Source organism: Oncorhynchus tshawytscha, linkage group LG16 (genome assembly GCF_018296145.1).
Source record: "Oncorhynchus tshawytscha isolate Ot180627B linkage group LG16, Otsh_v2.0, whole genome shotgun sequence".
Lineage (NCBI taxonomy): Eukaryota > Metazoa > Chordata > Actinopteri > Salmoniformes > Salmonidae > Oncorhynchus > Oncorhynchus tshawytscha.
The window spans coordinates 83,135,711-83,207,799 of record NC_056444.1 but is presented as its reverse complement, the minus strand read 5'-3'; the positions used below and the strand labels follow the sequence as shown (position 1 = coordinate 83,207,799).

Sequence of the window (72,089 nt, the reverse complement as noted above, 5' to 3'; positions counted from 1 at the left end):
TCTCTCAGCTCCTTCAGTAACCCATATATCTCTCTAGCTTCTCTCAGCTTCATAAGTAACCCATATATCTCTCTAGCTTCTCTCCGCTCCTTCAGTAACCCATATATCTCTCTAGCTTCTCTCAGCTCCTTCAGTAACCCATATATCTCTCTAGCTTCTCTCCGCTCCTTCAGTAACCCATATCTCTCTAGCTTCTCTCAGCTCCTTTAGTAACCCATATATCTCTCTAGCTTCTCTCAGCTCCTTCAGAAACCCATATCTCTCTAGCTTCTCTCAGCTCATTAGTAACATCTCTTCCTCTCTGTTCTTCTCTCAGCCCCCTCTCCAGCTCCAGTTGCCCAACTTCAAGGGCTGTATTGAGCTGGAGACCCTGAATGAGGAGGTGCTCAGTCTCTATAACTTTGAGAACATCTTCCAACTCAACACCACCGAGGAGAAACCATGTGGAAGGTGGGACCATTAGCAGACCGCTACGTCTTATCTCAGCACTGAATACTAACAAGAGCCACAAACCGCAGTGTGTGGACTTCTGTATCTGGGAGCTATAATTTATATCACCTATAAAAAAAGATCAACATTTGTAGAAGTATTATGACCTTATCATTTGCTGTCTATGGCCTAGTTCACGGTCAGCTAGCGAAACCCATGTACAAAGCATTTGACGCAAAAATGTGTATGAATTGTCTGTGAATATTATGATATTGTTTTGACGTGTGTTGTCCTCTGTCCGTCAGAACGAAGCCGGTGTTGACCCAGCAGTGGGTGAACGACGCGGCCTACTTTGACGGGACGGGCTACGCCGAGGTCACCTTGAAGGAGGATACGGGGAAGATGCAGCGCTTTGAACAGGAAGTTAAACTGATGAGTCACAACGGCATCTTGCTCATGCTCCTCAGCCAGGTCAGAGGTCACGCTACTGCTGCTGGGGTTTTGAGTCTCGAGTTCACTATAAGGGGATGAAAATATATTTTCTCAGTGTTTAGCACTGGATAGGATAGGATTAACAGGGGCAGCAGGTAGCCTAGTGGTTAGAGTGTAGAGGCGGCTGGCTAACCTAGTGGTTAGAGTGTAGGGGCGGCTGGTAACCTAGTGGTTAGAGTGTAGAGGAGGCAGGTAGCCTAGTGTTTAGAGTGTAGGGGCGGCAGGTAACCTAGTGTTTAGAGTGTAGGGGCGGCAGGTAACCTAGTGTTTAGAGTGTAGGGGCGGCAGGTAACCTAGTGTTTAGAGTGTAGGGGCGGCAGGTAACCTAGTGGTTAGAGTGTTTAGAGTGTAGGGGCGGCAGGTAACCTAGTGTTTAGAGTGTAGGGGCGGCAGGTAACCTAGTGTTTAGAGTGTAGGGGCGGCAGGTAACCTAGTGGTTAGAGTGTAGGGGCGGCAGGTAACCTAGTGTTTAGAGTGTAGGGGCGGCAGGTAACCTAGTGTTTAGAGTGTAGGGGCGGCAGGTAACCTAGTGTTTAGAGTGTAGGGGCGGCAGGTAACCTAGTGGTTAGAGTGTAGGGGCGGCAGGTAACCTAGTGTTTAGAGTGTAGGGGCGGCAGGTAACCTAGTGGTTAGAGGCAGGTAGCCTAGTGGTTAGAGTGTAGGGGCGGCAGGTAACCTAGTGCTTAGAGTGTAGGGGCGGCAGGTAACCTAGTGGTTAGAGGCTGGTAACCTAGTGGTTAGAGTGTAGGGGCGGCAGGTAGCCTAGTGGTTAGAGTGTAGAGGTGGCAGGTAGCCTAGTGGTTAGAGTGTAGAGGAGGTAGGTAACCTAGTGGTTAGAGTGTAGGGGCGGCAGGTAGCCTAGTGGTTAGAGTGTAGAGGAGGCAGGTAGTCTAGTGGTTAGAGTGTAGAGGAGGCAGGTAGTCTAGTGGTTAGAGTGTAGAGGAGGCAGGTAGTCTAGTGGTTAGAGTGTAGAGGGAGGCAGGTAGTCTAGTGGTTAGAGTGTAGGGGCGGCAGGTAGCCTAGTGGTTAGAGTGTAGGGGCGGCAGGTAGCCTAGTGGTTAGAGTGTAGGGGCGGCAGGTAGCCTAGTGGTTAGAGTGTAGGGGCGGCAGGTAGCCTAGTGGTTAGAGTGTAGAGGTGGCAGGTAGCCTAGTGGTTAGAGGCAGGTAGCCTGGTGGTTAGAGTGTAGGGGGCAGGTAGCCTAGTGGTTAGAGTGTAGAGGCGGCAGGTAGCCTAGTGGTTAGAGTGTAGGGGCGGCAGGTAGCCTAGTAGTTTGAGTGTAGGGGTGGCAGGTAGCCTAGTGGTTAGAGTGTAGGGGCGGCAGGTAGCCTAGTGGTTAGAGGCAGGTACTCTAGTGGTTAGATGCAGGTAGCCTAGTGGTTAGAGGCAGGTAGCCTAGTGGTTAGAGTGTAGGGGCGGCAGGTAGCCTAGTGGTTAGAGTGTAGGGGCGGCAGGTAGTCTGGTGGTTAGAGGCAGGTAGCCTAGTGGTTAGAGGCAGGTAACCTAGTGGTTAGAGGCAGGTAGCCTAGTGGTTAGAGGCAGGTAGCCTAGTGGTTAGAGGCAGGTAGCCTAGTGGTTATACCCTGTAGCTTCCTGTTTTAACCTGTCTGTGTATTTGACCCCATCAGGAGAAGTTCCTGAGCTTGGCGGTGCGTCAGGGACGTCTCAGGGTCTTCTATGACGTCACTGGTTCTCTACAGGAGCTGGAGCCTAAAGATCCAGACTCCCTTACCTCAAGATCAACGACGCTGAACCCAAATCTGTAAGAAACATTGTACTGTTTATACTGTAGCCAGTGTTAAAGCTGCAATATGTCACTTTTTTGGGGGGGCAACATGACTAAAACTCACATAGAAATGCGAGTTATAGATCTGTTATTCTCATTGAAGGCAAGTCTAAGAAGCGGTAGATGTGTTCTATGTGCGTTATTTCTAAGCTTCCCGTTCTTAAGTTTAGTTTACTTTAAGTAATAAAGTTATAAAGTTTGGTGTTTGTGTTGTAAGTTACAGTGACTGTTACTGTTTGTGTTCCTGTGTGACTGTTACCAGGTGTTTGTGTTCCTGTGTGACTGTTATGTCCAGGTGTTTGTGTTCCTGTGTGACTGTTATGTCCAGGTGTTTGTGTTCCTGTGTGAGGTGTTTGTGTTCCTGTGTGACTGTTATGGTGTTTGTGTTCCAGGTGTTTGTGTTCCTGTGTGACTGTTATGTCCAGGTGTTTGTGTTCAGGTGTTTTGTGTTCCTGTGTGACTGTTATGTCCAGGTGTTTGTGTTCCTGTGTGACTGGTGGTTTTGTGTTCCTGTGTGACTGTTATGTCCAGGTGTTTGTGTTCCTGTGTGACTGTTACGTCCAGGTGTTTGTGTTCCTGTGTGACTGTTATGTCCAGGTGTTTGTGTTCCTGTGTGACTGTTATGTTCAGGTGTTTGTGTTCCTGTGTGAGGTGTTTTGTGTTCCTGTGTGGTGTTTGTGTTCCTGTGTGACTGTTATGTCCAGGTGTTTGTGTTCCAGGTGTTTTGTGTTCCTGTGTGACTGTTACGTCCAGGTGTTTGTGTTCCTGTGTGACTGTTACCTGTCTGTTACGTCAGGTGTTTGTGTTCCTGTGTGACTGTTACGTCCAGGTGTTTGTGTTCCTGTGTGACTGTTACGTCCAGGTGTTTGTGTTCCTGTGTGACTGTTACGTGTGACTGTTGACTGTTACCAGGTGTTTGTGTTCCTGTGTGACTGTTATGTCCAGGTGTTTGTGTTCCTGTGTGACTGTTACGTCCAGGTGTTTGTGTTCCTGTGTGACTGTTACTGTTACCTGTGTGACTGTTACAGGTGTTTGTGTGACTGTTACTGTCCAGGTGTTTGTGTTCCTGTGTGACTGTTACTGTTACGGTCAGGTGTTTGTGTTCCTGTGTGACTGTTACGTTCAGGTGTTTGTGTTCCTGTGTGACTGTTACGTCCAGGTGTTTGTGTTCCTGTGTGACTGTTCCAGGTGTTTGTGTTCCTGTGGTGTTACAGGGTGTGTTTGTGTGACTGTGTGACTGTTACGGTCAGGTGTTTGTGGTGACTGTGTGACTGTCCGGGTGTTTGTGTTCCTGTGTAGTTGGAGATCATCCTCCTCTGACTGATACGACCACGCGTGTTGTGGTGAGGAACAACCGCCAAACCCTGCTCAACTACGTCTTCACTACGCCTGTGCCGCTGTGTGACTGTTACGCCAGCTACTACCTGGCTGGTGTTCCTGTGTAGGACAAGATGCCTCAAGGTTAGACACATGCACACATACAGTACCAGTCTAAAGTTTGGACACACCTACTCATTCCAGGGTTTTTCTTTATTTTGACTATTTTCAATAATAGTGAAGACATCAAAACTATGAAGTAACACATATGGAAATATGTAGTTACAAAAAAAAGTGTTAAACAAATCAAAGTATATTTTATATTTGAGATTATTCAAAGTAGCCACCCTTTGCCTTGATGACAGCTTTGCACACTCTTGGCATTCTCTCAACCAGCTTCACCTGGAATGCTTTTCCAACAGTCTTGAAGGAGTTCCCACATATGCTGAGCACTTGTTGCCTGTTTTTCCTTCTACACTTTTCCTTTGAGTCATTGTCCTGTTGAAAAACAAATGATAGTCCCATTAAGCGCAAACCTACAATGTAGAAAATTAGCAGGTGTGTCCAAACTTTTGACTGGTACTGTACATGCATACACACACACACACACACACACACAGGAACGCAAACACACACACACACACAGGAACGCAAACACACACACACACACACAGGAACGCAAACACACACACACACACACACACACACAGGAACGCAACCACACACACACACACACACACACACAGGAACGCAAACACACACACACAGGATTGCAAACACACACACACACACACACACACTATCCGTTTCTTAATATTCTCTCTAAGAATGGCATATACATCATAATATTGTATTTTTTTCCCTCCACCCAGCCTGAAGGCCCTTTTCCCTCGCCAGGGCTCTCTGAAGGGCTGTTTTAGGAACATCAAGGCCATGAATTCACACATCGACCTGAAGAGGATGCCCAGCTCTGGGGTCAGCTACGGCTGTGCCAATGACCTACTGGTTAGTGTATATATATACACTACCGTTCAAAAGTTTGGGGTCGCTTAGAAATGTCCTTGTTTTTTAAAGAAAAGCACATTCTTTTGTCCATTTAAAATAACAGGAAATTGATCAGAAATACAGTGTAGACATTGTTAATGTTGTAAATGACTATTGTAGCTGGAAACGGCTGATTTTTAATGGAATATCTACATAGATGTACAGAGGTCCATTATCAGCAACCATCACTCCTGTGTTCCAATGGCACGTTGTGTTAGCTAATCCAAGTTTATAATTTTAAAAGGCTAATTGATCACCAGGAAGCGCTTTTGCAATTATGTTAGCACAGCTGAAAACTGTTATTCTGATTAAAGAAGCAATAAAACTGGCCTTCTTTGGACTAGTTGAGTATCTGGAGCATCAGCATTTGTGGGTTCGATTACAGGGTCAAAATGGTCAGAAACAAAGACCTTTCTTCTGAAACTCGTCAGTCTATTCTTGTTCTGAGACATGAAGGATATTGCATGCTAGAAATTGACGAGAAACTGAATATCTCGTACAACGCTGTGTACTACTCCCTTCACAAAACAGCGCAAACTGTCTCTAACCAGAAGAGAAAGAGGAGTGGGAGGCCCCGGTGCACAACTGAGCAAGAGGACAAGTACATTAGAGTGTCTAGTTTGAGAAACAGTCGCCTCACAAGTCCTCAACTGGCAGCTTCATTAAATAGTACCCGCAAAATGCCAGTCTCAACGTCAACAGTGAAGAGGCGACTCCGGGACGCTGGCCTTCTAGGCAGAGTTGCAAAGAAAAAGCCATATCTCAGACTCATAACTCACACTCAGCCAATAAAAATAAAAGATTAAGATGGGTAAAAGAACACAGACACTGGACAGATGAACTCTGCCTAGAAGGCCAACATGTTTTGCGTTTTACTATTTAATGAAGCTGCCAGTTGATAACTGTATAACACATCTCTCTCTCGCCTGCTCCCTTTCTCCCTTTCTATCTTTCTCTATCTCTCTTTGTGTCAGGTGGCCCGTGAGGCCCACTTCTCAGGCCAGAGTTACCTGGACTTGTCTCCAGACAGCATCCCTGGTCTCAGGAACAACTTCTACGCCGGGTTTGGCTTCCGCTCTGACCAGAAGAACGGACTCATGTTCTACCACCAAGCTCAGGTACTATACTCTCCCTTCCTCTCTCTCGCTCTCGCTCTCTCTCTCTCTCTCTTGCCCTCTCTCTCTCCCACCATCTCTTGCCCTCTCTCCCTCTCGCTCTCCCTCTCTCGCTCTCCGTCTCGCTCTCCCTCTCTCTTGCCCTCTCTCTGTCTCTTGCCCTCTCTCACTCTCCCTCTCTCTTGCCCTCTCTCTCTCTCCCTCTCGCTCTCCCTCTCTCTTGCCCTCTCTCTCTCTCCCTCCCACTATCTCTTGCCCTCTCTCGCTCTCTCCCTCTCGCTCTCCCTCTCTCTTTCCCTATCGCTCTCTCTCTCTCTCCCCACCATCTCTTGCCCTCTCTCTCTCCCTCTCTCTTGCCCTCTCTCTGTCTCTTGCCCTCTCTCCCTCTCCCTCTCTCTTGCCCTCTCTCCCTCTCGCTCTCCCTCTCTCTTGCCCTCTCTCTCTCTCCCTCCCACTATCCCTTGCCCTCTCTCGCTGTCTCCCTCTCGCTCTCCCTCTCTCTTGCCCTCTCTCTCTCTCCCTCCCACTATCTCTTGCCCTCTCTCGCTCTCTCCCTCTCGCTCTCCCTCTCTCTTTCCCTATCGCTCTCTCTCTCTCTCCCACCATCTCTTGCCCTCTCTCTCTCCCTCTCTTTCCATCTCTTGCCCTCTCTCTCTCCCTCTCTCTCTCTCTTTGCCCTCTCTCTCTCTCTCTCTCTCCCACTATCTCTTGCCCTCTCTCTCTCCCCTCTCGCTCTCTCCCTCTCGCTCTCCCTCTCTCTCCCTCTCTCTCTCTCTTGCCCTCTCTCTCCCTCTCTCTCTCTCTCTCTCTCTCTTGCCCTCTCTCTCTCTCTCTCCCACTATCTCTTTCTCTCCTTCTCTTAGAGATGGATGGATATGCTAACCGTACCTTCACTGTGGTTACAGGATTGTGATTGATTGTTATATGTGGTTATAATGTGTGTGTGTTCTCTGGTCAGGACAGAGTGTGATGTAATGTGTGATGTAATGTGTGATGTAATGTGTGATGTATGTGTGATGTAATGTGTTCTCTCGTCAGGACAGAGTGTGATGTAATGTGTGATGTAATGTGTGATGTAATGTGTGATGTAATGTGTTCTCTCTCGTCAGGACAGAGTGTGATGTAATGTGTGATGTAATGTGTGATGTAATGTGTGATGTAATGTGTTCTCTCTCGTCAGGACAGAGTGTGATGTAATGTGTGATGTAATGTGTGATGTAATGTGTGATGTAATGTGTTCTCTCTCGTCAGGACAGAGTGTGATGTAATGTGTGATGTAATGTGTGATGTAATGTGTTCTCTCTCAGGACAGAGATGTGTGATGTAATGTGTGATGTAATGTGATGATGTATGTATGTGTTCTCTCTCGTCAGGACAGAGTGTGATGTAATGTGTGATGTAATGTGTGATGTAATGTGTGATGTAATGTGTTCTCTCTCGTCAGGACAGAGTGTGATGTAATGTGTGATGTAATGTGTGATGTAATGTGTGATGTAATGTGTGTAATGTGTGATGTAATGTGTCTCTCTCATCAGGACAGAGTGTGATGTAATGTGTGATATATATATATTATGTGTTCTCTCTCGTCAGGACGGAGTGTGATGTAATGTGTGATGTAATGTGTGATGTAATGTGTGATGTAATGTGTGATGTAATGTGTTCTCTCTCATCAGGACAGAGTGTGATGTAATGTGTGATATATATATATATTATGTGTTCTCTCTCATCAGGACGGAGTGTGTCAGGTGTTCCTAGATAAGGGCCATGTGGTAGTGAGGGCGGGCAACAGCGAGGTGAAGACTCAAAAGACCTACAACGATGACAACGATCATTACGTAACTCTGTACAGCAACAACAACAGGTAGGATTTACCATCCACCAACTAAATGATCATTATGTAACTCTGTACAGCAACAACAACAGGTAGGATTTAGTAACTCTGTACAGCAACAACAACAGGTAGGATTTACCATCCACCAACTAAATGATCATTATGTAACTCTGTACAGCAACAACAACAGGTAGGATTTAGTAACTCTGTACAGCAACAACAACAGGTAGGATTTACCATCCACCAACTAAATGATCATTATGTAACTCTGTACAGCAACAACAACAGGTAGGATTTAGTAACTCTGTACAGCAACAACAACAGGTAGGATTTACCATCCACCAACTAAATGATCATTATGTAACTCTGTACAGCAACAACAACAGGTAGGATTTAGTAACTCTGTACAGCAACAACAACAGGTAGGATTTACCATCCACCAACTAAATGATCATTATGTAACTCTGTACAGCAACAACAACAGGTAGGATTTAGATAACTCTGTACAGCAACAACAACAGGTAGGATTTACCATCCACCAACTAAATGATCATTATGTAACTCTGTACAGCAACAACAACAGGTAGGATTTACCATTCACCAACTAAATGATCATTATGTAACTCTGTACAGCAACAACAACAGGTAGGATTTACCATCCACCAACTAAATGATCATTATGTAACTCTGTACAGCAACAACAACAGGTAGGATTTAGTAACTCTGTACAGCAACAACAATAGGTGTACAGCAACAACAACAGGTAGGATTTACCATCCACCAACTAAATGATCATTATGTAACTCTGTACAGCAACAACAATTTAGGTAGGATTTACCATCCACCAACTAAATGATCATTATGTAACTCTGTACAGCAACAACAACAGGTAGGATTTACCATCCACCAACTAAATGATCATTATGTAACTCTGTACAGCAACAACAACAGGTAGGATTTACCATCCACCAACTAAATGATCATTATGTAACTCTGTACAGCAACAACAACAGGTAGGATTTAGTAACTCTGTACAGCAACAACAACAGGTAGGATTTACCATCCACCAACTAAATGATCATTATGTAACTCTGTACAGGTAGGATTTAGTAACAACAACAACAACAGGTAGGATTTACCATCCACCAACTAAATGATCATTATGTAACTCTGTACAGCAACAACAACAGGTAGGATTTAGTAACTCTGTACAGCAACAACAATAGGTAGGACTTAGTAACTCTGTACAGCAACAACAACAGGTAGGAGTTAGTAACTCTGTACAGCAACAACAACAGGTAGGAGTTAGTAACTCTGTACAGCAACAACAATAGGTAGGATGACTGGCAAATTCTGTTCAACATGCAGTCATGTTCTCTCCTTTCAATGGAAGAGCTGTGAAACATGAAACCCATCTGTGTGTGTGTGTGTGTGTGTGTGTGTGTGTGTGTGTGTGTCTCTGTAGGTTGCGTGTCTATGTGGATGACGTCCTGGAGAAAATGGGGATACGGGTCGTGGAGGGGCAGCAGCGAGGCAGCACTGTCAGCTGGCGGTGTCTACCTGGGAGGGACACCTGACAACAGCCTCAACAACCTCACCGGCTGTCTTAGCAACCTGTTCATCAAGAGGTAAGAAGGGGTTAGGGACACCGGGACAAACCGAGCAGAGAAAATAGGGATCTGTGGAGGATTGCATTTATTTCAGTTTGAATGTTGCTGCTCCTACTGCTAGATTACAATGTTGTTGCTCCTTCTACTGCTAGATTACAATGTTGTTGCTTCTCCTACTACTAGATTACAATGTTGTTGCTCCTACTACTGCTAGATTACAATGTTGTTGCTCCTACTACTGCTAGATTACAATGTTGTTGCTCCTACTACTGCTAGATTACAATGTTGCTGCTCCTACTGCTAAATGACAATGTTGCTGCTCCTACTACTGCTAGATTACAATGTTGCTGCTCCTACTACTGCTAGATTACAATGTTGCTGCTCCTACTACTACTAGATTACAATGTTGCTGCTCCTACTACTGCTAGATTACAATGTTGCTGCTCCTACTACTGCTAGATTACAATGTTGTTGCTCCTACTGCTAGATTACAATGTTGCTGCTCCTACTACTGCTAGATTACAATGTTGCTGCTCCTACTACTGCTAGATTACAATGTTGCTGCTCCTACTACTGCTAGATTACAATGTTGCTGCTCCTACTACTAGATTACAATGCTGCTGCTCCTACTACTGCTAGATTACAATGCTGCTGCTCCTACTACTGCTAGATTACAATGTTGTTGCTCCTACTACTGCTAGATTACAATGTTGCTGCTCCTTCTACTGCTAGATTACAATGTTGCTGCTCCTACTACTGCTAGATTACAATGTTGCTGCTCCTTCTACTGCTAGATTAGAAGTTAGTTTGTTTTCTAAGAGTAGATGTGATTATACCACTGTGTGTAGGACTTGGGCTATAACTGTTACTGTAGCCATGACAATGGAGTAACAGCCCTATAACGACTGTACTCTACAGAGACAAGCCTTCTCAGATGGTGATGAATCTGATGAATGCTAAGGAGAACGTCGACGCTCCTCTAGACTGTCCTGCTGCCAATAAACCACAACAGATCCTGGCCACACCACCACGACAAAAGCATGTTAAGGTACCTGACGCTATAGATACACAATATACAATGTATTATAATGATACTTCTATAGCTGACACCATAGGTACACAATATATAATGTATTCTAATACCTCTTCTATATATGACACCATTAAGATAGTATTAGAAAACATTATACAGAATCTTAATGGTGTCAGATATCGAAATAGTGTTAGTGTATACAATGTATTCTATCTCGATATCTGACACCATTAAGATAGTGTATTATAATACTTCAGCCTGACACCCTCTGTGTGTGTGAGAGAGATCGAGTGTGAGAGAGTGTGTGAGAGAGTGTGTGAGAGATCGTGTGAGAGAGATCGAGTGAGAGAGATCGAGTGAGAGAGATCGAGTGAGAGAGATCGAGTGAGAGAGATCGAGTGAGAGAGATCGAGTGAGAGAGATCGAGCGTGAGAGAGATCGAGTGAGAGAGATCGAGTGAGAGTGATCGAGTGAGAGAGAGATCGAGTGAGAGAGATCGAGTGAGAGAGATCGAGTGTGTGTGTGATCGAGTGTCTCCAAACCCCTGCGTTCATCACACATTTCATAGTCTGCATAGTGTCGGCACTCAGAACCCGAATCGGCTACTCGATGTTAAGTCTGTGACGAGAGATTATAGACAGACAAGAAAATGACCATCATGGATCTTCAATCAGAATGAACTCCTATACAACAGAAGGAAAGACAAAACATGCTGTCATTATAAAGTGATTATTAACTATAATAAAGATATATATGAAAACAGTACAAACTATAATGAAAAGCAGCAGTGGAAACGCGTTCTCTGTATTGATGAATCCTGCTTCACCATCTAGCAGTCCGACAGACGAATCTGGGGATGGCGGATGCCAGGAGAACGCTACCTGCCCCAACGTATAGTGCCAACTGTAAAGTTTGGTGGATGAGGAATAATGGTCTGGAGCTGTTTTTCATGGTTCAGGCCCCTTAGTTCCAGTGAAGGGAAATATTTACGCTACAGCATACAATTCTGTGCTTCCAACTTTGTGGCAACAGTTTGGGGAAGGCCCTTTCCTGTTTCAGCATGACAATGCCCCCGTGCACAGAGCGAGGTCCATACAGAAATTATTTGTTGAGATCGTTGTGGAAGAATTTGACTGGCCTACACAGAACCCTGACCTCAACCTCATCGAACACCTTTGGGATGAATTGGAACGCCGACTGTGAGCCAGGCCTAATCGCCCAACATCAGTGCCCCAACCTCACTAATGCTCTTGTGGCTGAATGAAAGCCAATTCCCCACAGCAATATTCCAACATCTAATGGAAAGCCTTCCCAGAAAAGTGGAGGCTGTTATAGCAGCACATGGGGGGACCAACTTCATATTAATGCCCATAATTTTGGACTGAGACGTTGGACGAGTGTCCCCATGCTTTCGTTGTGTAGTTAGTTCACAGTTAGAGTTTATTAGACTGCTTCACTCAACTGGGCCTGATGAACAGAGTACAAACTCTACAAAGCCCTGGTCTCTTTTAAAGAAGTCTGATACATCTTTCAATTAGGCCACAAATAGAAACAAAACCAGCTAAAACCTTTCGCGGGATATTCAGCGTGACTCCACAAGATAGAGACTGTTATACATACAGTAGCTAGTATAATTGCTGTGCTTTACTCACACAACCAGATTACATTCATTCCACATGACACACTATTCACACTCTCCAATGCCAATAGGATGGTCCCAGCCAATAGGATTGGTACCAGCCAGTAGGATTTGTCCCAGCCAGAAGGATTGGTCCCAGCCAGTAGGATGTTCCCAGCCAGTAGGATTGGTCCCAGCCAGTAGGATTGGTCCCAGCCAGTAGGATGGTCCCAGCCAGTAGGATGGTCCCAGCCAGTAGGATTAGTCCCAGCCAGTAGGATTAGTCCCAGCCAGTAGGATTGGTCCCAGCCAGTAGGATTTGTCCCAGCCAGAAGGATTGGTCCCAGCCAGTAGGATGTTCCCAGCCAGTAGGATTGGTCCCAGCCAGTAGGATTGGTGCCAGCCAGTAGGATTGTTCCCAGCCAGTAGGATTTGTCCCAGCCAGAGGATTGGTCCCAGCCAGTAGGATGGTCCCAGCCAGTAGGATGGTCCCAGCCAGTAGGATTAGTCCCAGCCAGTAGGATTAGTCCCAGCCAGTAGGATTGGTCCCAGCCAGTAGGATTAGTCCCAGCCAGTAGGATTAGTCACAGCCAGTAGGATTAGTCCCAGCCAGTAGGATTGGTCCCAGCCAGTAGGATTGGTCCCAGCCAGTAGGATTGGTCCCAGCCAATAGGAATGGTCCCAGCCAGTAGGATTGATCCCAGCCAGTAGGATTGGTCCCAGCCAGTAGGATTGGTCCCAGCCAGTAGGATGGTCCCAGCCAGTAGGATGGTCCCAGCCAGTAGGATTAGTCCCAGCCAGTAGGATTAGTCCCAGCCAGTAGGATTAGTCCCAGCCAGTAGGATTAGTCCCAGCCAGTAGGATTAGTCCCAGCCAGTAGGATTAGTCCCAGCCAGTAGGATTGGTCCCAGCCAATAGGAATGGTCCCAGCCAGTAGGAATGGTCCCAGCCAGTAGGATTGATCCCAGCCAGCAGGATTGGTCCCAGCCAGTAGGATTGGTCCCAGCCAGTAGGATGGTCCCAGCCAGTAGGATGGTCCCAGCCAGTAGGATTAGTCCCAGCCAGTAGGATTAGTCCCAGCCAGTAGGCTGGTCCCAGCCAGTAGGATTGGTCCCAGCCAGTAGGATTAGTCCCAGCCAATAGGATGGTCCCAGCCAGTAGGATTGGTCCCAGCCAGTAGGAGGATTGGTCCCAGCCAATAGGATGGTCCCAGCCATTAGTCCCAGCCATTGGTCCCAGCCAGTAGGATTGGTCCCAGCCAGTAGGATGTGCCCAGCCAGTAGGATTGGTCCCAGCCAGTAGGATTGGTCCCAGCCAATAGGATGGTCCCAGCCATTAGGATTGGTCCCAGCCAGTAGGATTGGTCCCAGCCAGTAGGATTGGTCCCAGCCAGTAGGATTGGTCCCAGCCAGTAGGATTAGTCCCAGCCAGTAGGATTAGTCCCAGCCAGTAGGATTAGTCCCAGCCAGTAGGATTAGTCCCAGCCAGTAGGATGGTCCCAGCCAGTAGGATGGTCCCAGCCAGTAGGATTGGTCCCAGCCAGTAGTATTGGTCCCAGCCAGTAGGATTGGTCCCAGCCAGTAGGATTGGTCCCAGCCAGTAGGATTAGTCCCAGCCAGTAGGATTAGTCCCAGCCAGTAGGATGGTCCCAGCCAGTAGGATTGGTCCCAGCCAATAGGATGGCCCCAGCCAATAGGATGGTCCCAGCCAGTAAGATTGGTCCCAGCCAGTAGGATTGGTCCCAGCCAGTAGGATTGGTCCCAGCCAATAGGAATGGTCCCAGACAGTAGGATTGATCCCAGCCAGTAGGATTGGTCCCAGCCAGTAGGATTAGTCCCAGCCAGTAGGATTAGTCCCAGCCAGTAGGATTGGTCCCAGCCAGTAGGATTGGTCCCAGCCAGTAGAACAACACACTGCAGCATTTCCGTAGGGTCTCTTTCCACCACTGAAAATGTACTGAATCAGAAGTTGTTTGAGTCAGATTGGGTCATGTGTCGTACCATCAATTGTGAAAAGGAACCATAAAGAAATGTTCCCTAAATGTTGCTCAACAATCTCTTAGGCAGGGCTTGAAGGCTCTTACATGGCCATGTAATTAGCCTTCTGTTTTTTTTTATTTAACCTGACAAGTCAAACAAATTCTTATTTACAATGACGGCCTACCGTGGAACAGTGGCCTTATTCAAGGGCAGAACGACAGGTTTTTACCTTGTCAGTTCAGAGATTTTATCCAGCAACCTTTCGGTTACTGGCCCAACGCTCTAACCACTAGAATACCTGCCGCCCCCTATCTCTGGTTTCATCTTTAAATCCCATCTGTGTTTTCATAGATTCCCTCTGACATCTTGATACACTTGTACTCAAATAGAATCCCTTCTAGTGTTACTTCAGCTCCAAGTCTATACCTGGTGTCTTCTCCCTGCACTGCCCTGAATATGTGGGGCTTACCGTCTGACACACTGTTGTAACTGTCGAGAAACTGTAGAACCGGGACGCTGGACACCACGTCACTTCCACCGACCTGAAGCTTCTAACCGAAAAACGTGTTGCGCATCGAATCAAATCAACAACAACAAAAATATTCCAACGAATGCATTTCAAGGTACGTAGTTGTCTGTGTGTGTCGTCAAAGTCAGTTATTCAGAGGTGTCTTCATCTTTCTTAGAGGTTTTATTTTTTTATTTTCACTTTAAATTAAAATTACTTGTCGAACACCAGATTAAAAATGCCGATTTGAATCCAAGTGAACAAGCAGTCTTGTGTGGAACATCTACGGTGTAATGGGTATCACATGACTAATTATATACCTGAGAGACTGTGGGATGTTCTGTGGGAGGTTCTGTGTCGTGTTCTGTGGGAGGTTTTGTGTCGTGTTCTGAGGGATGTTTTGTGTCGTGTTCTGTGGGATGTTCTGTGTCGTGTTCTGTGGGATGTTTTGTGTCGTGTTCTGTGGGATGTTTTGTGTCGTGTTCTGTGGGATGTTCTGTGTCGTGTTCTGTGGGATGTTCTGTGTCGTGTTCTGAGGGAGGTTTTGTGTTGTGTTCTGAGGGAGGTTTTGTGTCGTGTTCTGAGGGAGGTTTTGTGTCGTGTTCTGAGGGATATTCTGTGTCGTGTTCTGAGGGAGGTTTTGTGTCGTGTTCTGAGGGAGGTTTTGTGTCGTGTTCTGAGGGAGGTTTTGTGTCGTGTTCTGAGGGAGGTTTTGTGTCGTGTTCTGAGGGAGGTTTTGTGTCGTGTTCTGAGGGATATTCTGTGTCGTGTTCTGAGGGATGTTTTGTGAGGTGTTCTGTGTATGGAAAAATCGCGTTCATTCATTCTGTCATCGTAATTCTCGACATACAAAACTCTCCCTCAGCCAGGCCTTGAGAGCAGAAGACGTATCCACAGGGTGCTCACAGAACATTAATAACCGTGTCCCTAAATAGCTCCTTAAATGCCTTGTTCGTCCCACATTTCTGCATTACATTTTCCTTGCTGTATGAACCACTCTACCCTCCATGATGAAGTTATCATATCCCCTCCCTCCCTCCCTCCCTCCCTCCCTCCCTCACTCCTCCCTTCCCCCTCCCCTCACCCCCTACCCTACCCCCCCACCCCCCAACCCCTCTACAGGATAAACACAGGAAGCCGGCGGGTGGCGGGGGGTCAGTGGGGCGGAGTCGCAATGGCAGGGGGTCCTGCCAGGGGGACCTAGCCAATCAGGAGGAGGTTGGAGCTCTGCACTTCAGTGGCTCCTCCCATAGCCACCAGCGCTACGACAGGCTACCAGAGGTCTTCAGCAGGACGTCAGTAACCCCATAACTAGTAGTAGTACTGGCTAAACACCCTCCACGGGGCTCTGTTTCAATAAAGATGTTTTTTTCATTGTCGATTTCAGATCTTCCTTTGAAAAATATATATATTTGTTTTCCACCCGTTGTTCCATGTCCTGTATATGAATGTAACCTATATGGCTATAACGCATGTCCCCTTCTCTCTAAACCCCAGGCCTCACATCTCCATGGGTCTACGTGTGAACTCTTCAGAAGGCCTGGTGTTCTGTGTGTCTGGATCAGGAGAACGACGTAGCAGATCTGTGATGACCCTGTCGGTCTCCGACGGACACCTGCTGCTCCTCATCAACGGAGGGAAGAGGAAGACTAGCATCCGCTCGCGCAGGAAGTACAACGATGGACAGTGGCACACGGTGTGTGTGTGTGTGTGTGTGTGTGTGTGTGTGGTATAACCAATAACATGCTATCTTACCACCATCCTCAGTAACACGCCAAGAACACTGTAATGATGTTTATTTATATTGAAATCGTTTGTCTTTTTGTCTGCAGTCAGTAAATATCACTGAAGGCACGGGAATCTGGGTCTCACGTTGCGGCTGTAGTCGCATTGTCTTCCGTCCTGATTGAGATTTAGATCAGGATTGTGGTTCGTGTGTGTGTATCTGTGTGTGTCTGTGTGTGTCTGTGTGTGTATCTGTGTGTGTCTGTGTATCTGTGTGTATCTGTGTGTGTATCTGTGTGTCTGTGTGTATCTGTGTGTATCTGTGTGTATCTGTGTGTGTCTGTGTGTATCTGTGTGTATCTGTGTGTATCTGTGTGTATCTGTGTGTGTCTGTGTGTATCTGTGTGTATCTGTGTGTATCTGTGTGTATCTGTGTGTCTGTGTATCTGTGTGTGTGTATCTGTGTGTCTGTGTATCTGTGTGTGTGTATCTGTGTGTCTGTGTGTCTGTGTGTGTATCTGTGTGTATCTGTGTGTATCTGTGTGTGTATCTGTGTGTGTCTGTGTGTGTCTGTGTGTATCTGTGTGTATCTGTGTGTCTGTGTATCTGTGTGTATCTGTGTGTATCTGTGTGTATCTGTGTGTCTGTGTATCTGTGTGTATCTGTGTGTATCTGTGTGTATCTGTGTGTGTATCTGTGTGTATCTGTGTGTGTGTATCTGTGTGGGTATCTGTGTGTGTATCTGTGTGTGTATCTGTGTGTGTATCTGTGTGTGTATCTGTGTGTGTATCTGTGTGTGTATCTGTGTGTGTATCTGTGTGTGTATCTGTGTGTGTATCTGTGTGTGTATCTGTGTGTATATCTGTGTGTGTTCTAAGTCCTGGCACCGTCAGTAACAGACCAGCGTAATAGCAACATGTATTTTGTCTGCTTGTTTATTTTCCCCCACCAGGTGTTTGTGAAGAGGGAGGGAGAGAAGGCCAGTTTGATTGTTGATGGGATCAATACCCAGTCTAAGAGGGTCTCGGGAGGGGAGAAAACACCCTTCAGTTCCCCTCTCTACATCGGAGGAGTTCCCTCAGCAGTCGCCAGCTCACTTCTCACGGTACTACAGCCGTCACATTCACAGTGGAGACACGAGGAATTCGACTTAAACTCTATCTCAGTACATTTTTCGGCAAATTCCATTGTTTTCATCCTATCCCCTCTCCTCCTTCCCTATTGGAGGAGAAAGTCTGTTACATTGTGAGGAGGAGAAAGAATTTGGGAAAGATTCATTTTAAAATAGCTACTATGTCAACATTGTGCCTCCTCCAGTCAGTGGTAAAGTACCGGTACCCCTGTATATAGCCTCCACATTGACTCTGTACCGTAACACCCTGTATATAGCCTCCACATTGACTCTGTACCAGTACCCCTGTATATAGCCTCCACATTAACTCTGTACCGTAACACCCTGTATATAGCCTCCACATTGACTCTGTACCAGTACCCCTGTATATAGCCTCCACATTGACTCTGTACCGGTACCCCTGTATATAGCCTCCACATTGACTGTGTACCGTAATACCCTGTATATAGCCTCCACATTGACTCTGTACCGGTACCCCTGTATATAGCCTCCACATTGACTCTGTACCGGTACCTCCTGTATATAGCCTCCACATTGACTCTGTACCGGTACCCCTGTATATAGCCTCCACATTGACTCTGTACCGGTACCTCCTGTATATAGCCTCCACATTGACTCTGTACTGTAACACCCTGTATATAGCCTCCACATTGACTCTGTACCAGTACCCCTGTATATAGCCTCCACATTGACTCTGTACCGGTACCTCCTGTATATAGCCTCCACATTGACTCTGTACCGGTACCCCTGTATATAGCCTCCACATTGACTCTGTACCGTAACACCCTGTATATAGCCTCCACATTGACTCTGTACCGGTACCCCCTGTATATAACCTCCACATTGACACTGTACCGGTACCCCTGTATATAACCTCCACATTGACACTGTACCGGTACCCCCTGTATATAGCCTCCACATTGACTCTGCACTGGTACCCCTGTATATAGCCTCCACATTGACACTGTACTGTTACCCTGTATATAGCCTCCACATTGACTCTGCACCGGTACCCCTGTATATAGCCTCCACATTGACTCTGTACTGGTACCCCCTGTATATAGCCTCCACATTGACAATGTACCGGTACCCCCTGTATATAGCCTCCACATATACTCTGCACCGGTACCCCCTGTATATAGCCTCCACATTGACTCTGTACTGGTACCCCTGTATATAGCCTCCACATTGACACTGTACCGGTACCCCTGTATATAGCCTCCACATTGAATCTGCACCGGTACCCCTGTATATAGCCTCCACATTGACTCTGCACCGGTACCCCCTGTATATAGCCTCCACATTGTCTCTGTACCAGTACCCCTGTATTTAGCCTCCACATTGACTCTGTACCGGTACCCCCTGTATATAGCCTCCACATTGACTCTGTACCGGTACCTCCTGTATATAGTCTCCACATTGACTCTGTACCGTAATACCCTGTATATAGCCTCCACATTGACTCTGTACCAGTACCTCCTGTATATAGCCTCCACATTGACTCTGTACCGTAATACCCTATATATAGCCTCCACATTGACTCTGTACCGTAATACCCTGTATATAGCCTCCACACTGACTCTGTACCAGTACCTCCTTTATATAGCCTCCACATTGACTCTGTACCGGTACCCCTATATATAGCCTCCACATTGACTCTGTACCGGTACCCCTGTATATAGTCTCCACATTGACTCTGTACCGTAATACCCTGTATATAGCCTCCACATTGACTCTGTACCGGTACCCCCTGTATATAGCCTCCACATTGACTCTGTACCGGTACCCCTGTATATAGCCTCCACATTGTAATACCCTGTATATAGCCTCCACATTGACTCTGTACCGGTATCCCCTGTATATAGCCTCCACAATGACTCTGTACCGTAACACCCTGTATATAGCCTCCACATTGACTTTGTACCGGTACCCCCTGTATATAGCCTCCACATTGACTTTGTACCGGTACCCCTGTATATAGCCTCCACATTGACTTTGTACCGTACCCCTGTATATAGCCTCCACATTGACTCTGTACCGGTACCCCTGTATATAGCCTCCACATTGACTCTGTACCAGTACCTCCTGTATATAGCCTCCACATTGACTCTGTACCGTAATACCCTATATATAGCCTCCACATTGACTCTGTACCGTAATACCCTATATATAGCCTCCACATTGACTCTGTACCGTAATACCCTGTATATAGCCTCCACACTGACTCTGTACCAGTACCTCCTTTATATAGCCTCCACATTGACTCTGTACCGGTACCCCCTATATATAGCCTCCACATTGATTCTGTACCGGTACCCCCTGTATATAGTCTCCACATTGACTCTGTACCGGTACCCCTGTATATAGCCTCCACATTGACTCTGTACCGGTACCCCTGTATATAGCCTCCACATTGACTCTGTACCAGTACCCCTGTATATAGCCTCCACACTGACTCTGTACCAGTACCTCCTGTATATAGCCTCCACATTGACTCTGTACCGGTACCCCTGTATATAGCCTCCACAATGACTCTGTACCGTAACACCCTGTATATAGCCTCCACATTGACTTTGTACCGGTACCCCCTGTATATAGCCTCCACATTGACTTTGTACCGGTACCCCTGTATATAGCCTCCACATTGACTTTGTACCGGTACCCCTGTATATAGCCTCCACATTGACTCTGTACCGGTACCCTTGTATATAGCCTCCACATTGTAATACCCTGTATATAGCCTCCACATTGACTCTGTACCGGTACCCCCTGTATATAGCCTCCACATTGACTCTGTACCGGTACCCCTGTATATAGCCTCCACATTGACTCTGTACCGGTACCCCTGTATATAGCCTCCACATTGACTCTGTACCGGTACCCCCTGTATATAGCCTCCACATTGACTCTGTACCAGTACCCCTGTATATAGCCTCCACATTGACTCTGTACCGGTACCCCTGTATATAGCCTCCACATTGACTCTGTACCGGTACCCCTGTATATAGCCTCCACACTGACTCTGTACCAGTACCTCCTGTATATAGCCTCCACATTGACTCTGTACCGGTACCCCTGTATATAGCCTCCACAATGACTCTGTACCGTAACACCCTGTATATAGCCTCCACATTGACTTTGTACCGGTACCCCCTGTATATAGCCTCCACAATGACTCTGTACCGTAACACCCTGTATATAGCCTCCACATTGACTCTGTACCGGTACCCCCTGTATATAGCCTCCACATTGTAATACCCTGTATATAGCCTCCACATTGTAATACCCTGTATATAGCCTCCACATTGACTCTGTACCGGTACCCCTGTATATAGCCTCCACATTGACTCTGTACCGTAACACCCTGTATATAGCCTCCACATTGACTCTGTACCAGTACCCCTGTATATAGCCTCCACACTGACTCTGTACCAGTACCTCCTGTATATAGCCTCCACATTGACTCTGTACCGGTACCCCTGTATATAGCCTCCACAATGACTCTGTACCGTAACACCCTGTATATAGCCTCCACATTGACTTTGTACCGGTACCCCCTGTATATAACCTCCACATTGACTTTGTACCGGTATCCCCTGTATATAGCCTCCACATTGACTCTGTACCGGTACCCCTGTATATAGCCTCCACATTGTAATACCCTGTATATAGCCTCCACATTGACTTTGTACCGGTACCCCTGTATATAGCCTCCACATTGACTTTGTACCGGTACCCCTGTATATAGCCTCCACATTGACTTTGTATCGGTACCTCCTGTATATAGCCTCCACATTGTAATACCCTGTATATAGCCTCCACGTTGACTTTGTACCGGTACCCCCTGTATATAGCCTCCACATTGACTCTGTACCGGTACCCCTATATATAGCCTCCACATTGACTCTGTACCGGTACCCCCTGTATATAGTCTCCACATTGACTCTGTACCGTAATACCCTGTATATAGCCTCCACATTGACTCTGTACCAGTACCCCTGTATATAGCCTCCACACTGACTCTGTACCAGTACCACCTGTATATAGCCTCCACATTGACTCTGTAACAGTACCCCTGTATATAGCCTCCACATTGACTCTGTACCAGTACCCCCTGTATATAGCCTCCACACTGACTCTGTACCAGTACCACCTGTATATAGCCTCCACATTGACTTTGTACCGGTACCCCCTGTATATAGCCTCCACATTGACTTTGTACCGGTACCCCTGTATATAGCCTCCACATTGACTTTGTACCGGTACCCCTGTATATAGCCTCCACATTGACTCTGTACCGGTACCCCTGTATATAGCCTCCACATTGTAATACCCTGTATATAGCCTCCACATTGACTCTGTACCGGTACCCCCTGTATATAGCCTCCACATTGACTCTGTACCGGTACCCCTGTATATAGCCTCCACATTGACTCTGTACCGGTACCCCTGTATATAGCCTCCACATTGACTCTGTACCGGTACCCCTGTATATAGCCTCCACATTGACTCTGTACCGGTACCCCCTGTATATAGCCTCCACATTGACTCTGTACCGGTACCCCCTGTATATAGCCTCCACATTGACTCTGTACCGGTACCCCTGTATATAGCCTCCACACTGACTCTGTACCAGTACCTCCTGTATATAGCCTCCACATTGACTTTGTACCGGTACCCCCTGTATATAGCCTCCACAAAGACTCTGTACCGTAACACCCTGTATATAGCCTCCACATTGACTTTGTACCGGTACCCCTGTATATAGCCTCCACATTGACTCTGTACCGGTACCCCTGTATATAGCCTCCACATTGTAATACCCTGTATATAGCCTCCACATTGACTCTGTACCGGTATCCCCTGTATATAGCCTCCACAATGACTCTGTACCGTAACACCCTGTATATAGCCTCCACATTGACTTTGTACCGGTACCTCCTGTATATAGCCTCCACATTGTAATACCCTGTATATAGCCTCCACATTGTAATACCCTGTATATAGCCTCCACATTGTAATACCCTGTATATAGCCTCCACATTGACTTTGTACCGGTACCCCCTGTATATAGCCTCCACATTGACTCTGTACCGGTACCCCCTGTATATAGCCTCCACATTGACTCTGTACCGGTACCCCCTGTATATAGCCTCCACATTGACTCTGTACCGGTACCCCTGTATATAGCCTCCACATTGACTCTGTACCGGTACCCCCTGTATATAGCCTCCACATTGACTCTGTACCGGTACACCCCTGTATATAGCCTCCACATTGACTTTGTACCGGTACCCCTGTATATAGCCTCCACATTGACTCTGTACCGGTACCCCTGTATATAGCCTCCACATTGACTCTGTACCGGTACCCCTGTATATAGCCTCCACATTGACTCTGTACCGGTACCCCTGTATATAGCCTCCACATTGACTCTGTAGCCTCGTTATTGTTATTCTTATTGTGTTACTTTTTATTTTAATCTATTTGGTGAATATTTTCTTCTTCTTGAACTGCGCTGTTGGTTAAGGGCTTGTCAGTAAAGCATTTCATGGTAAGGTCTACACTTGTTGTATTCGGAGCATGTGACAAATAAAAATAGATGTGTCTCAATGCTTCTTCCAGTCAGTTGTAAAGTCATAATGCTCTTGGCTTTAACAGTGCTCGGTGTGTGTGTGTGTGTGTGTGTGTGTGTGTGTGTGTGTGTGTGTGTGTACAGTACAGTGAAATATATTCCTTATTGAAACTGTTCTACGGTGTACTGCCCATCTCTTTCACTACATAGGTGCCAGGTCCTGGAGGGTTTGTGGGCTGTGTGAGGGACCTGGAGCTGAATGAGGAGAGCATAGACAATCCCTCCACAAGCCTGGGGGTTGTTCCTTGCTTCCAGACCACTCTGCAGCCTGGGGCATACTTCTCCTCCCATGGAGGACACATGGCTATAGGTACAGTATACCTCCTCTCCTCCCAGGGAGGACACATGGCTATAGGTACAGTATACCTCCTCTCCTCCCAGGGAGGACACATGGCTATAGGTACAGTATGCCTCCTCTCCTCCCAGGGAGGACACATGGCTTTAAGTACAGTATACCTCCTCTCCTCCCAGGGAGGACACATGGCTATAGGTACAGTATACCTCCTCTCCTCCCAGGGAGGACACATGGCTATAGGTACAGTATACCTCCTCTCCTCCCAGGGAGGACACATGGCTATAGGTACAGTATACCTCCTCTCCTCCCAGGGAGGACACATGGCTTTAAGTACAGTATACCTCCTCTCCTCCCAGGGAGGACACATGGCTATAGGTACAGTATACCTCCTCTCCTCCCAGGGAGGACACATGGCTATAGGTACAGTATACCTCCTCTCCTCCCAGGGAGGACACATGGCTATAGGTACAGTATACCTCCTCTCCTCCCAGGGAGGACACATGGCTATAGGTACAGTATACCTCCTCTCCTCCCAGGGAGGACACATGGCTATAGGTACAGTATACCTCCTCTCCTCCCAGGGAGGACACATGGCTATAGGTACAGTATACCTCCTCTCCTCCCAGGGAGGACACATGGCTATAGGTACAGTATACCTCCTCTCCTCCCAGGGAGGACACATGGCTATAGGTACAGTATACCTCCTCTCCTCCCAGGGAGGACATGGCTTTAAGTACAGTATACCTCCTCTCCTCCCAGGGAGGACACATGGCTATAGGTACAGTATACCTCCTCTCCTCCCAGGGAGGACACATGGCTATAGGTACAGTATACCTCCTCTCCTCCCAGGGAGGACACATGGCTATAGGTACAGTATACCTCCTCTCCTCCCAGGGAGGACACATGGCTATAGGTACAGTATACCTCCTCTCCTCCCAGGGAGGACACATGGCTATAGGTACAGTATACCTCCTCTCCTCCCAGGGAGGACACATGGCTATAAGTACAGAATACCTCCTCTCCTCCCAGGGAGGACACATGGCAATAGGTACAGTATACCTCCTCTCCTCTATGAGACAAGGCAGAGCACAACAAAGGGAATATGACCCATAAAATCTGAAAAACACTGACTAATCTCTCCATGTCTCTGTGTCTAGATGAAGGCCTGGTGTTAGGGCGGGACCTAGAGGTCCAGCTGGAGGTACGGCTGGTGTCTGACTCTGGTCTCCTGCTGCATGCTGGGTCTGGACAACAGCTCAGTCTCTACCTCAACCAGGGAGAGGTACGATTAACTAAGTGTTCTGTTGTTTTAGGGCTACCTAGACAGTTTTCTTCTGTTTCAAACAGAGTCAAATGTACAATGAAAGAGTGTGTATAATGACTGTATAATGTGGTGTCCTCTACAGGTGACAGTCACAGTGAACAGTGGTCGCGGAAACGTCTTCTCCACCTCTTTCACACCAGAGGAATCCCTGTGTGACGGACGCTGGCACAGTATCACAGGTGAGTTCTAGCTTACAGTTACAGATACAGGTGAATTCTAGCTTACAGTTACCGATACAGGTGAGTTCTAGCTGAGTTACAGATACAGGTGAGTTCTAGCTTACAGTTACAGATACAGGTGAGTTCTAGCTGAGTTACAGATACAAGTGAGTTCTAGCTTACAGTTACAGATACAGGTGAGTTCTAGCTGAGTTACAGATACAGGTGAGTTCTAGCTTACAGTTACAGATACAGGTGAGTTCTAGCTTACAGTTACAGATACAGGTGAGTTCTAGCTGAGTTACAGATACAGGTGAGTTCTAGCTGAGTTACAGATACAGGTGAGTTCTAGCTGAGTTACAGATACAGGTGAGTTCTAGCTGAGTTACAGATACAGGTGAGTTCTAGCTTACAGTTACAGATACAGGTGAATTCTAGCTTACAGTTACAGATACAGGTGAGTTCTAGCTTACAGTTACAGATACAGGTGAATTCTAGCTGAGTTACAGATACATGTGAGTTCTAGCTTACAGTTACAGATACATGTGAGTTCTAGCTTACAGTTACAGATACAGGTGAGTTCTAGCTGAGTTACAGATACATGTGAGTTCTAGCTGAGTTACAGATACAAGTGAGTTCTAGCTTACAGTTACAGATACAGGTGAGTTCTAGCTGAGTTACAGATACAGGTGAGTTCTAGCTTACAGTTACAGATACAGGTGAGTTCTAGCTGAGTTACAGATACAGGTGAGTTCTAGCTTACAGTTACAGATACAGGTGGGTTCTAGCTGAGTTACAGATACAGGTGAGTTCTAGCTTAAAGTTACAGATACAGGTGAGTTCTAGCTGAGTTACAGATACTGGTGAGTTCTAGCTCACAGTTACAGATACAGGTGAGTTCTAGCTGAGTTACAGATACAGGTGAGTTCTAGCTTACAGTTACAGATACAGGTGTGTCCTAGCTGAGTTACAGATACAGGTGAGTTCTAGCTTACAGTTACAGATACAGGTGAATTCTAGCTGAGTTACAGATACAGGTGAGTTCTAGCTGAGTTACAGATACAGGTGAATTCTAGCTTACAGTTACAGATACAGGTGAGTTCTAGCTGAGTTACAGATACAGGTGAGTTCTAGCTTACAGTTACAGATACAGGTGAGTTCTAGCTTACAGTTACAGATACAGGTGAGTTCTAGCTGAGTGACAGATACAGGTGAATTCTAGCTTACAGTTACAGATACAGGTGAGTTCTAGCTGAGTTACAGATACAGGTGAATTCTAGCTGAGTTACCGATACAGGTGAATTCTAGCTGAGTTACAGATACAGGTGAATTCTAGCTGAGTTACCGATACAGGTGAGTTCTAGCTTACAGTTAGAGATACAGGTGAGTTCTAGCTTACAGTTACAGATACAGGTGAGTTCTAGCTTACAGTTACAGATACAGGTGAGTTCTAGCTTACAGTTACAGATACAGGTGAGTTCTAGCTTACAGTTACAGATACAGGTGAGTTCTAGCTGAGTTACAGATACATGTGAGTTCTAGCTGAGTTACAGATACAAGTGAGTTCTAGCTTACAGTTACAGATACAGGTGAGTTCTAGCTGAGTTACAGATACAGGTGAATTCTAGCTGAGTTACAGATACAGGTGAATTCTAGCTGAGTTACAGATACAGGTGAATTCTAGCTTAGTTACAGATACAGGTGAATTCTAGCTTAGTTACAGATACAGGTGTATTCTAGCTGAGTTACAGATACAGGTGAATTCTAGCTTAGTTACAGATACAGGTGAATTCTAGCTGAGTTACAGATACAGGTGAGTTGTAGCTTAGTTACAGATACAGGTGAGTTGTGGCTTAGTTACAGATACAGGTGAGTTGTAACTTACAGATACAGGTGAGTTGTAGCTTAGTTACAGATACAGGTGAGTTCTAGCTTAGTTACAGATACAGGTGAGTTGTGGCTTAGTTACAGATACAGGTGAGTTGTAGCTTAGTTACAGATACAGGTGAGTTCTAGCTTAGTTACAGATACAGGTGAATTCTAGCTGAGTTACCGATACAGGTGAATACTAGCTGAGTTACAGATACAGGTGAATTCTAGCTTACAGTTACAGATACAGGTGAGTTCTAGCTTACAGTTACTGATACAGGTGAGTTCTAGCTGAGTTACAGATACAGGTGAGTTCTAGCTTACAGTTACAGATACAGGTGAGTTCTAGCTGAGTTACAGATACAGGTGCGTTCTAGCTTAAAGTTACAGATACAGGTGAGTTCTAGCTGAGTTACAGGTGAGTTCTAGCTCACAGTTACAGATACAGGTGAGTTCTAGCTGAGTTACAGATACAGGTGAGTTCTAGCTTACAGTTACAGATACAGGTGTGTCCTAGCTGAGTTACAGATACAGGTGAGTTCTAGCTTACAGTTACAGATACAGGTGAATTCTAGCTGAGTTACAGATACAGGTGAGTTCTAGCTGAGTTACAGATACAGGTGAATTCTAGCTTACAGTTACAGATACAGGTGAGTTCTAGCTTACAGTTACAGATACAGGTGAATTCTAGCTTACAGTTACAGATACAGGTGAGTTCTAGCTGAGTTACAGATACAGGTGTGTTCTAGCTTACAGTTACAGATACAGGTGAGTTCTAGCTTACAGTTACCGATACAGGTGAGTTCTAGCTTACAGTTACAGATACAGGTGAGTTCTAGCTTACAGTTACAGATACAGGTGAGTTCTAGCTTACAGTTACAGATACAGGTGAGTTCTAGCTTACAGTTACAGATACAGGTGAGTTCTAGCTGAGTTACAGATACAGGTGAATTCTAGCTTACAGTTACAGATACAGGTGAGTTCTAGCTTACAGTTACTGATACAGGTGAGTTCTAGCTGAGTTACAGATACAGGTGAGTTCTAGCTTACAGTTACAGATACAGGTGAGTTCTAGCTGAGTTACAGATACAGGTGAGTTCTAGCTTACAGTTACAGATACAGGTGAGTTCTAGCTTACAGTTACAGATACAGGTGAATTCTAGCTGAGTTACAGATACAGGTGAGTTCTAGCTTACAGTTACAGATACAGGTGAGTTCTAGCTGAGTTACAGATACAGGTGAGTTCTAGCTTACAGTTACAGATACAGGTGAGTTCTAGCTTACAGTTACAGATACAGGTGAGTTCTAGCTGAGTTACAGATACAGGTGAATTCTAGCTGAGTTACAGATACATGTGAGTTCTAGCTGAGTTACAGATACATGTGAGTTCTAGCTGAGTTACAGATACAGGTGAGTTCTAGCTGAGTTACAGATACAGGTGAATTCTAGCTGAGTTACCGATACAGGTGAATTCTAGCTGAGTTACAGATACAGGTGAGTTGTAGCTTAGTTACAGATACAGGTGAGTTGTGGCTTAGTTACAGATACAGGTGAGTTGTAACTTACAGATACAGGTGAGTTGTAGCTTAGTTACAGATACAGGTGAGTTCTAGCTGAGTTACAGATACAGGTGAATTCTAGCTTACAGTTACAGATACAGGTGAGTTCTAGCTTACAGTTACAGATACAGGTGAGTTCTAGCTGAGTTACAGATACAGGTGAGTTCTAGCTGAGTTACAGATACAGGTGAGTTCTAGCTGAGTTACAGATACAGGTGAGTTCTAGCTGAGTTACAGATACAGGTTAGTTCTTGCTGAGTTACAGATACAGGTGAGTTCTTGCTGAGTTACAGATACAGGTGAGTTCTAGCTGAGTTACAGATACAGGTGAGTTCTAGCTGAGTTACAGATACAGGTGAGTTCTAGCTGAGTTACAGATACAGGTGAATTCTAGCTGAGTTACAGATACAGGTGAGTTCTAGCTGAGTTACAGATACAGGTGAGTTCTAGCTGAGTTACAGATACATGTGAGTTCTAGCTGAGTTACAGATACAGGTGAGTTCTAGCTGAGTTACAGATACAGGTGAGTTCTAGCTTACAGTTACCGATACAGGTGAGTTCTAGCTGAGTTACAGATACAGGTGAGTTCTAGCTTACAGTTACAGATACAGGTGAGTTCTAGCTGAGTTACAGATACAGGTGAGTTCTAGCTGAGTTACAGATACAGGTGAGTTCTAGCTTACAGTTACCGATACAGGTGAGTTCTAGCTGAGTTACAGATACAGGTGAATTCTAGCTTAGTTACAGATACAGGTGAATTCTAGCTTAGTTACAGATACAGGTGAATTCTAGCTGAGTTACAGATACAGGTGAATTCTAGCTTAGTTACAGATACAGGTGAGTTGTAGCTTAGTTACAGATACAGGTGAGTTGTAGCTTAGTTACAGATACAGGTGAGTTGTAGCTTAGTTACAGATACAGGTGAGTTGTAGCTTAGTTACAGATACAGGTGAGTTGTGGCTTAGTTACAGATACAGGTGAGTTGTAACTTACAGATACAGGTGAGTTGTAGCTTAGTTACAGATACAGGTGAGTTCTAGCTGAGTTACAGATACAGGTGAATTCTAGCTTACAGTTACAGATACAGGTGAGTTGTAGCTTAGTTACAGATACAGGTGAGTTCTAGCTGAGTTACAGATACAGGTGAGTTCTAGCTGAGTTACAGATACAGGTGAGTTCTTGCTGAGTTACAGATACAGGTGAGTTCTTGCTGAGTTACAGATACAGGTGAGTTCTAGCTGAGTTACAGATACAGGTGAGTTCTAGCTGAGTTACAGATACAGGTGAGTTCTAGCTGAGTTACAGATACAGGTGAATTCTAGCTGAGTTACAGATACAGGTGAGTTCTAGCTGAGTTACAGATACAGGTGAATTCTAGCTGAGTTACAGATACATGTGAGTTCTAGCTGAGTTACAGATACAGGTGAGTTCTAGCTGAGTTACAGATACAGGTGAGTTCTAGCTTACAGTTACCGATACAGGTGAGTTCTAGCTGAGTTACAGATACAGGTGAGTTCTAGCTGAGTTACAGATACAGGTGAGTTCTAGCTGAGTTACAGATACAGGTGAGTTCTAGCTGAGTTACAGATACAGGTGAGTTCTAGCTGAGTTACAGATACAGGTGAGTTCTAGCTGAGTTACAGATACAGGTGAATTCTAGCTTACAGTTACCGATACAGGTGAGTTCTAGCTGAGTTACAGATACAGGTGAATTCTAGCTTAGTTACAGATACAGGTGAATTCTAGCTTAGTTACAGATACAGGTGAATTCTAGCTGAGTTACAGATACAGGTGAATTCTAGCTTAGTTACAGATACAGGTGAGTTGTAGCTTAGTTACAGATACAGGTGAGTTGTAGCTTAGTTACAGATACAGGTGAGTTGTAGCTTAGTTACAGATACAGGTGAGTTGTAACTTACAGATACAGGTGAGTTGTAGCTTAGTTACAGATACAGGTGAGTTCTAGCTGAGTTACAGATACAGGTGAATTCTAGCTTACAGTTACAGATACAGGTGAGTTGTAGCTTAGTTACAGATACAGGTGAGTTCTAGCTGAGTTACAGATACAGGTGAATTCTAGCTTACAGTTACAGATACAGGTGAATTCTAGCTTACAGTTACAGATACAGGTGAGTTCTAGCTTACAGTTACCGATACAGGTGAGTTCTAGCTGAGTTACAGATACAGGTGAGTTCTAGCTTACAGTTACAGATACAGGTGAGTTCTAGCTGAGTTACAGATACAGGTGAGTTCTAGCTGAGTTACAGATACAGGTGAGTTCTAGCTTACAGTTACCGATACAGGTGAGTTCTAGCTGAGTTACAGATACAGGTGAATTCTAGCTTAGTTACAGATACAGGTGAATTCTAGCTTAGTTACAAATACAGGTGAATTCTAGCTGAGTTACAGATACAGGTGAATTCTAGCTTAGTTACAGATACAGGTGAATTCTAGCTGAGTTACAGATACATGTGAGTTGTAGCTTAGTTACAGATACAGGTGAGTTGTAGCTTAGTTACAGATACATGTGAGTTGTGGCTTAGTTACAGATACAGGTGAGTTGTAACTTACAGATACAGGTGAGTTGTAGCTTAGTTACAGATACAGGTGAGTTCTAGCTGAGTTACAGATACAGGTGAATTCTAGCTTACAGTTACCGATACAGGTGAGTTCTAGCTGAGTTACAGATACAGGTGAGTTCTAGCTTACAGTTACCGATACAGGTGAGTTCTAGCTGAGTTACAGATACAGGTGAATTCTAGCTTAGTTACAGATACAGGTGAATTCTAGCTTAGTTACAGATACAGGTGAATTCTAGCTGAGTTACAGATACAGGTGAGTTGTAGCTTAGTTACAGATACAGGTGAGTTGTAGCTTAGTTACAGATACAGGTGAGTTGTAGCTTAGTTACAGATACAGGTGAGTTGTGGCTTAGTTACAGATACAGGTGAGTTGTAACTTACAGATACAGGTGAGTTGTAGCTTAGTTACAGATACAGGTGAGTTCTAGCTTAGTTACAGATACAGGTGAATTCTAGCTGAGTTACCGATACAGGTGAATTCTAGCTGAGTTACAGATACAGGTGAATTCTAGCTTACAGTTACAGATACAGGTGAGTTCTAGCTTACAGTTACTGATACAGGTGAGTTCTAGCTGAGTTACAGATACAGGTGAGTTCTAGCTTACAGTTACAGATACAGGTGAGTTCTAGCTGAGTTACAGATACAGGTGAGTTCTAGCTTAGAGTTACAGATACAGGTGAGTTCTAGCTGAGTTACAGATACAGGTGAATTCTAGCTGAGTTACAGATACATGTGAGTTCTAGCTGAGTTACAGATACATGTGAGTTCTAGCTGAGTTACAGATACAGGTGAGTTCTAGCTGAGTTACAGATACAGGTGAGTTCTAGCTTACAGTTACCGATACAGGTGAGTTCTAGCTGAGTTACAGATACAGGTGAATTCTAGCTTACAGTTACCGATACAGGTGAGTTCTAGCTGAGTTACAGATACAGGTGAGTTCTAGCTGAGTTACAGATACAGGTGAGTTCTAGCTGAGTTACAGATACAGGTGAATTCTAGCTGAGTTACAGATACAGGTGAATTCTAGCTGAGTTACAGATACAGGTGAATTCTAGCTGAGTTACAGATACAGGTGAATTCTAGCTGAGTTACAGATACAGGTGAATTCTAGCTGAGTTACAGATACAGGTGAATTCTAGCTGAGTTACAGATACAGGTGAATTCTAGCTGAGTTACAGATACAGGTGAATTCTAGCTGAGTTACAGATACAGGTGAGCTGTAGCTTAGTTACATATACAGGTGAGTTGTGGCTTACAGGTACAGGTGAGTTGTAACTTACAGATACAGGTGAGTTGTAGCTTACAGATACAGGTGAGTTGTAGCTTAGTTACAGATACAGGTGAGTTGTAACTTAGTTACAGATACAGGAGTTGTAACTTAGTTACAGATACAGGTGAGTTGTAGCTTAGTTACAGATACAGGTGTGTTGTAGCTTAGTTACAGATACAGGTGAGTTGTAGCTTACAGATACAGGTGAGTTGTAGCTTAGTTACAGATACAGGTGAGTTGTAACTTAGTTACAGATACAGGTGAGTTGTAACTTAGTTACAGATACAGGTGAGTTGTAGCTTAGTTACAGATACAGGTGTGTTGTAGCTTAGTTACAGATACAGGTGAGTTGTAGCTTACAGATACAGGTGAGTTGTAGGTTACAGATACAGGTGAGTTGTAGCTTAGTTACAGATACAGGTGAGTTGTAACTTAGTTACAGATACAGGTGAGTTGTAACTTAGTTACAGATACAGGTGAGTTGTAACTTAGTTACAGATACAGGTGAGTTGTAGCTTAGTTACAGATACAGGTGTGTTGTAGCTTAGTTACAGATACAGGTGAGTTGTAGCTTACAGATACAGGTGAGTTGTAGCTTAGTTACAGATACAGGTGAGTTGTAGCTTAGTTACAGATACAGATACAGGTGTAGCCTGTTTAGTGCTCACACACTTTGGTCTTTATCGTCAAGGAATGAATTGTATCTCTTCCCTTAGCACTATCGTTTCCTCACAATATTACACTGAACAAAAATATAAACGCAACATGTAAAGTGTTAGTCCCATGTTTCATGAGCTGAAATAAAAGATCCAAGAAATGTTCCATACGCACAAAAGCTTATTTCTTTCAAATGTTGTGCACAAATTTGTTTACATCCCTATTAGTGAGCATTTCTTCTTTGCCAATATAATCCATCCACCTGACAGGTGTGGCATATCAAGAAGCTGATTAAACAACATGGTCATTACACAGGTGCACCTTGTGCTGGGGACAATAAAAGGCCACTCTAAAATGTGCAGTTTTGTCACGCAGATGTCTCAAGTTTTGAGGGAGCGTGCAACTGGCATGCTGACAATGTTGCCATAGAATTTAATGTTAATTTCTCTACCATAAGCTGCCTCCAACATCGTTTTAGAGAATTTGGCAGTACATCCAACCAGACTTGTGGTTGGATGTAGAGGTCCCCATGCTGGTTATGGTATGTGCAGGCATAAACTACAGACAACGAACACAATTGCATTTTATCGATGGCAATTTGAATGCATAGAGACACCGTGAAGAGATCCTGAGGCCCATTGTCGTGCCATTCATCCACCTCCATCACCTCATGTTTCAGCATGATAATGCACAGCCCCATGTCACATGGATCTGGACACAATTACTGGAAGCTGAAAATGTCCCAGTTCTTCAATGGCCTGCATGCTCACCAGACATGTCACCCATTGAGCATGTTTGGGATGCTCTGGATAGTCCTGTACAACAGCGCGTTCCAGTTCCCGTCAATATTCCGCAACTTCACCCAGCCATTGAAGAGGAATGGGACAACATTCCACAGGCCATAATCAACAGCCTGATCAACTCTATGTGAAGGAGATGTGTCACGCTGCATGAGGCAAATGGTGGTCACACCAGATACTGACTGGTTTTCTGAGCCACGCCTCCCTTCCTTTTTAATATCTGTGACCAACAGATGCACATCTGTATTCCCATTCATGTGAAATCCATAGATTAGGACCTAATTGATTTATTTTAATTGACTGATTTCCTTATATGAACTGTAACTCAGTAAAATCTTTGAAATTGTTACATGTTGCGTTTTTATATTTTTTTGTTCAGTGTAGATTTGCACTGGGAAAGCATTATAGCATCTATGTTACTAAACTTGGGATCAATACATTTGTTCAGTGTAGATTTGCACTGGGAAAAACATTATAGCATCATCTATGTTACTAAACTTGGGATCAATACATTTGTTCAGTGTAGATTTGCACTGGGAAAAACATTATAGCATCATCTATGTTACTAAACTTGGGATCAATACATTTTATTCAATTCAAAACGGTCTTCTACTAATGTTGTTGCCATTGGCTGTTCGCCCTGTAGTCATGAAGAAGAGCAGCGTGCTGCAGCTCCATGTGGATGCAGCCAGTGAACACAGTGTGGGGCCCAAGAAGGGCCGATCCTCAGGGGCCAAGGAGACTGTGTACCTGGGGGAGTACCAGGTGAACCCATCTCCCTTTCTCCATCAAAACCTCCTTCTGTTGAACCCTACCTTTCCTGACCATACTCTGTCAAACACTGGAGCTAATCGGATATTAATTCCATACACATATTCAGAAGTAATTTTGTGATTTAAAAAAATTAAAATGATTAGCTGTCGGGGGGGTAATCACAAAACTATTCAGTGATTTTCATAATTTGCTAGGCAGAGTATTTTACAGTGTGTGTGGTGAAGGAAAGAATAATGTACAACCTCAAACATGAGTATGTTTTTAAAATAATTTATTCCAAAAATAGCTTCCGGTACACAGACAACGTCTAAACCTTCCGTCTCAAACATAAAGAACTAAAACTATCTTTCTGCATTTCAACTTGTATTCTCCTCTCCTCTAGATGGCGTTGATGTGCCGGGCCTCCCCGCTGCCCTGCCCTCCTTCCATGGTTGTGTTCGGAGAGCCGTCCTGAACCAGCGACCAGCCGTGCTGTCTAAACCCCTGTTAGTACACGGAGCTGTGGGCACACAGGGCTGTCCAGCCATGTAGACCTCTTTTAGCCCTGTTCCCCCGGTTTAGCCCTGTTACCGCTGGTTTAGCCCCGTTACCGCTGGTTTAGCCCTGTTTCCCCTGGTTTATCCCTGTTACACCCGGTTTAGCCCTGTTACACACGGTTTAACCCTGTTACACCTGGTTTAGCCCTGTTACACCTGGTTTAGCCCTGTTACACCCGGTTACCCCTGGTTTAGCCCTGTTACCCCTGGTTTAGCCCTGTTACACCCGGTTTGCCCGGTTCCCCCTGGTTTAGCCCTGTTCCCCTGGTTTAGCCCTGTTACCCCTGGTTTAGCCCTGTTACACCCGGTTTAGCCCTGTTACCACTTGTTTAACCCTGTTCCCCCTGGTTTAGCCCTGTTCCCCTGGTTTATCCCTGTTACCCCTTGTTTAGCCCTGTTACCCCTGTTCCCCCTGGTTTAGCCCTGTTCCCCCTGGTTTAGCCCTGTTCCCCCTGGTTTAGCCCTGTTCCCCCTGGTTTAGCCCTGTTCCCCTGGTTTAGCCCTGTTCCCCCTGGTTTAGCCCTGTTCCCCCTGGTTTAGCCCTGTTACCCCTGGTTTAGCCCTGTTCCCCCTGGTTTAGCCCTTTTACACCCGGTTTTGCCCTGTTACCCCTTGTTTAGCCCTGTTCCTCCTGGTTTAGCCCTGTTACCCCTGGTTTAGCCCTGTTACACCCGGTTTAGCCCTGTTACCCCTTGTTTAGCCCTGTTCCCCCTGGTTTAGCCCTGTTCCCCCTGGTTTAGCCCTGTTACCCCTTGTTTAGCCCTGTTACCCCTGTTCCACCTGGTTTAGCCCTGTTCCCCCTGGTTTAGCCCTGTTCCCCCTGGTTTAGCCCTGTTTCCCCTGGTTTAGCCCTGTTTCCCCTGGTTTAGCCCTGTTACACCCGGTTTAGCCCTGTTACACCCGGTTTAGCCCTGTTACACCCGGTTTAGCCCTGTTACACCCGGTTTAGCCCTGTTACACCCGGTTTAGCCCTGTTACACCCGGTTTAGCCCTGTTACCCCTGGTTTAGCCCTGTTCCCCCTGGTTTAGCCCTGTTCCCCCTGGTTCAGCCCTGTTACACCCGGCTAATGCAGGGCCAAACTCAATACGACAACGTTACAAAACGTTGATACATTTCTGTCTGCAAACTTTGTGTCTGCAACAATACACCCGTGGGCCACGTTCATTAGGAAAACGTTACGGAGCAAATAGAAATGTCATGAATAGAGCTGATGATGTGATTCTGTATTGTACATGTCCGAGGAATGTGTGTTCTATGTCATATACACTAAATAGCCAAAAGTATGTGGACACCCATTTAATTTAGTGGATTCAGCTATTTCAGCACACACCCGTTGCTGACAAGGGGAATAACTTTTCGGCCCTGCTAGAGCTGTTAGCTGTAAGTGCTGTTATTGTGAAGAGGAAACGTCTAGGAGCAACAATGTCTCGGCCGCAAAGTGGTAAGCCACACAAGCTCACAGAACGGGACAGCAGAGTGCTGAAGAGCATAGCCCGTAGAAATCGTCTGTTCTCGGTTGCAACACTCACTACAGAGTTCCAAACTGCCTCTGGAAGCAACGTCAGCACAATAACTGTTTGTCGGGAGTTCATGAAATGGGTTTCCATGGCCGAGCAGCTGTACACAAGCGTAAGATCACCGTGCGCAATGCCAAGCATCGGCTGAAGTGGTGTAAAACTCAACGCCATTGTCTCTGGAACAGTGGAAACGCCTTCTCTGGAGTGATAAATCCCGCTTCACCATCTGGCAGTCCGACTGATGAATCTGGGTTAGAAGGATGCCAAGAGAACGCTACCTGCCAAAAATGTATAGTTCCAACTGTAAAGTTTGGAGGCGGTATAATGGTCTGGGGCTGTTTTTCATTGTTCGGGCTAGGCCCCTTAGTTCCAGTGAAGGGAAATCTTAACCCTATAGTATACAATTAAATTCTAGACGATTCTGTGCTTCCCACTTTGTGGCAACAGTTTGGTGAAGATCCTTTCCTGTTTCAGCGTGACAATTCCCCGTGAGGTCCATATAGAAATGGTTTGTTGAGATCGGTATTGAAGAACTTAACTGGCCTGCACAGAGCCCTGACCTCAACCCCATCGAACACCTTTGGGAGCCAGGCCTAAACACCCAACATTAGTGCCCAACCTCACTAATGCTCTTGTGGCTGAATGGAAGCAAATCCCTGCAGCAATGTTCTAACATCTAGTGGAAAGCCTTCCCAGAAGACTGGAGGATGTTATAGCAGCAATGTTCCAACATCTAGTGGAAAGCCTTCCCAGAAGAGTGGAGGCTGTTATAGCTGCAATGTTCCAACATCTAGTGGAAAACCTTCCCAGAAGACTGGAGGCTGTTATAGCTGCAATGTTCCAACATCTAGTGGAAAGCCTTCCCAGAAGACTGGAGGCTGTTATAGCAGCAATGTTCCAACATCTAGTGGAAAGCCTTCCCAGAAGAGTGGAGGCTGTTATAGCAGCAATGTTCCAACATCTAGTGGAAAGCCTTCCCAGAAGAGTGGAGGCTGTTATAGCAGCTATGTTCCAACATCTAGTGGAAAGCCTTCCCAGAAGAGTGGAGGCTGTTATAGCAGCAATGATTCAACATCTAGTGGAAAGCCTTCCCAGAAGAGAGGAGGCTGTTATAGCAGGAAAAGGGGAACCAACTCCATATTAATGTCTATGATTTTGCAATGAGAAGTTCGACGAGCAGGTGTCCACATACTTTTGTCAATGTAGTGTGTATTTTTACCTGAACGTTCCACAACATTGTTTCCAACTGTTTTAAAAGATCAATATAAACACACACGATGTCCGATCACTGGAGGTGGGTTATATACAGTAGTTAATTTAAATATATTTATTTTTAATCTTACAAAAATGTATTATAAAAAAATAACTTGTTTTTGATTTTTTTTTGTTATGGGGTACTGTATGTAGATTTAGCCCTGAGGAAAACATTTAATTTAATCCATTTTAGAATAACGTAAAATAAAATGTGGATTGTTAAACAAAATGTGTGTGAAAAAAGAAAAGGGAAGGGGTCTGTCTGTATACTTTCTGAATACACTGTATGTCGCTTTCAAGGAAGACAGTTCCAACTACTTTTAGAAGAAAAAAAACGTGTTTAATCATTGTCTTTCTGTTTTAGATACATTCACCTTTGACCCTAGCTCCCTCCCTCCCTCTTTCCCTCTCTCCCTCCCTCCTCCCTCCCTCCCTCTTTCCTCTCCCTCCCTCCTCCCTCTTTCCCTCTTTCCCTCTCTCCCTCCCTCCCTCTCTCTCCCTCTTTCCCTCTTTCCCTCTCTCCCTCTTTCCCTCTTTCCCTCTCTCCCTCTTTCCCTCCCTCCCTCTTTCCCTCTCCCTCCCTCCCTCTTTCCCTCTCCCTCCCTCCCTCCCTCTTTCCCTCTCTCCCTCCCTCCCTCTTTCCCTCTCTCCCTCCCTCCCTCTCTTTCCCTCTTTCCCTCTCTCCCTCCCTCCCTCTCTTTCCCTCTTTCCCTCTTTCCCTCCCCCTCCCTCTTTCCCTCTTTCCCTCTTTCCCTCTTTCCCTCTTTCCCTCTTTCCCTCTTTCCCAGAGTAAAAAAAAAAACATGTCTGTCTGTGAAACCGGCTCTCGGTAATACTGGAAACCATCCCTTAAATAAATAATCTCTCACAGTTATTAGCATTTGGTCACATCACAATGATCCACACCATGTGTATTGTCTTCTATATATTAATTACACATTTGGTATAATGGGAAATGTATGGATTATATCAAAAGAGAGTTTAAAACGTCAAGCAATTACTGTTTGTGTATATATATAAAATGTGTATATATTCACACATTATCTCACTCAGAAAACAAGCTGAACCCCCTAATCAGTATAGCTGTTTGTAAATGTATTATTTTTTAAATAAAGCTTTTTCAATACAAAATGGACAATGGGTAAATAAGAAACAAAAGGCATTGATTATTTTCATTCTTTTACATCTTTATCTAGAAGTCAATGCATTGAATACAGATGCTATTGATTCATTGGCAGCTTTTAAAATGTATTAATAAGATGCATTAGAGAAATGCAGAACATTTTGTTCAGGCACCACTCCCTCCAGACTAGCGGTTGTGTGGTGCTGTACTGCAGTAACAAAGAGAAAGGGGGACGTGTCAGACACATGAGATCTTCTAATCCAGTGTCACGCTGGTATAAAGGATTTTGGAGACAGGCGCAGGAATACACGATAGTTTATTTTTATTTTTATACACCAAAACAAACACGTATACTAAAACACTGGGCTGAACCCAAACAGAAATTGAGCTCAGGTGCGTCCTGTTTCCATTAATCATCCTTTAAATATTTCTACAACTTAATTGGAGTCCATCTGTGGTAAATTCAATTGATTGGACATGATTTGGAGAGGCAAACACTTGTCTATATAAGGTCCAACAGTTTACAGTGCATGTCAAAACCAAGCCATGCGGTTGAAGGAATTGTCCGTAGAGCTCGAGACAGGGTTGTGTCGAGGCACAGATCTGGGGAGTAACCATCGCGTTCTTGGTCACCTCCCTGACCAAGGCCCTTCACCCGGATTGGTCAGTTTGGCCGGGCAGCCAGCTTTATGAAGTGTCTTGGTGGTTCCAAACTTCTACCATTTAAGAATGATGGAGGCTACTGTGTTCTTGGGGACCTTCAATGCTACAGAAGTCTTTTGGTACCCTTCCCCTGATCTTTGCGAAAAAAACAATCCGATTTTGACAGAAATATGTTTGAGACGCAAAGAAAATCCAAGGAGAGGGGGTACAAAATATGGTCAGATCAATACTGACATTGACAAAATTCAAAACAAATCGAGACATCTCTTTCAGGGGCAGTCTCGCAAAAAGAAGCATTCTTGCGTTCAAACTACTCGCTATTCAAAGTGTTCTGAACAAATTAAGGGAATCGTTCACACACATTGGCACGTTCGGTAATGTGTTTTCTGACCCTCCCTTGGTTGTATTCTGGCGGGGCAGAAATCTAAGAGATCAATTGGTAAACTCTGATTTACCACCCCAAAATATCCCCGTACAACGTATATGTGCGCCTCTACTGGATGGAAACGACAAGTGTAACGGCTGTGCTCAATGCAATGGCGCCTATAAATGTAGATCGTTCTAACAGGGAAACGGATCCCAATCCAAGGTGTTATTACCTGCTCCACTAAGGCAGTTATTTATCTTATAACTTGTCCTTGTGGTAAAAATGTGGGTAAAACAAAGCGTGAATTAAAAGTACGAATCTCGGAGCATCTTATCACCATTAGGTGCAAAAACCCGACATACCCAGCTGCGGATCACTTTTTGGAAGCGAACCACTTGATTTCGTCCCAACGTTATATCGGAATCGAACGTGTCACCCTCCGTAGGAGAGGTGGTGACCGACAATTTATTGTTAAAACGAGAGGATCCCTGGATCTTTAATTTAAAGACTATTTCTCCAGTCGGTCTTAACCTAGACTTGGATCTGAAGCCATTCTTGTGATTTTTTTGTTACTCGTAAATGTCTGCGTCTGAGCTCCCAGCGTGTACGGCTCTCCTTTTCTTTTTTCAGTTCGAGAAGGAGGGCACGAAGATGAGGAACGGAGGTCAACTTTAATAGCTTGCTACTACTATAATATTGTATAAAACAATTTGTTTCTTGCCCATTTATATATTTATCAGAGTTATTGACCTCGCAATAACCGTGATACGAGTCATTTACATGGTGCTGAAACTTCAAGCAGCAGCTGCGGCACAATCAGTCGGAAATGGACAGCTCATGGTGCTGAAAGTAGGCAAATTCGAGTAGGCATTGCCTAATTAATTTGAACCGTATTCATTTGAATTAGACTTTACTAACAAGAGGGCTTTGTGTTGGAGCCTATTTCTTCCTGTTTTAGAAACGAGGTAGGCCTACCTGTTTGACAGAAGAAGAAAAAATCTATATATCTGTACATGAGGTCACCAATCTCATATTTATGTTAATTGATTAATGAGTCACTTTAAGACCGCAGGACATTAGTATTTTTTTTTAAATGTTGTTGCTCTTATGCATTCATATGTTGTATGCTAGTGGATTTCAGTTTGTATTGCTATATGAGTGTAATAAAAAAAAAAGATCTTAACTTCAAAAACCACAAGTTTAAACATGAAGGATTTGGTAAATAAGATAACTTCTCAAACATTGTCAGGAGGTTAGACCCATCGATACATTGTTCCAAAATCTAAATCTAATCCGAAAACATGTCCAAGACTTGTAATAATTTACTTCTAGTGAGTAGAAATGTAGAAGGGTAGGCCAGGTATGTTCTAGAAAGGTTTTGGAAGAAACCTCTTGTACATGGGTTTAGGGAAAGAGGGACACCCCCCGCGATTACGTCACTCTGAACGGATTCCCTCGTACCGCCTACTTTTTAACACCAGGGTGCGCGCACGTCAGTTTACGGCAAACCATCGAGAGCGAGACGTCGGAGGGATTGGCTATAAGCTTTATACTACTAGAATGGCCTGGAACCTTCTTTAAAGATATTATTGTCAGCCATTTTGGTCAGGAGTTGGTCAACCATGACATGCCAGTCCTGTGATAAGATATTGTGTAAAATAATGAATTCGAAGAAGGTACCTGCACTGTATGTTTGTTAGCCAGACAGCTTTAGAGGAATGATTCCATACATGTTTCAAATTAACTGCCAATACTCCATTCAAACAATGCATTCAGTCCACAGCCATACACCGGGCTGAAATCATTTGATGACAGGACTTCTACAAGTTATTAATACAACAAGTTGTTGATATATATTGTATCATAATAATATCACTCACAGCTTTCCATGAAAATGTATGGTCTGTTAATATATACTTTAGGATATTTATTCTGAAAGTTGGTATAAAACCCTGTATAAACTATATTTATGACAATATATATGACAATATTTTAGGTTGACAATTATATTACGCAATATATCACATCCCTTACTTTTACTTACCTGCATAAGTAAAACTCTGGATTATGCCTCTACTTTTACATGCCATTCATTCCAATTAGGCTGGTTTGGATTTCTCCTGACCAAGATGGCTGCCAATTTCATCCTAAGCCATTCTAGGAACGTAGAGAGTTTATGACAAGAGTCCTTCTAGTTCTTTTATAGATCTATATGAGATAGACAGGCAGACAGTGGTGTTTCTAGTTTAGCTTGCTAGTTTTGACGACATGTTTTTTTTTTTTTTAATGATTGTCAAAGCCAAACAAACTAGCATGAACTGCTGCTTTGGGATGCAAGTATTATAGTTAGCAACCTTTTCAATACCACAAATCGGACATCAGCGGTGCACAAATATACGGTAAGAACTGCATTTGATAGCACATTTCGTATCCCATGGCCATGCTAGTTAACAGTTAGCTATGAATAGTGTCTGAAGATAGCATGCTAACTAGAAACTGCTAAATCTATATAGATGCTGTGTTCTTTTGATGCGGTAGCAAGCGATTATCCGCTTTACCGTTTCAGTCCTATTTTCTGGGAGGTTGCTGGTAATTTAGTTGGATTTAAAAACCAGGCCACGATGCATTAGCAAACCACCTATTCTATTTTTATTTTTTTACAGATGACGTTAGCTAGAGAACTAAACATTATTCTATTTGAGTATAGCCACCTAACCAAGGACCCCGGAGAGTTGAACAAATCTGTATTTTTTTTAAAAATTAAATCTGACCGGTGACATAGTAAACTAGCTGGTTGTCGTCGATGTTTGTCACATGTCAAATTTATTATTTTACGTATTTTATAGCTAGAACCATGTGACATTCATTGGTTCCAAGGAAACCACAAGCAACGTGTGGCCCAGCGTCGTCCAGGTTTGGCCGGAATTTGTTCTTAACTGACTAGTTAAATAAAGATGAACTGCAGTAACGCCTCTTGAACTGGGATGCAGTGCCTTTGACCTCTGTGCCACTTGGGAGCCCTGTAGCGTTGACTGTAACAGAACCTGAACCCTTTTCGTAAACCTAACCTCATTCCCATAACCTGCTACGTTAATTCCCCCATAACCTGCTACGTTAATTCCCCATAACCTGCTACGTCAATTCCCCATAACCTGCTACGTCAATTCCCCATAACCTGCTACGTCAATTCCCCATAACCTGCTACGTCAATTCCCCATAACCTGCTACGTTAATTCCCCATAACCTGCTACGTCAATTCCCCATAACCTGCTACGTCAATTCCCCATAACCTGCTACGTCAATTCCCCATAACCTGCTACGTCAATTCCCCATAACCTGCTACGTCAATTCCCCATAACCTGCTACGTCAATTCCCCATAACCTGCTACGTCAATTCCCCATAACCTGCTACGTCAATTCCCCATAACCTGCTACGTCAATTCCCCATAACCTGCTACGTCAATTCCCCATAACCTGCTACGTCAATTCCCCATAACCTGCTACGTCAATTCCCCATAACCTGCTACGTCAATTCCCCATAACCTGCTACGTCAATTCCCCATAACCTGCTACGTCAATTCCCCATAACCTGCTATGTCAATTCCCCATAACCTGCTACGTCAATTCCCCATAACCTGCTACGTCAATTTCCCGATGACTCTTATCGAGATCTCGACATACATTCGGTTTTCAAACTGCCATCCTAGAATTCGTTTGTGTGACTTCAAAATTAGAGGCGTTGTACAAAACTAATTCCTCAGCGATTTGGATCGACCTCCTAACCAATCAAAGTTGATTATTTCATCGTGTAGGCCCGGGGCTCTGACCCGACCGATCGGTTTCTAGGACCAATCAGAATGGTCAGAATGTGTTTTGCATTCTAGGAATCGTGGGTAGAGGTAGGTAAATCAAGACTCGTGGTGGGAAAGAAACGCCAGTTGGCCAAAGCGATGTGGATAGTTAGCCACTAGACAGGCAGGCGAACATCAGCCCTGATTCCACAACATGGGTACAACAATGTATCTCATCAATCCACTTATATAATAGAAATAAGCTGCCTCTCAATTTTTGCGTCACGTGTAGCCTCATGTGTCTGGATTTGCCTTCCTCTCCCACGATTTCTAGAACGCAAAAACATTCTGACCATCTGGGGCGGCAGGTAGCCTCGTGGTTAGAGGCGGGTAGCCTCGTGGTTAGAGGCGGGTAGCCTCGTGGTTAGAGGCGGGTAGCCTCGTGGTTAGAGGCGGGTAGCCTCGTGGTTAGAGGCGGGTAGCCTCGTGGTTAGAGGCGGGTAGCCTCGTGGTTAGAGGCGGGTAGCCTCGTGGTTGGAGGCGGGTAGCCTCGTGGTTGGAGGCGGGTAGCCTCGTGGTTGGAGGCGGGTAGCCTCGTGGTTAGAGGCGGGTAGCCTCGTGGTTGGAGGCGGGTAGCCTCGTGGTTGGAGGCGGGTAGCCTCGTGGTTAGAGGCGGGTAGCCTCGTGGTTGGAGGCGGGTAGCCTCGTGGTTGGAGGCGGGTAGCCTCGTGGTTGGAGGCGGGTAGCCTCGTGGTTGGAGGCGGGTAGCCTCGTGGTTGGAGGCGGGTAGCCTCGTGGTTGGAGGCGGGTAGCCTCGTGGTTGGAGGCGGGTAGCCTCGTGGTTGGAGGCGGGTAGCCTCGTGGTTGGAGGCGGGTAGCCTAGTAACCGAAAGGTTGCAAGACCGAATCCCCGAGCCGACAAGGTAAAAATCTGTCATTCCTCCCCTGAACAAGGCAGTTAACCCGCTGTTCCTAGGCTGTCATTGAAAATAAGAATTTGTTCTTAAACTGACTTTCCTTTTTTAAACAAAAAAGGTCAAATAAATGACGCGCACAGCCTCAAGGGAGGTTCTTCATTCTGTCACCATTGAAGACAGGCTTGTGACTATAGAGGATATCATAAATCAAATGTATGCTTTGTTATTAGGCAGGTCACAGCCCGGATGCAAATATGGCCAACCTTTTTTGTTTGAGGTAGCAACAAGACCTAGCTAGTGTCAACAAGTTCATTGTGTGTTGGCCTAAGACTTGTGCTATTGACAGTATTTCTGCTTCAGGCAAGATGTGGAGATGACCATTTTAGTTACTGTATTCATTTCAATGCTAACTGAGACAAATCCTCCCTCCCTCCATGTCCTCCTCGTCTCCTTAGGAAACTGTTTTAAAGATCACAGATGTATGTTTGTGGTTACTGGTTAGCTTTGTGGCTCCGGGTTAGCTTTGTGGCTCCTGGTTAGCTTTGTGGCTCCTGGTTAGCTTTGTGGCTCCTGGTTAGCTTTGTGGCTCCTGGTTAGCTTTGTGGCTCCTGGTTAGCTTTGTGGCTCCTGGTTAGCTTTGTGGCTACTGGTTAGCTTTGTGGCTACTGGTTAGCTTCTCAGCTAGGGTCTGAACAGAAGGGATACTTAAAGTTAGCATGATGTTTTTTCAGACCATTTGACTGGGAGATGTTAATGTCCTATGATGACACACTCTACTGTTAACTTTACTTCCATTTTCTCTTTCACTCACTCTCTCCTCTCACTCTCCCCTTGCTCTCTCTCTCTCTCTCTCTCTCTCTCTCTCTGTCTCTCACTCTCCCCCTTGCTCTCTCTCTCTCTCCCCTTGCTCTCTCTCTCTCTGTCTCTCACTCTCCCCTTGCTCTCTCTCTCTCTCTCTCTCTGTGTCTCTCACTCTCCCCTTGCTCTCTCTCTCTCTGTCTGTGTCTCTCACTCTCCCCTTGCTCTCTCTCTCTCTCTCTGTGTCTCTCACTCTCCCCTTGCTCTCTCACTCTCCCCTTGCTCTCTCTCTCTCTCTCTCTCTGTGTCTCTCACTCTCCCCTTGCTCTCTCTCTCTCTCTCTCTCTGTGTCTCTCACTCTCCCCTTGCTCTCTCACTCTCCCCTTGCTCTCTCACTCTCCCCTTGCTCTCTCACTCTCCCCTTGCTCTCTCTCTCGCCATCTCTCTGTATGTCTCTATCTTTCTCTCTCTGTCGGTATCTCTTTCTCTACATTTAATTTCTCTTTTATTCTTGTTTTCGTGGCTTGTGTAACAAAACACATATGTCATATAACCATTTGACTGACCCGAAGCTGCTGCTTCCACATGTGGACAGGGGCCCACTGCGGGTTTAGTAAAGCAGCATAGAAGCATTACAGAAGAGCGCCGCACGCCACCGCAGGGTGCCGCAGGTGCCGCACGCCACCGCAGGGCGCCGCACGCCACCGCAGGCGCCGCACGCCACCGCAGGGCGCCGCACGCCACCCGCAGGGTGCCGCACGCCACCAGCAGAGCGCCGCACACCTCCAGCAGAGCGCCGCACGCCACCAGCAGAGCGCCGCACGCACACACATCGTCCCAGATGGCACCTTATTCTGTTCCGTGCACTTCTTTTAGCGAGGGCCCTATGGGTAGTGCACTACATTTGGCGAGGGCCCTATGGGTAGTGCACTACATTTGGCGAGGGCCCTATGGGTAGTGCACTACATTTGGCGAGGGCCCTATGGGTAGTGCACTACATTTGGCGAGGGCCCTATGGGTAGTGCACTACATTTGGCGAGGGCCCTATGGGTAGTGCACTACATTTGGCGAGGGCCCTATGGGTAGTGCACTACATTTGGCGAGGGCCCTATGGGTAGTGCACTACATTTGGCGAGGGCCCTATGGGTAGTGCACTACATTTGGCGAGGGCCCTATGGGTAGTGCACTACATTTGGCGAGGGCCCTATGGGTAGTGCACTACATTTGGCGAGGGCCCTATGGGTAGTGCACTACATTTGGCGAGGGCAGTGCACTACATTTGGCGAGGGCCCTATGGGTAGTGCACTACATTTGGCGAGGGCCCTATGGGTAGTGCACTACATTTGGCGAGGGCCCTATGGGTAGTGCACTACATTTGGCGAGGGCCCTATGGGTAGTGCACTACATTTGGCGAGGGCCCTATGGGTAGTGCACTACATTTGGCGAGGGCCCTATGGGTAGTGCACTACATTTGGCGAGGGCCCTATGGGTAGTGCACTACATTTGGCGAGGGCCCTATGGGTAGTGCACTGCATTTGGCGAGGGCCCTATGGGTAGTGCACTGCATTTGGCGAGGGCCCTATGGGTAGTGAACTGCATTTGGCGAGGGACCTATAGGTAGTGCACTACATTTGGCGAGGGCCCTATGGGTAGTGCACTATACACGGAGTAGGCTGACATTCGAGACACACACACTTTGGCTGGTTGGCACCTGAACAGTTGGCTAGTTAATTGGATGTTTTAGCTTCAGAGGTCTCTGCCAACATGTTGAGTTACAGAGAGAGTTATCAGCAGCTATGTTTACCCTCTGAGCTTGTAGCTCCTGTATCCTTTAACCTTGCTACCATTGGCTGTACACAAGGAGGAAGATCTTGGTTGTAGGACAGCTGAACGTAATGAAAGGGAGAGTCAATCATCCGCTCACTATTTAGGCCAGGGCCCACCAGGGCCCACCATTCTAGCTGCGTGGCAGTCTCTCTGCATCCCTAATGTTCCCTGTGTAGTGTACTACTGTTGGCCAGGGCCCACAAGGGCCCACCATGGCCCACAGGGCTCTCTGGTCATAACTAGAGTACCATTTCTCACGTAAAGCCTCTGTCTACAGTCTGGGCTGTTCTGTCTACAGTCTGGGCTGTTCTGTCTACAGTCTGGGCTGTTCTGTCTACAGTCTGGGCTGTTCTGTCTACAGTCTGGGCTACGCTGTTCTGTCTACAGTCTGGGCTGTTCTGTCTACAGTCTGGGCTGGGCTGTTCTGTCTACAGTCTGGGCTGGGCTGTTCTGTCTACAGTCTGGGCTACGCTGTTCTGTCTACAGTCTGGGCTGTTCTGTCTACAGTCTGGGCTGTTCTGTCTACAGTCTGGGCTAGGCTGTTCTGTCTACAGTCTGGGCTACACTGTTCTGTCTACAGTCTGGGCTACACTGTTCTGTCTACAGTCTGGGCTGTTCTGTCTACAGTCTGGGCTGTTCTGTCTACAGTCTGGGCTACACTGTTCTGTCTACAGTCTGGGCTACACTGTTCTGTCTACAGTCTGGGCTGTTCTGTCTACAGTCTGGGCTGTTCTGTCTACAGTCTGGGCTGTTCTGTCTACAGTCTGGGCTGTTCTGTCTACAGTCTGGGCTGTTCTGTCTACAGTCTGGGCTGTTCTGTCTACAGTCTGGGCTGTTCTGTCTACAGTCTGGGCTGGGCTGTTCTGTCTACAGTCTGGGCTGGGCTGTTCTGTCTACAGTCTGGGCTACACTGTTCTGTCTACAGTCTGGGCTACACTGTTCTGTCTACAGTCTGGGCTACACTGTTCTGTCTACAGTCTGGGCTACACTGTTCTGTCTACAGTCTGGGCTACACTGTTCTGTCTACAGTCTGGGCTACACTGTTCTGTCTACAGTCTGGGCTACACTGTTCTGTCTACAGTCTGGGCTGTTCTGTCTACAGTCTGGGCTGTTCTGTCTACAGTCTGGGCTGTTCTGTCTACAGTCTGGGCTACGCTGTTCTGTCTCCATTATGAAACTGAGAGGCCATTTGAAAGATAATCAACTCAATCAAGCTCTATTAGTGGCAATACAATTAATTACCTGGTTATAGCCTGCTGTGTTAATACAACTCTCATAGGTTGTGTGTGTGTGTGTGTGTGTGTAACCTTTATTTAACTAGGCAAGTCAGTTAAGAACAAATTCTTATTTACAATGACGGCCTACCCCGGCCAAACCCGGACGACGCTGGGCCAATTGAGCGCCGCCCTATGGGACTCTCAATCACGGCCCGGTTGGGATACAGCCTGGATTCGAACCAGGGTGTCTGTAGTGACGCCTCTAGCACTGAGATGCAGTGTTTCAGATCGCTGCTCCTACTCGGTGGCCCCCGCGGTTCTGGGCTCATGGTTCATATAGCCCGGACCAGTCGTTTATACTGAGGCGGTTTTTCCATGGTCACTATTACCTCAGACAGTCACTGCCATCTGTGATTAGCAGCCCACTCCACTACTCTGAGCCCTTATCACAGGAAAACACCTTGAGGCTGACCATGATTAACGATACACACCTGTTACTGTCCGTGTAAATGAATTGCTGCAGGCTGTAAGTAATGTGGCACAGACATGCCAAGTGTTTCTAATGCACCTGGCCTCCCCTTGGCCCCGCCTCCCCTTGGCCGGCCCCGCCTCCCCTTGGCCGGCCCCGCCTCCCCTTGGCCGGCCCCGCCTCCCCTTGGCCGGCCCCGCCTCCCCTTGGCCCCACCCGGCCCGCCTCCCCTTGGCCCGGCCCGCCCCGCCTCCCCTTGGCCCGGCCCGCCCCGCCTCCCCTTGGCCCGGCCCGCCCCGCCTCCCCTTGGCCCGGCCCGCCCCGCCTCCCCTTGGCCCGATGCTGAACAGTTGCCACAGTGTGAAGAGAAACATACCAAAGGCTTGGAATTACCACTAGCTGTCTCTGAGAGCCTCTCAACAAAACACTGTCCTCAATGAAACGTGTTCTATGCACCCAGTCAAAAGAACATCACTGTGGTTCTACTGTCAGACATGGACTCTCTACGGGTGGCCATGCTATAGGTTCACCAGATGAGAACTGTGGTTCTACTGTCAGACATGGACTCTCTACAGGTGGCCATGCTATAGGTTCACCAGATGAGAACTGTGGTTCTACTGTCAGACATGGACTCTCTACAGGTGGCCATGCTATAGGTTCACCAGATGAGAACTGTGGTTCTACTGTCAGACATGGACTCTCTACAGGTGGCCATGCTATAGGTTCACCAGATGAGAACTGTGGTTCTACTGTCAGACATGGACTCTCTACAGGTGGCCATGCTATAGGTTCACCAGATGAGAACTGTGGTTCTACTGTCAGACATGGACTCTCTACAGGTGGCCATCCTATAGGTTGGAAACACTCAAAAAGCCGGGCTAGGAGGTGATGATGATGGTGTCACGTGCACAGCCGGGACCTTATCTGATTCATGTTGAGGAGACATACACACGCGCGGCTCACCTGAGGAGAGAGAGAGACGAGAGAGGGGGAGAGACGTTCAACAGCAGGAAACCAGAGCATACAGTTTGTTTTTTAATTGAAGCAGTTAACAGGATACAGAATTGCTTCATCTTGTACATCAAACATTAATCACTTAAATTCTGTTTTAATATGGGGAAAGTACTACATTTCCCAGAATGCATTAGTCTAACCCTCAAATTTAAATGTGTCATTTAGCAGACACACTTACCCAGAGATTTACATGTGAGTAAGGGCATACTTTTTCATACTGGTCCCCTCATGGGAATCGAACCCACAACCCTGGCGTCTACCAACTGAGCCACGCGGACTAAGTTGACCATAAATCCTTCAAAAAGAAGCCAAACAAACAAACAAAATGGTTGGTGGAAATATAATTGCCTATTATAAACATTAAGTTTAAAAGCGTAAGCCTATATGAACATTGATCTCTGGAAGTGTGTCCTGTCAGATTCAAGGAAACTCATGCTCTATGACTGAGTGGAATTGCAGTGCAATTAAATTTTACTTCCTGTCAATCAAATAAAAACATTCTACATCCTGTTGGGGTGGCCAATTCAATTTAAATTTCAACTTATGTTGGGAGTAAATTTCAAAATTCTCAATTGAGCGCAACCCAAGGGGTGGCTGGTAGCCTAGTGGTTAGAGGGTTGAGCCAGTAACCGAAAGGTTGCTAGATCGAATCCCCGAGCTGACAAAAATCTGTCGTTCTGCCCCTGAACAAGGCCCACTGTTCCTAGGCCAGTCGTTGTATAATAATTGAACTGACTTGCCTAAGTGCCATAAAGTCGTTGTACCCTGTAGATTATATTACCACCCTTGGCCTTCCCTCAAGTTCTGAGATCTTGGCTGTGTTTCAAACTCATTAGAGACACACCGTCCTCCACTTACCCTCGCCTTGTGCCCTTGGGGTAATTCCTGCGACAACAATCTTTGTCGTCGGTCCAAATGGTTAGCCGAACAAGGGAAGTTGGCAACGTAAACCCCTCAGTCCTCGTTTTTGGAGTTGAGTTTGCGAGTACAATTATGTTGACCTCGACGCCTGAAACGACCCATAATTCAATTCGCGACGATTGTATATCTGCTAAGAAAAGTCAGCCAAAACTTAAAAACAATGTTAGTATTGAGAAGTCAACATACAAGTGAAAGTAAAAAAACAACAAATGTAAATAAGTTAGAAATTGTGCTATTAATGAACATGACGGCTCAAACGCGTGTCATAAAATTATGTTTTTTTGTTTGGTTTGGCTTTTGGAAACGTTAGCTTGCGCACAACTTTCCCTGATATCACACTAAGACATTGTCATTTTTGATTTGACCGGATATAGTCGGATGGCTAACATTCGATGCCTGCGGATGCGTTGTCTTCGAGTCCCAAGATATGAAATACAATCATAATTGACTGTGTCGCATATAAATCACACACAACCTCCACCGCTGGTTCCATGACGACTGAAAACAACACAAGTGTGGGACAAACGAGTGACACATTTCCAGCCAAGACCGGCCCATTTTAAAATGAATTCATTCTCACCTCTCCCCTTGCCCTGCCAGTGTCAACTCGTCAGACGTCATTAGAAGTGTCCACTTCATTTGAGGGTTGAGGGGGAGAGGGTGTGTGATTTTTAAGTGTTTGGAATGCAGCCCTAGTCTACTGGTAACTAGTGAGTCTACCCTCATCCTTCCCTAGCCCTACCCTCCTCATCCTTCCCTAGCCCTACCCTCATCCTTCCCTACCCTCATCCTTCCCTAGCCCTACCCTCATCCTTCCCTACCCTCATCCTTCCCTAGCCCGACCACAACACTGTTTTTAAAGGAGGTGCTGTGTTTACATCATATAGGTTAGCCCTGCCTATAGTGTGTGTGTGTGTGTGTGTGTGTGTGTGTGTGTGTGTGTGTGTACACTACCAGTATATGACATCATTATTCGGTGTAGTCCTGGAGGAAACGGCAGCCGGTGACTCACTGATGTGGGAAATGTTTGATAATACTGATCTAATGTCCCCTCTTCCTCCTCCTCTTCCTCCTCCTCTTCCTCCAGTCAGATAATACTGACCTAATGTCCCCTCTTCCTCCTCTTTCCTCCAGTCAGATAATACTGACCTAATGTCCCCTCTTCCTCCTCCTCTTCCTCCAGTCAGATAATACTGACCTAATGTCCCCTCTTCCTCCTCCTCTTCCTCCAGTCAGATAATACTGACCTAATGTCCCCTCTTCCTCCTCCTCTTCCTCCAGTCAGATAATACTGACCTAATGTCCCCTCTTCCTCCTCCTCTTCCTCCAGTCAGATAATACTGACCTAATGTCCCCTCTTCCTCCTCCTCTTCCTCCAGTCAAATAATACTGACCTAATGTCCCCTCTTCCTCCTCCTCTTCCTCCAGTCAAATAATACTGACCTAATGTCCCCTCTTCCTCCTCCTCTTCCTCCAGTCAGATAATACTGACCTAATGTCCCCTCCTCCTCCTCCTCCAGTCAGATAATAGTGACCTAATGTTCCCTCCTCCTCTTCCTCCAGTCAGATAATAGTGACCTAATGTTCCCTCCTCCTCTTCCTCCAGTCAGATAATAGTGACCTAATGTTCCCTCTTCCTCCTCATCCTCCTCCAGTCAGATAATAGTGACCTAATGTTCCCTCCTCCTCCTGTCAGATAATAGTGACCTAAGGAGCCAGCCTTCTGCCCAGGTGTCAGGTGAGGTTGTGTGTGCCGCACTTTAACCCTTCCCTTTCCCCTAACACTATGGGCCCCACCCACTGGCCTTTACTCACTGATCTAGGACCAGTTACCCTACCCATAGCCTAACCTGAAGGAGGAATAGAGAGCCAATCATGGAGGAATATTAAAAAACTGAGCCCAGATCAGTCGGAGTTTAGGACTGCTGGCTCTGGCTCTACCCCTGGTTAATCCCACAGGGCTGTCAAAGGAAATGAGCAGATTATCCTCAACCAGCGGTATGTCCTGCTGCGTGGGTGCCTTACTGCCTGCCTGACTGCCTGACTGCCTGCTTACTGCCTGCCTTACTGCCTGCCTGACTGACTGCCTGCTTACTGCCTGACTGACTGCCTGCTTACTGACTGCCTGCTTACTGCCTTACTGACTGCCTGACTGCCTACTGACTGCCTGACTGCCTGCTTACTGCCTGCCTGACTGCCTGCTTACTGCCTACCTGACTGCCTGCTTACTGCCTACCTGACTGCCTGCTTACTGCCTGCCTGACTGCCTGCTTACTGCCTGCCTGCCTGCTTACTGACTGCCTGCTTACTGCCTGTGCCTGCCTCTTGGGGTTATTTTTGTGCAGTGGCCCTGTCAGGGCAGGCAGGCAAGGTGAGGCTGTGAATAGCCTGAAAATAACCCAGAGGGAGAGGGTCATGGTGTCTGGACTGCCTCTAAAATGACCCAGAAGGAGAGGGTCATGGTGTCTGGACTGCCTCTAAAATGACCCAGAAGGAGAGGGTCATGGTGTCTGGACTGCCTCTAAAATGACCCAGAAGGAGAGGGTCATGGAGTCTGGACTGCCTCTAAAATGACCCAGAAGGAGAGGGTCATGGTGTCTGGACTGCCTCTAATGTGACCCAGAGGGAGAGGGTCATGGTGTCTGGACTGCCTCTAAAATGACCCAGAGGGAGAGGGTCATGGTGTCTGGACTGCCTCTAAAATGACCCAGAGGAAGAGTAAACACTCTGTCTATTGGCTAATAGGCTGCGTAACTTTGAAGATCTGACTAAAGAGGAGTAGAGTAGCCTGTCCCCTCCCAGCCCACAGTTTTAGATGGATTTGACCAGTTTCTGGAGAGACTTGAGACACACACACACTCTCACACCACCAGCTCATAGTACATCTTCGAAAGCCATAGCTTCTGCTCTGCTCCATAATTTCTCTCCCCTCTCTCTCTCTTCTCTCTCTCTCTCTTTCTTTCTCTTTCTCTCTCTCTCTTCTCTTCTCTCTCTTGTCTTCTCTTCTCTCTCTCTCTCCTTTCTCTTCTCTTCTCTCTCTCCTCTCTTCTCTTCTCTCTCTCTCTCTCTCTCTCTTCCCTCTCTCTCTTCTCTTCTCTCTCTCTCTCTCTTCTCTCTCTTCTCTTCTCTCTCTCTCTTCCCACTCTCTCTCCTCTCTTCTCTCTCTCTCTCTCTTCTCTCTCTCTCTCTCTTCTCTTCTCTCTCTCTCTTCCCACTCTCTCTCCCACACTCACACAGGCATTTGTATATTCCTCTCTGAGATACAGTGCCTTCGGAAAGTATTCAGACCCCTTGACTTTTTCCACATTTTGTTATGTTACAGCCTTATTCTGAAATTGATTAAATAATGGTTTTCCCTTAGCAATCTACACACAATACCCCATAATGATATTGCAATACCTCATAATGATATTGCAATACCCCATAATGAGAAATCAAAAAACGGTTTTGATTTTATTTTTTGCAAAATGTATTAAAAATAAAGTATTCAGACCCTTTGCTATGAGAGCTCCAGGTGCATCCTGTTCCCATTGATCATCCTTCAGGTGTTTCTACAGCTTGATTGGAGTCCATCTGTGGTAAACTCAAATGATTGGACATGATTTGGAAAGGCACACACCTGTCTATATAAGGTCCGACTGTTGACGGTGCATGTCAGAACAAGGGTATAAATTTTAAAAAATGTATTCAGCATTGAAGGTCCCCAAGAACACAGTGTCCTCCATCATTCTTAAATGGAAGAAGTTTGGAACCACCAAGACTGTCCCTAGAGGTGGCTGCCCGGCCATCTCCCCAAATACAGGTGTGCCAAGCTTGTAGCGTCATACCCAAGAAGACTCGAGTCTGTAATCGCTGCCAAAGGTGCTTCAACAAAGTACTGAGTAAAGGGTCTGAATACTTATGTAAATGTGATCTGTTTTTTTATTAATTAGCAAACCTCTCCTCCTTCTATCCACCTCTTCTCTTCCCCCTCTCTCTCTTCTCTCTCCATTCTCTTCCCCCTCTCTCTCTTCTCTCTCCCTTCTCTTCCCCCTCTCTCTCTTCTCTCTCCCTTCTCTTCCCCCTCTCTCTCTCTTCTCTCTCCTTCTCTTCCCCCTCTCTCTTTCTCTCTCCCTTCTCTTTCCCCTCTCTCTCTTCTCTCTCCCTTCTCTTTCCCTCTCTTCTCTCTCCTTCTCTTTCCCCTCTCTCTTCTCTCTCCCTTCTCTTTCCCTCTCTCTCTCCTCTCTCCCTTCTCTTTCCCTCTCTCTCCTCTCTCCTTTCTCTTCTCTCTCTCTCCTCTCTCTTTCTCTTCCCCCTCTCTCTCCTCTCTCCTTCTCTTCCCCTCTCTCTCTCTCCTCTCTCCCTTCTCTTCCCCCTCTCTCTCCTCTCTCCTTCTCTTCCCCTCTCTCTCTCTCCTCTCTCCTTCTCTTCCCCCTCTCCTCTCTCCCTTCTCTTCCCCCTCTCTCTCTCTCCTCTCTCTTCTCTTCCCCCTCTCTCTCTCTCCTTCTCTTCCCCCTCTCTCTCTCTTCTCTCCCTTCTCTTCCCCCTCTCTCTCTCTCTCTCTCTTCTCTCTCCTTCTCTTCCCCCTCTCTCTCTTCTCTCTCCTTCTCTTCCCCCTCTCTCTCTTCTCTCTCCCTTCTCTTCCCCCTCTCTCTCTTCTCTCTCCCTTCTCTTCCCTCTCTCTCCTCTTCTCTCTCCTTCTCTTCCCCCTCTCTCTTCTCTCTCCTTCTCTTCCCCCTCTCTCTCTTCTCTCTCCTTCTCTTCCCTCTCTCTCTCTCTTCTCTCTCCCATCTCTTCCCCCTCTCTCTCTTCTCTCTCCTTCTCTTCCCCCTCTCTCTCTTCTCTCCCTTCTCTTCCCCCTTCCCCTCTCTCTCTCTTCTCTCTCCCTTCTCTTCCCCCTCTCTCTCTTCTCTCTCCTTCTCTTCCCCCTCTCTCTCTTCTCTCTCCCTTCTCTTCCCCCTCTCTCTCTTCTCTCTCCTTCTCTTCCCCCTCTCTCTCTCTCCTCTCTCCCTTCTCTTCCCCTCTCTCTCTCCTCTCTCCTTCTCTTCCCCCTCTCTCTCTTCTCTCTCCTTCTCTTCCCCCTCTCTCTCTCTCCCTTCTCTTCCCCCTCTCTCTCTCTCTCTTCTCTCTCCTTCTCTTCCCTCCTCTCTTCTCTCTCCCTTCTCTTCCCCCTCTCTCTCTTCTCTCTCCCTTCCCCCTCTCTCTCTTTCTCTCTCCCTTCTCTTCCCCCTCTCTCTCTCTCCCTTCTCTTCCCCCTCTCTCTCTCTCTCTTCTCTCTCCTTCTCTTCCCTCTCTCTCTCTTCTCTCTCCTTCTCTTCCCCCCTCTCTCTCTTCTCTCCCCTTCTCTTCCCCCTCTCTCTTCTCTCTCCCTTCTCTTCCCCCTCTCTCTCTCTCTCCTCTCTCCCTCTCTCTTCTCTCTCCTTCTCTTCCCCCTCTCTCCCTCTCTCTCTTCTCTCTCCTTCTCTTCCCCTCTCTCCCTCTCTCTCTTCTCTCTCCTTCTCTTCCCCCTCTCTCTCTCTCTCTCTTCTCTCTCCTTCTCTTCCCCCTCTCTCTCTCTCTTCTCTCTCCTTCTCTTCCCCCTCTCTCTCTTCTCTCTCCTTCTCTTCCCCCTCTCTCTCTTCTCTCTCCCTTCTCTTCCCCCTCTCTCTCTCTCTCTTCTCTCTCCCTTCTCTTCCCCCTCTCTCTCTCTCTTCTCTCTCCTTCTCTTCCCCCTCTCTCTCTCTTCTCTCTCCTTCTCTTCCCCCCTCTCTCTCTCTCTTCTCTCTCCCTCTCTCTCTTCTCTCTCCCTTCTCTTCCCCCTCTCTCTCTCTCCTCTCTCCTTCTCTTCCCCCTCTCTCTCCCTTCTCTTCCCCCTCTCTCTCCTTCTCTTCCCCCTCTCTTCCCCCTCTCTCTCTCTCTCCTTCTCTTCCCCCTCTCTCTCTTCTCTCTCCTTCTCTTCCCCCTCTCTCTCTCTTCTCTCTCTCTCTTCCCCCTCTCTCTCCTTCTCTTCCCCCTCTCTCTCCTTCTCTTCCCCCTCTCTCTCTCTCTCTCCTTCTCTTCCCCCTCTCTCTTTGCTCTCTCCTTCTCTTCCCCCTCTCTCTCTTCTCTCTCCTTCTCTTCCCCTCTCTCTCTTCTCTCTCCCTTCTCTTCCCCCTCTTCTCTTCTCTCTCCTTCTCTTCCCCCTCTCTCTCTCTCTCTTCTCTCTCCTTCTCTTCCCCCTCTCTCTCTCTCTCTTCTCTCTCCCTTCTCTTCCCCCTCTCTCTCTCTTCTCTTCCCCCTCTCTCTCCCTTCTCTTCCCCCTCTCTCTTCTCTCTCTCTTCTCTTCCCCCTTTCTTTTCTTTGCTTCTCTCTCCTTCTCTTCCCCCTCTCTCTTTCTTCTCTCTCCCTTCTCTTTCTTTTCTTTGCTTCTCTCTCTCCTTCTCTTCCCCCTCTCTCTTTCTCTCTCTCTTCTCTTCCCCCTCTCTCTTCTCTTCCTTCTCTTCCCCCTCTCTCTCTCTCTTTCTCTCTTCTCTCTCACTTCTCTTCCTTTTCTTCTCTTCTCTCTCCTTCTCTTCTCCCTCTCTCTCTCTTTCTCTTCTCTTCTCTTCTCCCTCTCTCTCTCTCTTCTCTCTCTTCTCTCTCTTCTCTCTCTTTCTTCTCTTCTCTCTCTCTCTCTTCTCTTCCCCCTCTCTCTCTCTTCTCTTCCCCCTCTCTCTCCTTCTCTTCCCCCTCTCTCTTCTCTCTCCCTTCTCTTCCCCCTCTCTCTCTCTCTCTTCTCTCTTCTCTTCTTCTCTTTCTCTTCTCTCTTCTCTCTCCCTTCTCTTCCCCCTCTCTCTTTCTCTCTCCCTTCTCTTCCCCCTTTCTCTCTCTCTTCTCTCTCCCTTCTCTTCCCCCTCTCTCTCCCTTCTCTTCCCCCTCTCTCTCCCTTCTCTTCCCCCTCTCTCTTCTCTCTCCCTTCTCTTCCCCCTCTCTCTCTCTCTCTTCTCTCTCCTCTTCTCTTTCCCTTCTCTCTCTTCTCTCTCCCTTCTCTTCCCCCTCTCTCTCTTCTCTCTCCCTTCTCTTCCCCCTCTCTCCCTTCTCTTCTCTCTCTCCCTTCTCTTCCCCCTCTCTCTCTTCTCTCTCCCTTCTCTTCCCCCCCTCTCTCTCTCTCTCTCTTCTCTCTCCTTCTCTTCCCCCTCTCTCTCTCTCTTCTCTCTCCTTCTCTTCCCCCTCTCTCTCCTTCTCTTCCCCCTCTCTCTCCTTCTCTTCCCCCTCTCTCTTCTCTCTCCCTTCTCTTCCCCCTCTCTCTCTCTTCTCTCCCTTCTCTTCCCCCTCTCTCTCTCTTCTCTCTCCCTTCTCTTCCCCCTCTCTCTCTCTTCTCTCTCCTTCTCTTCCCCTCTCTCTCTTCTCTCTCCTTTCTCTTCCCCCTCTCTCTCTTCTCTCTCCTTCTCTTCCCCCTCTCTCTCTCTCTCTCTCCTTCTCTTCCCCCTCTCTCTCTTCTCTCTCCCTTCTCTTCCCCTCTCTCTCTTCTCTCTCCCTTCTCTTCCCCCTCTCTCTCTTCTCTCTCCTTCTCTTCCCCCTCTCTCTCTTCTCTCTCCTTCTCTTCCCCCTCTCTCTTCTCTCTCCCTTCTCTTCCCCCTCTCTCTTCTCTCTCCCTTCTCTCTCCCTTCTCTTCCCCCTCTCTTAGACTGGTGAGAGTGTGTAAGAGAGAGAGACTGAAAGAGTGGTCGTCATGGCAGCTGAGGCGCAGAGACAGCGGTCTCTGTCCACGTCAGGAGAGTCGCTCTACCTGGTCCTGGGGATCGACAAGAACGCCTCGCCGGAGGACATCAAGAAGTCCTACAGGTAACACTATACACCACTATACCAGGACATCAAGAAGTCCTACAGGTAACACTATACACCACTATACCAGGACATCAAGAAGTCCTACAGGTAACACTATACACCACTATACCAGGACATCAAGAAGTCCTACAGGTAACACTATACACCACTACACCAGGACATCAAGAGGTCCTACAGGTAACACTATACACCACTATACCAGGACATCAAGAAGTCCTACAGGTAACACTATACACCACTACACCAGGACATCAAGAAGTCCTACAGGTAACACTATACACCACTATACCAGGACATCAAGAAGTCCTACAGGTAACACTATACACCACTATACTAGGACATCAAGAAGTCCTACAGGTAACACTATACCAGGACATCAAGAAGTCCTACAGGTAACACTATACCAGGACATCAAGAAGTCCTACAGGTAACACTATACACCACTATACCAGGACATCAAGAAGTCCTACAGGTAACACTATACACCACTACACCAGGACATCAAGAAGTCCTACAGGTAACACTATACCAGGACATCAAGAAATCCTACAGGTAACACTATACACCACTACATCAAGAAGTCCTACAGGTAACACTATACACCACTACACCAGGACATCAAGAAGTCCTACAGGTAACACTATACCAGGACATCAAGAAATCCTACAGGTAACACTATACACCACTACATCAAGAAGTCCTACAGGTAACATTATACACCACTACACCAGGACATCAAGAAGTCCTACAGGTAACACTATACACCACTACATCAAGAAGTCCTACAGGTAACACTATACACCACTACATCAAGAAGTCCTACAGGTAACACTATACACCACTACATCAAGAAGTCCTACAGGTAACACTACACCAGGACAGCAAGAAGTCCTACAGGTAACACTATACACCACTACATCAAGAAGTCCTACAGGTAACACTACACCAGGACAGCAAGAAGTCCTACAGGTAACACTATACACCACTACATCAAGAAGTCCTACAGGTAACATTATACACCACTACACCAGGACATCAAGAAGTCCTACAGGTAACACTATACACCACTACATCAAGAAGTCCTACAGGTAACACTATACACCACTACATCAAGAAGTCCTACAGGTAACACTATACACCACTACATCAAGAAGTCCTACAGGTAACACTACACCAGGACATCAAGAAGTCCTACAGGTAACACTATACCAGGACATCAAGAAGTCCTACAGGTAACACTATACACCACTACATCAAGAAGTCCTACAGGTAACACTATACACCACTACACCAGGACATCAAGAAGTCCTACAGGTAACACTATACCAGGACATCAAGAAGTCCTACAGGTAACACTATACACCACTACATCAAGAAGTCCTACAGGTAACACTATACACCACTACACCAGGACACGACACGCTATTAGTAGACAACACCTGAACTCTACCTGGTCCTGGGGGGGTCATCAAATCAAATGTATTTGTAAAGCCCTTCGTACATCAGCTGATGTCTCAAAGTGCTGTACAGAAACCCAGTCTAAAACCCCAAACAGCAAGCAATGCAGGTGTAGAAGCACGGTGGCTAGGAAAAACTCCCTAGAAAGGCCAAAACCTAGGAAGAAACCTAGACAGGAACCAGGCTATGTGGGGTGGCCAGTCCTCTTCTGGCTGTGCCGGGTGGAGATTATAACAGAACATGGCCAAGATGTTCAAATGTTCATAAATGACCAGCATGGTCAAATAATAATAATCACAGTGGTTGTAGAGGGTGCAGCAAGTCAGCACCTCAGGAGTAAATGTCAGTTGGCTTTTCATAGCTGATCATTCAGAGTATCTCTACCGCTCCTGCTGTCTCTAGAGAGTTGAAAACAGCAGGTCTGGGACAGGTAGCACGTCCGGTGAACAGGTCAGGGTTCCATAGCCGCAGACAGAACAGTTGAAACTGGAGCAGCAGCACGGCCAGGTGGACTGAGGACAGCAAGGAGTCATCATGTCAGGTAGTCCTGAGGCATGGTCCTAGGGCTCAGGTCCTCCGAGAGAGAGAAAGAAAGAAAGAAAGAGAGAGAATTAGAGAGAGCATACTTAAATTCACACAGGACACCAGATAAGACAGGAGAAGTACTCCAGATATAACAAACTGACCCTAGCCCCCGACACACAAACTACTGCAGCATAAATACTGGAGGCTGAGACAGGAGGGGTCAGGAGACACTGTGGCTCCACTGAGGACACCCCCGGACAGGGCCAAACAGGAAGGATATAACCCCACCCACTTTTCCAAAGCACAGCCCCCACACCACTAGAGGGATATCTTCAAGCACCAACTTACCATCCTGAGACAAGGCCGAGTATAGCCCACGAAGATCTCTGCCACGGCACAACCCAAGGGGGGCGCCAACCCAGACAGGAAGATCACATCAGTGACTCAACCCACTCAAGGGATGCACCCCTCCCAGGGACGGCATGGAAGAGCACCAGTAAGCCAGTGACTCAGCCCCTGTAATAGGGTTAGAGGCAGAGAATCCCAGTGGAAAGAGGGGAACCGGCCAGGCAGAGACAGCAAGGGTGGTTCGTTGCTCCAGAGCCTTTCCGTTCACCCTCCCACTCCTGGGCCAGACTACACTCAATCATATGACCCACTGAAGAGATGAGTCTTCAGTAAAGACTTAAAGGTTGAGACCGAGTCTGCATCTCTCACATGGCTAGGCAGACCATTCCATAAAATGGGTCAATTGTGCACCGCCCCATGGGTCTCCCGGTCGCGGCCGGCTGCGACAGAGCCTGGACTTGAACCCAGAATCCCTAGTGGCACAGCTAGCACTGCAATGCCGTGTCTTAGACCACTGCGCCACTCGGGAGGCCTCTCTCTTTCTCTTGGGTGTCAGCTCAGCTGTAATGGAGCCAGTTGTAGACACTAAATCACACTCCTGAATCCCACCGGGCAGAACCTCAACGGTGGCAGTCAAAGTAATTGTCTGACTAATGTAGCAGACTGGGTTTGTGGGTCCAGAAGCTAATTTGATGTAGGTAATGCGACCATGAGGAGGGAGTGACTTCCTGTTATCACTGTTCACTATGAGACACAGTCCACTAGGCTTCCTGTTATCACTGTCCAATAGACTTCCTGTTATCACTGTTCACTATGAGACACTGTCCACTAGGCTTCCTGTTATCACTGTCCAATTGACTTCCTGTTATCACTGTCCAATAGACTTCCTGTTATCACTGTTCACTATGAGACACTGTCCACTAGACTTCCTGTTATCACTGTCCACTAGGCTTCCTGTTATCACTGTCCACTAGGCTTCCTGTTATCACTGTCCACTAGACTTCCTGTTATCACTGTCCAATAGACTTCCTGTTATCACTGTTCACTATGAGACTCTGTCCACTAGACTTCCTGTTATCACTGTCCAATAGACTTCCTGTCATCACAGTCCGTTAGACTTCCTGTTATCACTGTTCATTATGAGACACTGTCCACTAGACTTCCTGTTATCTGTCCAATAGACTTCCTGTTATCACTGTCCAATAGACTTCCTGTTATCATTGTCCACTAGACTTCCTGTTATCACTGTTCACTATGAGACACTGTCCACTAGACTTCCTGTTATCACTGTTCACTATGAGACACTGTCCACTAGACTTCCTGTTATCACTGTCCAATAGACTTCCTGTTATCATTGTCCACTAGACTTCCTGTTATCACTGTTCACTATGAGACACTGTCCACTAAACTTCCTGTTATCACTGTCCAATAGACTTCCTGTTATCACTGTCCATTAGACTACCTGTTATCACTGTCCACTAGACTACCTGTTATCACAGTCCACTAGACTTCCTGTTATCACTGCCCACCAGACTTCCTGTTATCACTGCCCACCAGACTTCCTGTTATCACTGCCCACCAGACTTCCTGTTATCACTGCCCACCAGACTTCCTGTTATCACTGCCCTCCAGACTTCCTGTTATCACTGCCCACCAGACTTCCTGTTATCACTGCCCTCCAGACTTCCTGTTATCACAGTCCGTTAGACTTCCTGCATGTTAAATTATATTTGTTTCGTCATTCTGTCATTGTCTCTCTCATAACCACACCTGTTCTCCGTCCAATCAGGAAACTGGCCCTGAAGTTCCACCCAGACAAGAACCCAGACAACCCCGAGGCTGCTGATAAGTTTAAGGAAATCAACAGCGCCCACGCCATCCTGAACGACTGTACCAAGAGGAACATCTATGACAAGTACGGATCCCTGGGACTGTACGTGGCCGAGCAGTTTGGAGAGGAGAACGTCAACACCTACTTTGTCCTCTCCTCCTGGTGGGCTAAGGTAAGACAACGTATCTGTGTGTGTGTGGTGGTGGAGGAGGGGGCGTTGTGTGTGTGTGTGCCTCTGTCAAGAAGATGGCATTAATGAGGGGGTCGTCCACGCTAGTTAGACCCTCAGCTTAGATGCCCAAATGATACCCCAGTAAATGTAGTGATGGACGTGGGGGTTATGATTAGTCACCGGTAAATTTCACCTCTCAAAAAAAATTTTTTTTTTTTATCTTTAAGTCATCAGTTTGTGCGTCTCACCTCTGACCTCTCCCTGACGGTCTCCTCTGTCTGCAGGGCCTGTTCATCTTCTGTGGCTTGGCGACTGGCTGCTACTTCTGCTGCTGTCTGTGCTGCTGCTGTAACTGCTGCTGTGGGAAGTGTAAACCGCGGCCTCCCATGGACCAGGAACCAGAGTTCTACGTCTCCCCTGAAGACCTGGAGGCACAGATGCAGTCTGACGAGAGAGGTGAGGAGTTTAATGAATCAATCAATCAATAGAACTAGAGGTAAGAGAGGTGAGGAGTTTAATCAATCAATCAATAGAACTAGAGGTAAGAGAGGTGAGGAGTTTAATCAATCAATCAATCAATAGAACTAGAGGTAAGAGAGGTGAGGAGTTTAATGAATCAATCAATCAATAGAACTAGAGGTAAGAGGTGAGGAGTTTAATCAATCAATCAATAGAACTAGAGGTAAGAGGTGAGGAGTTTAATCAATCAATCAATCAATAGAACTAGAGGTAAGAGAGGTGAGGAGTTTAATCAATCAATCAATAGAACTAGAGGTAAGAGAGGTGAGGAGTTTAATGAATCAATCAATCAATAGAACTAGAGGTAAGAGGTGAGGAATTTAATCAATCAATCAATAGAACTAGAGGTAAGAGGTGAGGAGTTTAATCAATCAATCAATCAATAGAACTATAGGTAAGAGAGGTGAGGAGTTTAATCAATCAATCAATCAATAGAACTATAGGTAAGAGAGGTGAGGAGTTTGAGGAATCAATCAATCAATAGAACTAGAGGTAAGAGAGGTGAGGAGTTTAATCAATCAATCAATCAATAGAACTAGAGGTAAGAGGTGAGGAGTTTAATCAATCAATCAATAGAACTAGAGGTAAGAGAGGTGAGGAGTTTAATCAATCAATCAATCAATAGAACTAGAGGTAAGAGGTGAGGAGTTTAATCAATCAATAGAACTAGAGGTAAGAGGTGAGGAGTTTAATCAATCAATCAATCAATCAATAGAACTAGAGGTAAGAGAGGTGAGGAGTTTAATCAATCAATCAATCAATAGAACTAGAGGTAAGAGAGGTGAGGAGTTTAATCAATCAATCAATCAATCAATAGAACTAGAGGTAAGAGAGGTGAGGAGTTTAATCAATCAATCAATCAATAGAACTAGAGGTAAGAGAGGTGAGGAGTTTAATCAATCTATTGTTAAGTAGAGTGGAATTTCACTTGGTTAAATGAAGGAAAAGATAGAGGATTTGATCCCAAGCAGGGAACTGGTCATTAGGACAGTTTAACTGATCAGTCCTCTGTGTCTGGTCGTTAGGACAGTTTAACTAACTGGTCAGTCCAACCTGGTCGTTAGGACAGTTTAACTGGTCAATCCATCCTGGTCATTAGGACAGTTTAACTGGTCAGTTCTCTGTGTCTGGTCATTAGGACAGTTTAACTGGTCAATCCATCCTGGTCATTAGGACAGTTTAACTGGTCAGTCCTCTGTGTCTGGTCATTAGGACAGTTTAACTGGTCAATCCATCCTGGTCATTAGGACAGTTTAACTGGTCAGTCCAACCTGGTCATTAGGACAGTAACTGGTCAGTCCTCTGTAACCTGGTCATAACAACAGTTGAACTCTGGTCAGCCCCCTGTAACCTGGTCATTATAACAGTTGAACTCTGGTCAGCCCAACCTGGGCCTGTGGGTTGGTCATGTGGTTGATGCTGCCACCAATCACACAGTTATTTAGATTTGTAACATCTGTGTGTGTGTGTGTGTGTGTTGTTTCCCCCCAGACGTTGGTGGTGACCCCATCATGATGCAGCCGTCTGGAACAGAAACCACCAGGCTGACGTCAGACAACCACTCCTCCTACCGGACCGACACCGGATACAACTAAACCCCCTGTACCCCTACACAGGATACAACTAAACCCCCTGTACCCCTACATAGGATACAACTAAACCCCCTGTACCCCTACTCTACACCGGATACAACTAAACCCCCTGTACCCCTACTCTCTACACCAGATAAAACTAAACCCCCTGTACCCCTACTCTCTACACCAGATACAACTAAACCCCTGTACCCCTACTCTACACCGGATACAACTAAACCCCTGTACCCCTACTCTACACCGGATACAACTAAACGTGTACCCCTACTCTCTACACCAGATACAACTAAACCCCTGTACCCCTACTCTACACCGGATACAACTAAACCCCCTGTACCCCTACTCTACACCAGATACAACTAAACCCCCTGTACCCCTACTCTCTACACCAGATACAACTAAACCCCTGTACCCCTACTCTCTACACCAGATACAACTAAACCCCTGTACCCCTACTCTACACCGGATACAACTAAACCCCTGTACCCCTACTCTACACCGGATACAACTAAACCCCTGTACCCCTACTCTCTACACCAGATACAACTAAACCCCTGTACCCCTACTCTACACCGGATACAACTAAACCCCTGTACCCCTACTCTACACCGGATACAACTAAACCCCCTGTACCCCTACTCTACACCGGATACAACTAAACCCCTGTACCCCTACTCTCTACACCAGATACAACTAAACCCCCTGTACACCTACTCTCTACACCGGATACAACTAAACCCCTGTACCCCTACTCTCTACACCGGATACAACTAAACCCCTGTACCCCTACTCTCTACACAGGATACAACTAAACCCCTGTACCCCTACTCTCTACACCGGATACAACTAAACCCCTGTACCCCTACTCTACACCAGATACAACTAAACCCCCTGTACCCCTACCCTGTACCCCTACACTCTACAACGGATACAACTTAACCCCCTGTACCCCTACTCTCTACACAGGATACAACTAAACCCCTGTACCCCTACTCTACACCGGATACAACTAAACCCCTGTACCCCTACTCTACACCAGATACAACTAAACCCCTGTACCCCTACTCTCTACACCAGATACAACTAAACCCCCTGTACCCCTACTCTCTACACCAGATACAACTAAACCCCCTGTACCCCTACCCTCTACACCAGATACAACTAAACCCCCTGTACCCCTACCCTGTACCCCTACACTCTTCACCGGCTACAACTAAACTCACCTAAACCTACACTCTGTACCCCTACCCTCCATTGCCCTACACCACTATCCTGCCCCTGAGAAGGAGAGTAGAGGACACAATGGCAAGAGCGAGAGGAAGATGGCAAGGAGGATGAGGAGGTCAGAGGAAGTAGCATTTCTTTGGTAGAGTGTGCTCCATCTGACAGATTGAGAATTTTTTTTTTCATGAAAGAAATGCAAAGTAATACACAGTGGGGAGAACAGGTATTTGATAACCTGCCGATTTTGCAGGTTTTCCTACTTACAAAGCATGTAGAGGTCTGTAATTTTTATCATAGGTACACTTCAACTGTGAGAGACGGAATCTAAAACAAAAATCCAGTGTATCAAATACTTGTTCTCCCCACTGTGTGTGTGTGTGTGTGTATGTATATATATATATGTATATGTAAGTAAGGGATAAGGTACTGTAGAAGTAAGGAATGAAGACGCCAAAGTTCTGCGCATTACCTTGGAAAAAATGGAGGACAAGGCAGAGCCGAGTCTCTTTGCGGGGGTCATTTTTCTAAGATGGTGTACAGAACGTCGGCGTCTATCCCGCTTATACCACAGTTCCCACAATTATTTTGTTATAAGACAATTCATGCTTTCTTATCTTTTGGTTGCTAGAGACGTGACCCAGTCGGTCGTTCAATACTGTCCTTCTTATCTTTTGCTTGTTAACTAGCCAACTAGCTACGGCTAACACAGTCACGACGTCGGCAGCCAGAATAACAGCAAAGTAGCTGGATTTTTGCATTTTTGTTTAAGCTGTTTTCTAGTGACATTCATTTGGATAATGAGCTGATGATCCCCCCTGGCATAGTGCCTTCTCATCATGACGACGAGATCACATTGCATATCAAACACTAACGCAAGGCTAGACGCTAAGTAGTTTGTTGCTAGCAAACCTGCTAAAATGACAACCTAATTCAAACATATCAATTGCTGAAAACAGCTGGACAAACTCGAAATGTCACGTGGCAGGATTTGAAAGCATAGCCGCCCATTTGCGTTACGACTATACCGACAGTAGGGGACCGGAGAAATCCATGTTCATCACACACCACGTTGGGTCATCAGATGCTCCAAAAGAAAATGTCAAAAGCAACAACAACAACAAAAAGCTAAATCAATTGCTACCTAGATAGACCTGCGTTTAGTGTGGTTGTTGGTTTAGCTTTCTGTAACTTTGTAGTATGGGCTGCATGTGTGTCGGTGCTTATTGCGTTATGATTACAAAGTGAGCCCCGTTATCTTTTCCAACTCCCATTTATATCTGGTTTTAATGTCCAGTCTAGATTGTCCTTCTAGCTAATCAGAAACGAGTATTCAACAATGCTGTGGTATAATTTAAAGTGTAATGCTTTACTTTTGTTTAAACTAATCCCCAACATCGCTAAACACACAGCAACAACTTGTCTGAGGCATTTCTGGTCTGTTCGTCTCTTAGAAGGGTTTTAATATCTGTTTCCACCTTCTCTGTCTGGGTTGGAGTTTAGAGAGAATGTTTTTTTTTTTTTGACTTGTTTCTGACTCAGAAAGCAGGAAGTAGATCCTTCAAAGCAGGAAGTTAAATGTGAAATTATTGCTTTTTAATGAAAATTCCACTATATTTTGGACAATCATGGTAGGCAGCTGAGGCAGAGCTGTGTCCTTTGTACCTCACCAACAATACTTGGTCTTCTGTGTTATTGTACGTAGTTGTTGTTATTTGTGAACTCAGGTTCACCTTTTTATCTCATATTAGGTTGTGGTTGAAGATCTGATAACATTCGGTATCAAAAATAGAGAAAATCAGAAACTACTTTTTCACGGCATTGCTATTCCAAATTTTACACTTACACCGCTCGAACATCGAGAAGATTCAAATACTGCTCGGTTTTTTCCTGGAAAACTTGACTTTTTTTTCGTCCTCATGCTGAGCTAGCAGTAGCCACAGTATCTTCTGGCAAATTACACCTACTTATACTTTTATTGTGGACACAATATAGTGTGGACAGTAGAATGATTTCCATTAATTTCTCTGAGAACAATATCTTCATTTAACTCCATGTCATCAGGCGGATGCTGTCCCTCTTCCTCTACTTTCTCCTCCTCTTCCTCACTTCTTCCACTCCTCTGCTCTGGCTCTCTGTGTGTTTTCTCTCCAATACTACTACTACTACCACCACCACTGCTACAACCTCAACGCGCACATGTGTGTGTGTGTACACACTACAGTGTGTGTTAGTGTACTCCAAATGCCTCCCTCTCTGAACCTGGTACTACCACAAATCTATTTTTAACTGCTTGTGTTTTAGTTTTCAGATTTTCTGTGAGGAAGTCATGTTAAATGTAACTGGTGTATGTATGTATGTTAGGATTTTATTGTCTATTTTGAGTTTCGCAAAAACAACCGTTTTTTTTGTTTGTTTTTTTCTCGAATATTTGAGTTTTTATTGATGTTGTCGGAGAAGGGAGGATAAGATTTCAAGATATCCAAAGTAGTGGTCGTCTGTTGGCCTACAGATCTGTATGTAGTCCGACTCTGCAACTGAATAGGAGAACACGGGTTGTGTCCCAAAAATGGAATCATATTCCCGAAGTAGTGCACTACTTTTGACCTGAGTCCAATGGGTCCTGATCAAAAAGTAGTGCACTACATAGAGATTAAGGTGCTATTTGGGATGTGGACTTAAAAAATAAAATAAAAACACCGTCAGTAGTCTTCTCTTTTTTTCCAGTAACTTTCCCCAAAATCCTCTGGTTTTCCAAATAATTCAGGGATTCTAGGAATTTCAGGGTAAAGTTACTGGAATTTTGCAACACTTAGCCCCTCCCACTAGCACTCCGTTACTCCTTAGACTCTAGCCAATCGTCTTTGAGCAGCGTGGTGGTTGTATGTAAGCGTGATGTTATGCGATGATGAATCTCTGTGTGTTTTTAGATGTATTTTGTTGTTCGACCTCGTTTTACCTCGTGTTTTGGGAGGCTGTGTTACTTACTCACACCTTTTCAGTGGCAATCTAAACATTTTTATCTACTTGGCATTTTTATTTTGTCATAGCCTGAGTGCCGGTCTGTTTATGCGATCATACCATCTCCTTGTAATGGATAAGGACATTTTAATGGTGGCAAGAGAAAACAGGTCTGGGACCAGGCTAACTGGCAAGAACAAACAGGTCTGGGACCAGGCTAACTGGCAAGAACAAACAGGTCTGGGACCAGGCTAACTGGCAAGAACAAACAGGTCTGGGACCAGGCTAACTGGCAAGAACAAACAGGTCTGGGACCAGGCTAACTGGCAAGAACAAACAGGTCTGGGACCAGGCTAACTGGCAAGAACAAACAGGTCTGGGACCAGGCTAACTGGCAAGAACAAACAGGTCTGGGACCAGGCTAACTGGCAAGAACAAACAGGTCTGGGACCAGGCTAACTGGCAAGAACAAACAGGTCTGGGACCAGGCTAACTGGCAAGAACAAACAGGTCTGGGACCAGGCTAACTGGCAAGAACAAACAGGTCTGGGACCAGGCTAACTGGCAAGAACAAACAGGTCTGGGACCAGGCTAACTGGCAAGAACAAACAGGTCTGGGACCAGGCTAACTGGCAAGAACAAACAGGTCTGGGACCAGGCTAACTGGCAAGAACAAACAGGTCTGGGACCAGGCTAACTGGCAAGAACAAACAGGTCTGGGACCAGGCTAACTGGCAAGAACAAACAGGTCTGGGACCAGGCTAACTGGCAAGAACAAACAGGTCTGGGACCAGGCTAACTGGCAAGAACAAACAGGTCTGGGACCAGGCTAACTGGCAAGAACAAACAGGTCTGGGACCAGGCTAACTGGCAAGAACAAACAGGTCTGGGACCAGGCTAACTGGCAAGAACAAACAGGTCTGGGACCAGGCTAACTGGCAAGAACAAACAGGTCTGGGACCAGGCTAACTGGCAAGAACAAACAGGTCTGGGACCAGGCTAACTGGCAAGAACAAACAGGTCTGGGACCAGGCTAACTGGCAAGAACAAACAGGTCTGGGACCAGGCTAACTGGCAAGAACAAACAGGTCTGGGACCAGGCTAACTGGCAAGAACAAACAGGTCTGGGACCAGGCTAACTGGCAAGAACAAACAGGTCTGGGACCAGGCGAACTGGCAAGAACAAACAGGTCTGGGACCAGGCTAACTGGCAAGAACAAACAGGTCTGGGACCAGGCTAACTGGCAAGAACAAACAGGTCTGGGACCAGGCTAACTGGCAAGAACAAACAGGTCTGGGACCAGGCTAACTGGCAACAATCGGGTCTGGGACCAGGCCAACTGGCAACAATCGGGTCTGGGACCAGGCCAACTGGCAACAATCGGGTCTGGGACCAGGCCAACTGGCAACAATCGGGTCTGGGATCAGGCTAACTGGCTACAAACGGGTCTGGGATCAGGCTAACTGGCTACAAACGGGTCTGGGATCAGGCTTACTGGCTACAAATGTGTCTGGGGCCAGGCTAACTGGCAACAAGCAGATCTGGGACCAGGCTAACTGGCAACAAACAGATCTGGGACCAGGCTAACTGGCAACAATCAGATCTGGGACAAGGCTAACTGGCTACAAACAGATCTGGGACCAGGCTAACTGGCAACAAACAGATCTGGGACCAGGCTAACTGGCAACAAACAGATCTGGGACCAGGCTAACTGGCAACAATCAGATCTGGGACCAGGCTAACTGGCAACAAACAGGTCTGGGACCAGGCTAACTGGCTACAAACAGGTCTGGGGCCAGGCTAACTGGCAACAAACAGGTCTGGGACCAGGCTAACTGGCTACAATCAGATCTGGGACCAGGCTAACTGGCTACAAACAGGTCTGGGACCAGGCTAACTGGCTACAAACAGGTCTGGGACCAGGCTAACTGGCTACAAACAGGTCTGGGACCAGGCTAATTTTTTTACGCTCCAGTCTAAGTCTGAGATCATCTTCCTTTGTATTCCCTCCTTTCTTTTCATTTATTTCTAAGAAGATTCTATTATCAAGTGAGACATTTAAAAAAAAAAAAATTTTATTGGTTGTAGTCGTTCTTCAATGTCCCGCCCACTGCAGTCTCATTTTGATTTGATTGGTTGTATTACGACGGAGATGTGGTTGTCCCACCTAGCTTATCGTAACATGAATGCACTAACTTGTAAATCGCTCTGGATAAGAATATCTGTTATCATGATGACGTTGACAAATGAAATGCTATTTCTGGGACTTCTTTCTCCTCTGCGATATTAAACAAGCAACTTGTCTGAGTGAATGCAATGTGTAAACAATACTAAGTTATACCGGATCAAGAAAAATCATTATTTTAGAAACTTAAAAAAAAAAAATTAAAATAAAGTTTGTGCGAAATATAACGATAAAATTATAATGACACATTTATTTGTATTTATTAATTTTTTTGTTCTCTTTTTAATAAATGAATGTCGTTTTTTAAAATTTTATTTAACTAGGCAAGTCAGGTAAGAACAAATTCTTATTTACAATGACGGCCTACACCGGCCAAAACCGTAACCCGGACGACGCTGGACCAATTGTGCACCGCCCTATGGGTCTCCCAATCACGGTCGTTAAGTATAAATGGTATGTAAACTAGGTGTGGCCATTTTGAATGAATAGTTGATATCTCCTGGAGGTTTAGTGGAAGCAAGTAGAAGTTAGGAGTTTTATGTTTTAGCATGGTCAT

The 72,089-nt window shown here is 46.1% G+C and overlaps 1 protein-coding gene across 2 annotated transcripts; it reads left to right on the top strand.

Moving 5' to 3' along the window:
• Positions 1-42,216: 42,216 nt before the first annotated feature.
• LOC112216634 (dnaJ homolog subfamily C member 5) lies at positions 42,217-66,357 on the top strand. 2 transcript variants are annotated; one of them, XM_042299809.1, is made up of 6 exons: positions 42,217-42,401; positions 52,653-52,694; positions 58,560-58,717; positions 62,841-63,054; positions 63,339-63,510; positions 65,065-66,357. In XM_042299809.1, exons 3-6 carry the CDS (start codon positions 58,605-58,607, stop codon positions 65,166-65,168), a joined length of 603 nt encoding a protein of 200 aa, XP_042155743.1. In that variant the 5' UTR covers positions 42,217-42,401; positions 52,653-52,694; positions 58,560-58,604; the 3' UTR covers positions 65,169-66,357. The 2 variants fall into 2 exon arrangements, with proteins under 2 accessions (XP_042155743.1, XP_042155742.1); XM_042299808.1 differs by lacking the exon at positions 52,653-52,694 and having other exon boundaries at positions 42,218-42,401.
• Positions 66,358-72,089: the final 5,732 nt, after the last annotated feature.

Coding starts and splice junctions, on each gene's coding strand:
- LOC112216634 (XM_042299809.1), top strand. CDS start 58,605: ATGGCAGCTGAGGCGCAGAGACAGCGGTCTCTGTCCACGTCAGGAGAG. Junction 58,718..62,840: donor GACATCAAGAAGTCCTACAG/GTAACACTATAC, acceptor CCGTCCAATCAG/GAAACTGGCCCTGAAGTTCC. Junction 63,055..63,338: donor TCTCCTCCTGGTGGGCTAAG/GTAAGACAACGT, acceptor CTCTGTCTGCAG/GGCCTGTTCATCTTCTGTGG.